Source organism: Pistacia vera, unplaced genomic scaffold (genome assembly GCF_008641045.1).
Source record: "Pistacia vera cultivar Batoury unplaced genomic scaffold, PisVer_v2 Contig33, whole genome shotgun sequence".
Lineage (NCBI taxonomy): Eukaryota > Viridiplantae > Streptophyta > Magnoliopsida > Sapindales > Anacardiaceae > Pistacia > Pistacia vera.
This window is the reverse complement of record NW_022196146.1, coordinates 158,786-214,774: the sequence shown is the minus strand read 5'-3', so window position 1 is coordinate 214,774 and position 55,989 is coordinate 158,786. Positions and strand designations below refer to the sequence as shown.

The 55,989-nt window shown below is 33.9% G+C and overlaps 3 protein-coding genes across 3 annotated transcripts; 1 reads left to right on the top strand and 2 right to left on the bottom strand.

Annotated features, from left to right (window-relative positions):
* Positions 1–3,869: 3,869 nt before the first annotated feature.
* Positions 3,870–32,201, bottom strand: LOC116137538 (trafficking protein particle complex subunit 8-like). The gene is made up of 28 exons (XM_031423237.1): positions 31,908–32,201; positions 31,403–31,497; positions 30,900–30,999; positions 30,697–30,801; positions 30,366–30,528; positions 28,969–29,089; positions 28,761–28,823; positions 28,560–28,640; positions 28,353–28,447; positions 28,114–28,264; positions 26,710–26,796; positions 26,489–26,608; positions 26,287–26,415; positions 26,101–26,198; positions 25,884–26,007; positions 24,425–24,532; positions 11,187–11,328; positions 9,145–9,255; positions 8,985–9,048; positions 8,767–8,842; positions 8,071–8,256; positions 7,857–7,967; positions 7,383–7,547; positions 7,122–7,280; positions 6,507–6,740; positions 5,569–5,736; positions 5,205–5,305; positions 3,870–5,088 (listed from the first exon to the last, which is right to left on the bottom strand). Exons 1-28 carry the CDS (start codon positions 32,068–32,070, stop codon positions 4,533–4,535), a joined length of 3,876 nt encoding a protein of 1,291 aa, XP_031279097.1. The 5' UTR covers positions 32,071–32,201; the 3' UTR covers positions 3,870–4,532.
* LOC116137537 lies at positions 13,027–16,510 on the bottom strand. Its single transcript, XM_031423236.1, has 8 exons — positions 16,400–16,510; positions 16,240–16,303; positions 16,022–16,097; positions 15,326–15,511; positions 15,112–15,222; positions 14,638–14,802; positions 14,377–14,535; positions 13,027–13,995 (listed from the first exon to the last, which is right to left on the bottom strand). The coding sequence occupies exons 1-8, from the start codon at positions 16,401–16,403 to the stop codon at positions 13,711–13,713; spliced, it is 1,050 nt and encodes a 349-aa protein (XP_031279096.1). The 5' UTR covers positions 16,404–16,510; the 3' UTR covers positions 13,027–13,710.
* A 12,492-nt stretch (positions 32,202–44,693) lies between the features above and the next one.
* On the top strand, positions 44,694–47,332 carry LOC116137546. The gene is made up of 6 exons (XM_031423242.1): positions 44,694–44,874; positions 44,955–45,134; positions 45,314–45,376; positions 45,494–46,484; positions 46,666–46,858; positions 47,006–47,332. Exons 1-6 carry the CDS (start codon positions 44,694–44,696, stop codon positions 47,330–47,332), a joined length of 1,935 nt encoding a protein of 644 aa, XP_031279102.1.
* Positions 47,333–55,989: the final 8,657 nt, after the last annotated feature.

Below are 55,989 nucleotides of genomic sequence, written 5' to 3'. Positions count from 1 at the left end.
AAACCCTAAATATATGTTCGTACGTTTTACAGTTTTAGGACGAGTAACTACTAACTATTAACATATTTGCATCTAAAATAGTGATTTATATATTTATTTATTTTAAAATGTGGGATAATTTTATTTTTAGTTGTTTAAATTGTGGTTGGTTAGATAAGAGATGGAGCTAGGAACTCAAGTGAGAGAGGGAGGAAATTCTAGAAGCAATATATGTACTTTGAAAATTCTAATATAATTTTAAAACCTTAATATTTAATAATTTTTTTATTGAAAAATCTAATATAAATATCGAATAGCTATTATGCTAGCAAAGATCCTGATTAGTTTCAGATTTTTGTATTTTAAACTTATTCATTTTTTTAATTAACTTTAAAAATAGTTTTAAAAGTTATATATATTATTTACTAAATTTAACTTTTTTATTGCTATTAAATGTATAAGTATAACGACAAAAAATGTCATATTTTATCTTTTAGTATACTTATAATTATAGAATTATATCTTTAGAGTATTAATAAATACAAACAAAAAAAATTATATATAAAAAAATTCATTATTTTAATTTATAATTTATAAACTGGAGCAAATAACAGAATATAAAATTAGTCTAAATGATAGGGAAAAAATACATTAAAAATATTCCCAAAAAAGGCAACTGCCAATGAAATTGCATAAACTCCATAAGTGATCGTTTAATTTCTCTACACCCAGTATTTTCAAAAAAATATATAAATTATTAAAAACCTCCTTTAAAATTATAAAAAAAAAATAAATGCCTAATAAAGGGTATGAAAAAACATAATTATTTAGTATATATATATAAGAAACCAACAATTGGGTGGACTTAGAAATTGAAATTTTTGTAGGAAATAAGAAAGAGGAAATATCGAAGAAAGTGAGATAGTTTCTTTCAAGTACGGAGGCTTAAATTATTTATTACGAAAACGCGTCGTTTGGTGAGAAGAAAATAAGAAGAAATTTTTATTTACATAACCCCCTTGAGGTTTGAATAATTATTTAAATCCTTCTAAAACAACAAAAGTCCCCCGATCATTAAGCTTTAGGAATTAAAATAATTAATAAACGATAATAGGGCAATTTAGTAAATAATATCAAACTTGATGGGGTCAAGTCTTTAACGAAAATTAAGACTTGGTCGTATTGATTTGGAGTTATCACTCGGCACTTTCCTAAATTGTTGATGACTCATTAAGACTTTATCAATTGGGTGAATTCAATAAATTAAGACTTTATCAATTGGGTGAATTCAATAAACGTGTGATTTTATGAAATTGATTTTGCATTCAAAACTAGAGTTTTTTTAGTTATTATTATTATAGGTAATCGAGGTATTCAAACCTACATTGGAGTCTACTTAATTCTTAAGGCCAATGGATTAAAATAATTGCACATATTATCATAGCTACTTACCCTGCAATTCGAACACAATACCCCTTAAAAATAGTTAACCCAATAGTTAAAAAGTTTGTCATCCGATCATAAAGAGAGAGGTTTTTTGGTTAAATTTTATAAATGGGTTATTGTAAAGCAATATTTTGACTCGAAATTTCGACATAATTATGTTATTAAAAGTCCGATAACGTAATTATTATTAAAAAACATAGTGTTTAAATTTAGGTTTAGCTTAATTTAAATAGAAGTTTAGAGTTTAAAGTCTTAAATTTGAAACCTACTAAATCCATTAATATTGTTAAACTCAAATCACCAAACTCAAACCCATATGTTTAACTTAGGCAATACGTCTTTTTCTTCTATTAATAAGGATAATATGAGTATTTTTAAAGAATTAATTATAATAATAATAAATTTTTTTTTTTTATAATTAATTCAATCTTAACCTAAAAATGAAATCTTTATAAACTTACTATTTACACAAGAGCTAAATTTACATATTTACCTTCAGATATTTGAAATAAAAAATTATCTTTATTGTCGGTCTTATATTAAAGTTTTAGCGTTTAATTTTACAATAAAAAAATTGTAATTGGTAGAAACTCTCATTCGAGAAGGATGATGTGTAAATTGTTATTTCAAATAATGAAGGGAGAAAATTCTATTCAAAGAAACCTCTTAAAAAATTGTATTGAAAAACCCAACAAAATTAGCAGTATTATCTATCCAACTGAAAGTTTCAAGGTTGAAGTGCGTAAACTAATTCGAATACCCCATAATAAAAAAATAAAATTAGTAATACTATTTACAGTTTACGACACTAAAAAGTAATACAACTTCGAAATGGTTAGATTAATGTTCTTAAACAATTGAAGCACTAATTTAATATTCAATCCAATTTTTCTGACCGCTTTGAAAATGACTCATGTGACAAAATGTTGTCAAATTCCTCAACATGCCTTGTTCAATTATTTATAACTCAATATTTCATTAAAATATTTGAAACATAATAAAATAAATGATAACCCTTTAAGAATGTAAAATATGTGATGTGATATAGTCACATCTATGTAAAAATGTTAAAAAAATGTAATGTAATATCATGTATTAGTATACTCTTGGTCAAATACAAGTTAAAGCATGGAAGAATACAAGTTTTGTTCATTGCCGGCCCCAAGTCAGTTTCAATCAAATTATAGCCAGTGGATTGAAGTTGCTTTAATGGTAGTAAATAATCGTAGCTAAAAACAGCTTTAAGGGCAAAACGAACACATACAATTCAAAGCTACTTAATAGAGTAGACACATATGCATCAATTCGATTTTTACAAATCCTATCAACTCACGATTTATAGACATCATATCATAAATAAACAAAATTCGTTCGTCTTTCTTAAGGTAAACGAACGTGTGTTCAATTCCTTTTTTTTTTTTTTTTTTTTTTGTATAAGTGAGACATATAATTAATTGTTAACCCTTAACTAGCCTATTGAAAATACTACAAATCCAAATTTAAAATAAGATACAAATGTAAAAATAACTCCAAAGTAGTTTGAATCCAAAAAATCAATAAAGAAAAATAAACCCTCTATTGACCACCCAAACAACCCCTTGTATACTCCATAAAGTTACACATGTATATCAATTAAATTGTTTCAAGTCATATCAACTCGCATAATTTGCAAAACATCGTGTGATTAGATAAACACATATCCATACGTATCACAGAAGACTTTCGTCTTTTCTAAAGAACTCCTTCGTTGAACCCACTTGAATAGTTATTTGCACACGTTGGTCTAATTGGTTGGTAAATTTCTACCCTCTTCCACAACTGAAAGGAAATCTCAGATTTGAAAGTTGGCTGTACAATCTAGTTCAGGGTTCAATGAATTGTCTGGTGTTTGACTAAACCGTTCCGTTGAAGACAAAATAACGAAAAGGAGTCAATCCCAATAAGACAAGATCAAAAGGACTTGGCCTTGAAAGGAAGAGATAGGGAGACTTGACCTCAAGCTTTTAAGTGTATTAAATAAAAGAAAAGACTTCCTGACCAAATGGTTGAGAAACAAGAGAGTTGAATTCCTCCACTAATCTTTCAAGACTTTGAAAGACTTTAACTACTAGCCAAATAAAAACTTCAGTAATCACCCATATTAACAGCCGAGATAAATCAAACTCATAATCTCTTGAATAATATACTCAAAAGTAGTTGATCATTCGACCACCCAATAATGGTTCTAGGGGGATAATATTACCAGACTTTTACTAGACATCAAAAGTCTAACCAATATCTGAAATCAATTCCTGAAAACATCAGTTAGGACAATGTTTCCAAATAATGCCTAATCATAAAAATATAATGTCACACTGGTAACAATACAATGTCATATTAGTAATATTCAAGTTTCGACGTCAATAAATAAAAAATATAAAAGCACCTCTAAGCGTAAATGGTTGAACTCTCTGATTTAAAAGCAGGCCCAGATAACAAAGAAATATTAGAAAGTTCTTAAAGATTCATCAGCGCTAAAACTTTTGATAAATAATTTTACAACTGATAAATGTTAAAAATTTAGCCAAATCATACTGGCTAAAGAAATACAATATGTCGAGATCCATTCTAAATGTTAATATCAATACCGGCAACAGTGAAATTTATTGTAAAAAGGGAAAAATCCATCTGACTTTTGAAATCGTGAGGGTTCAAATCCCTCCTATAAAACGACCCATTTAACTCCTAACAATTTAACCGACCACTACCAGCTGTTTTCGTTAATGGTTCAACTCAAACTGACTGGTAGTGGTAGACCGTAGACCTTCCAGTTGGTAATATAGGAAAATGTGCATCAGGCAAATCATTCAGAATTCTCTATTCAACAAAGGTGGGTTCAATTACATCAACTGGTGGTAAATTATTTTTACTCTTTGCGAACTAGGAAAGAATTATAATCTGTTTCCTGCTTTTGCTAAGCTTTTTCACTATTCCTTTTCTCGTAAAAAGAACAAGAAGAATATACACCAAAACATAATAATTTACAAATGGAAGTACAAAATTTACTACATCCAGGATGGCATACCTGAGAGTGGTGAAAGGCAGCCGACAAACATAAACCCAATGGTTCAAGCAGATTCTAGAACAGTCAAAAAATATGGATACCCGTAACAAGTACCTGAAGACTGCTTTGTTCCCTCTTCTTCATTTCCTTGATCATTAACACCCAAAAGATTCCAATTCAATGAATAGTTTGATAGATCATATGTTCCAGGAGAAAATACGCAAATTTCAAGCAGAATTTCAGCTGTTGATTTAGGTTCAAGGCGGACACTTGTAGCACTTGATCCAGACCAAATATATGGGAAGACACTTCCCAGTGATGGCGATTTTCCAACTTCGTTTCTGGGAATACTAGATGTAACTTTAATTTCAGTCAATGCACGGACTTCATGCCACCCTGACTGGTTGCCAGATGGAACAGACGCTTGTGTTGTGGTCGCACCGCTTGATTGACCACTACTACTTGAGGAATCAAAGGTGTTGACACGCACAGATGCAACCGTATCTGATGAGTTGTGAAGCGTCATCCTTAAATTTATTTGGCAGAAAGAAGCATTGAAATTATGATGTGTGGTCCGAGGTCCATCAATCAGCCATGTTATTGGACTTGTGCTCAATATACTATAAAAAAAGAAAATAATTTCAGAAGAAAGATGAGCAAACGGGAAAGTAACAAATTAAGAAAACTGTAGCTAGCAATTCAAATTCACAATTGAAATCAATAATCAAAGCCTTGCCTGCAATAACATGCATGGTGAGAAAATAGACGTGAATCGGAAACCCCATCAGTCTTTGGCAGCCAAGATATCAAAATGAAGTCAACTGTATTTGGGTCATCCTGATACAAGAAGAAACAGGACCTCATAATATAAATAATACAACAAAAACCGTGCAAAGAATTAAGACCAAACATGCATTTTGATCTAAATGTTTAAAGCACCACATTGCATGCAAAGCATCTCCAGTTACATCTTATATTTAAATAAGACTTGCTCTGAGCCACAAGAAAGAAATGGTAATATTGAATACAGAAAACAATTTCAAATTGGGCAATGGTTCTGATAATTTCACTGGACATTATCTAGCAAGAAAATAACAAACCTGGGAAGACACTCCTTGTGACCTTTCACAACAGTGAAAATCAGCCAAAGGTGAGCTAGATATATCAAAGAGCCTGTCATTGCTGGCCTGAAGATTTACATCACTCTCAAGGAGAGGAAGGGAAAGAGATGAGCTTTTATCTTTAGAAGTCAATGATTTGCCTTGATTCTGAAGCCAAAGAATAACTTAGTTACCAAACAATAACAATGCAAATTGGTGAAGTTGAAGCAGACAGTGTAATATTAGAATAAAGAATATAATTCAAAGTCATAAGTACGGCTCTGACAAACTAATGCATGGACTAATGATTTTGAATCTGATGCTGACATTGACAAATTAGGAAGAAGGTGAAGCAAGTTACGGCTGCAAATGAGGCGGCTAGGCACACCCTAGTAATCACACATCAAAAACATGCCAAACCCATCCAACTCAAACTATCCTTAATCTTCGGAGCTTGATTTAGAGCAGCTTAGGCCTGGCTGGGCTAGTTTAATCAACAAATATATTCTGAATTGTACAGACAAGTGATTCAAAGAAGAATTAAGACACTACAAGTGCACCAAACCATCCCTTCATCAAGGAAAATAATGATTCTAATCTCTAGATTCATATGAATATCACAGGTCAAGATGGGTTGCAGAAGACTCAACTAGCTTAACCAAAACTAAGTTCTGCTTAATAATTCTCAACCCAAAATTGAAAAACTCCAATCGTAGGGAGCTCAGCTAATGCTGAGATTGGATCAGCTTCAACCCACCCAAACACCACCTTGATTATTAAGATTTGAGAAGTTAACAAAATAGTAGTTACATACAGACAATCATGCATTAATAACAGAAATCACAATGATTATAATTGTTCTTTTTTATATAGACAACAAAAGAAAATCAGTCATTTCTTACGCAGAGATAAAGAGGAAAAAAATAAAGAGAATCAACCTTAAGGATGAAGAAACATGATAATGCTTGACCAGTAAATAAAGATTTTGAAGGAAAGATGACATCAAAAGGTTGAAGCAATGAAATTTCCCACTGGTGCCCAACAGCTGATAACTGATGAACCTGGAAACTCTCTGAACTGGTCTGGTTTAAAATGTCCATGCGCACAAGGAACTGCCGCAATCTCGATGGACAGGGACTAATTTGATATGCAACATTCAATGATGGTAAAACCTGTTAAAAAGGAATAAGATATATTACCACTGATCAGGCCCATAATCAATAAGCATGAGGGTAGGTGCTTATTTGAGAGGAAATAGTTTAATTAGCATAGGATTTGGAATCATTAACGTACGTGAGAATACTCTGTTCTCACAAGAAAAGGAGAAAGCATGGAATATTATAAGAAACACAAATGGAAAGGTCTTAACACATAGCACCAAGAAAACTATACATCATGTTTGTCTATTTATGTGCTACGACAATAAAGATCTCTTGACATATCAGCCACAGAAGATTCGCAAGAGTGTAAGCCATCACCAGTAAATAACAGTACCAAGAAAGGATAATAAATCAAACCAAGCAAACTTCCTCTTTCCATATTCAAGCACAAACCTGCATGTTATAACGCATTCGTAGGGTTCGGTATTTTATGACACTTGACATATTTCCCATCTCATAATATATTGTTATCAACAAGGAAATATTTCCAGGGACAGCAGCGCGAAACCAGAGAGGCCACAGTAAAGGTGCGTTGCCTTGTACTGTTATGTCCTGAACACAGACAAATAGAAGGCATTAGACCAACAAATGGACCGACAACAATTTGACATAATTTGCCAATAGAAAATGCACAAGAGTAACTTTCAAGCTAACCTCTGGAAATAAAAACAGAGCATGAGGCCTTTTACTAGAGTTACCAAGAGCACCACTTTGTTCAGCAACTGTCTTCTTTTCTAAGCAAGCAGGAAATTCTTTCATCAATTCATCCTGCTTCCCGACACAAAGGAATCTCGGATGACTGACCTTGATCTTCAAATTCTGCTCACATATATTAGGATCCATGACATAAACTTTATAAGCAAATATCAAAGCGTTCCCACAGAAGGACATGCACATACGTAGAAAATATTAGGCTCTGCCTCACACATGAAGCTACAGAATTAGTCATCCCAAAACATGAATGTCTTTAAGACAATTCAGCTATGCACAGCAGTCTGAGATTATTATCTTTCTTTTAGAGAAAAATTTATTATGTTGATGTTGAGAAAGATGGGAAAGTGGAAAGTAATGTTACAAATTGCCATCAGTCCTCATTTTGGATTGAGACTCAGATGGCCAAATATATACCTTCACAGAAAATTCTGATGGGTTCCTTAACTCCAAAATTAAGTGCTGCAAATCTCCAGCATATGCTCTTTCTGGTATATGACGAATGAAGCCCTCAAGCTTGGGTAGACTCTGTAAGTGAGGAATACGGATTAAAAACAGAAAAGCATGCTCCAGCCCAGTCTGTGAAGCAAATTTCAGAAAAGATAAAGGGAGGAGAGGGAAGAGTGTGCACCTCGATAACCAGAAACTTCAAGTCATTGCTAGGAGAAGACTTTGCTCCCCGTCTTCCCTTTGCAATTCTCTTCTTGACAACATTAGTCTCGAAGTTATACAGACCAACTACAGAACCTGATAGTTTCCATCTAACGCCAACAATTTTCAAAATGCCTTCAACCTTGGGAGTAACAGTTAGTTGTACCTAAAAGTAAATAAAATTGAAAACATTAAGTGTTTTTGTAGGCATGAAAAGTGAAGAACAAAATGTTCCAAAACTAAAAAACATGGTGTCAAGGAAAAGAATCATGCTCATCAATACAAACATACATACATGTACAAGCATGTGCACAAACAATCTCTAAAAATGAAGAAAAAATAAGTAATCTGGAACTTTTTTGAAACTGAAGACCATAAAGAAGCATAAAATAAAAACTCTATCCCAAAGAAAATCATCTTCATCTTAATTAGCTTCTTTCAAACTAGGTAGGAGCATAAACTGAAACATTTTGGAGCTACAAAGATGGTTCAAAAATCGTCAGCACTGCATGCAATTAGCTGATTTGCTAGCGGTCACATCCCTCTTCATATGAATTCACAAATCAAATAAAAATGTGCACTAACTACCTTGCACACCAAATTACACTGAAATTTAAGAATGAGATTGCATATCAATGACATGCAGAATTCAAACACAAACACATCATAAGCTCACCAAAATTGCTTCACCGCTTTCTAACAGAACATCAGCCTCAGATAAAGTAAATGAAGAAACTTCAGAACTCATATCCCTGCAGTAGTCAAGCAAACAGCTAAAATAGCAGTAGCAAACATAATCAAAAGAGATGTGCATGCAACATTAAAAATAATAAACATGTTGACATGAAATCAAATCAATCTTGAAATAATAATTGTCAATACACACATACATACCCCATGGTTGTAGAACTTTTTAATTCTTCCTCTTTCTGAAGCTCAATGGTTGAGTTACCTGCATCTGTGTGGCACCAAAATATCGATTTACTAATTTCTATACACACATTTGCCAAGATTAAATTGGAAAAAGAAAAGAGAGAAATTGAAAGTATTTTACCCATATTCGTTTCATCAGATCTTGGAGAAAGCTCGCATATCAAAGTAACACTTGAGAGGGAAATAGGGATTTGCAAAGGATTCTTGAATTCAATATTTACTTTTACTGGTTCTGCAAAGGGATAAAGAAAACAAATTAAAAAAGACACAAGAATTACTAATTATTTCAATATAACAGTAACTTAGAAAGTCTCTGATAGAACCCATGACTATGAGGTGCTGGTCTACAATAGGAAAGGTAAGGGTGCGAAATAGAGAATTACAAGTGGGTGCGTGAAGTGTGAAAGAATAGTAGAGGACAGATTATATAGGGACCGTAAGGAATTCTGTTATGAGGTAGTGCCGGAGGATTTAAAAAGGGGAGAATGTCAAAATAGGGGATATTCAGAAAGGTAAGGAAAAAGGGAAAGGGAGGATGCTGGCCCTCGACGTTTAGCTGTTTCTTTAATTTTTCTTATGTCTTTCATTTTATCTTGAGTTTTATTTTGGTCGGATAGGTAGTAGATTTACATTAGCCAAAGTGTTTCTCTCTAATCTTTTTTATCAATATACAAGTTTCATTTGAATCGTGTTTTGATTACTGGTTTGGTTTGCTTTAGTTTGAAAGATAGAACTGTGTTGCTTGAGTGCGTAAGTTACAGAGGTGGTGTTCTATCAGTCTCCCAACCACCTAAGAACCAGGAGATCATCATTGATATTAAGACTAAAAATACATAAACTCGCAGTTTATCTTATCTTCTTTCAAAACATGTATAACCTAGCAGATGAAATTCCTAAGACTAAATCTTCAAAGCAAACTTGCACTTCCCTAAGCCCTGGGCAGCAGATAGATGTTGAATTTAAGCCAGAATGTAGTATGATCGCTACTTTCCTATAATTTTTGATCCTTTAGATTTTGATTAGTAATTCAAATATTATGCCTTCGGCAGGCATTTTAAAAAAAAGAAAAGAAATTATTGCTCATTTCAAGAAAGATAGTACTGCATATAAAAACTATGTATATAATAAATTATATACAAACTGATGTAACATTACTCTTCTATCAACACATCATTTATTGAACATTAATTGAATTGACATTTAGTATTCACTCTTCCATTAATTTATACCATGTCAGTTTTTGTATAAGAATTTGTAACATAATTTCTAAGTCTAACATTAATTCTCAGGAAAAGAAAATATTTTATTTATAAATAAAATATTTATTTTTTATTTAAATATGGAATTTCAAAATTCAAAAATTTTTAAATTTAAAAAATTTCAGACCGGTCAACGCCGGTCAAACACGCCAGCTGAAGAATTTGCCCCACGCTTTCAGCGTCACTGCCAGCGCATGCAAAATGAACGGCTGACGATCTGGGCAAATCCTGACAGCAGAAAACCGGCACCATGACGTTACGACCCCGGTTTTCAACGGCCAGAATATGCCTAGATTGACAGCCGGAATCTGCCTGGATTGGCAGATCGTCAACTGCTGAGCGCTCGCGCTGGTGGTGATGCTAGCTGCGTGACAGAAATTCACCATCTGGTGAATTTGATTAGCATTGACTGGTTTGAAGATTTTTGAGTTTTTGAAATTTCTTAAAATTTTAAAATATTTAATCCCTTAATATTTTAGTAAAATAATTATTGAATTATAAAATAATTTAAATTTAAATAAATTGATTTAGGGCTAAAAAGGGAAATCACAATTAAAAGAAGAGGAAATTTAGGCATTTTAGCCATCCGTTACTAGTTCACCAAGCCTAGATATCCCCCAGTTCCACTATAATAAAATAAAAGGTAGAATAAAATTTTGAGCAGAATATTTCAAGAGCAACAAAAAGTTGGTCAAAGGTTTTGGTGAAAAAGACAACATAAGTTCATATAACTTCAAGCTCCGGTGTAACAGTAAATAATTATAAATCAATCCAGAAGCTCCAATCTGAAGAGACTTTCAAGCAGAAAAATGGACAACCATTATACCAAAATTGGATGATAATGGTTTAAGAATAAAAGGTAAAAAAATATATAACTTCATTTAAAATACCGTCACCTGCATACCTCCTGCCACACAAATGTTTGATTCTTTGTATTGCTTAGAGATAAGCTTTGACTGTAGCTCCAGCCAGTTACTCCTACCAGTAGACAGTGATGGAATAATGTCCTCCTCTAACGAACTCCACAAACTTTCTCTAACACTAGCCTAAAATGTTTGAAAAGCAACAATAAATTTAACTAAGAGTCTTCATTTAAACCACTTAAAATATTCATTCAAGCAAACAAAAGAACAAATAATCATTGCTTCTAGTCAATAAATTGGTTTCATGTTTCTTACCAAAAATAAAAATTAAAAGGGGAAAAAAAAAAAACTCTGGGTTGCTCTAAAAATGGAGCAGAAATCATTGCTTTAGTTTATTTCTTAACTGTAACAAAAAGTATAGTTACAAGCTGATACGAACACCTGCAGATTAATCAATTGACAACCAACCAACAGTAATTCTCACACAAAATAGACCAACATACAACCAATCCACAACCAAAAATATATCAGAAACAGCAAGGGCAATTCCAACAATATTTGTATTAGTCAAATACTTGAATAAAACTGAAGCAAATGCAAAATAGAATAAAGCTGAACATAAACCCTGGCGTTTCGAGGAGCCAGGAGCCTCCACTATTTTATCAACAAAAGTCCAGGTGCTTGATAATACTACTCTCCCTGAATATATACTAATCCTCTTTCCACAATTACCCTCAGTACCTAAAAGTAAATAAAATTGAAAACATTAAGTGTTTTTGTAGGCATGAAAAGTGAAAACAAAATGTTCCAAAACTAAAAAACATGGTGTCAAGGAAAAGAATCATGCTCATCAATAAAACATACATACATGTATAAGCATGTGCACAAACAATCTCTAAAAATGAAGAAAAAATAAGTATTCTGGAACTTTTTGAAACTGAAGACACATAAAGAAGCATAAAATAAAAACTCTATCCCAAAGAAAATCATCTTCATCTTAATTAGCTTTTCAAACTAGGTAGGAGCATAAACTGAAACATTTTGGAGCTACAAAGATGGTTCAAAAATCGTCAGCACTGCATGCAATTAGCTGATTTGCTAGCGGTCACATCCCTTCATATGAATTCACAAATCAAATAAAAATGTGCACTAACTAACTTGCACACCAAATTACACTGAAATTAAGAATGAGATTGCATATCAATGACATGCAGAATTCAAACACAAACACATCATAAGCTCACCAAAATTGCTTCACCGCTTTCTAACAGAACATCAGCCTCAGATAAAGTAAATGAAGAAACTTCAGAACTCATATCCCTGCAGTAGTCAAGCAAACAGCTAAAATAGCAGTAGCAAACATAATCAAAAGAGATGTGCATGCAACATTAAAAATAATAAACATGTTGACATGAAATCAAATCAATCTTGAAATAATAATTGTCAATACACACATACATACCCAAGGTTGTAGAACTTTTTAATTCTTCCTCTTTCTGAAGCTCAATGTTGAGTTACCTGCATCTGTGTGGCACCAAATATCGATTTACTAATTTCTATACACACATTTGCCAAGATTAATTGGAAAAAGAAAAGAGAGAAATTGAAAGTATTTTAACCATATTCGTTTCATCAGATCTGGAGAAAGCTCGCATATCAAAGTAACACTTGAGAGGGAAATAGGGATTTGCAAAGGATTCTTGAATTCAATATTTACTTTACTGGTTGCAAAGGGATAAAGAAAACAAATTAAAAAGACACAAGAATTACTAATTATTTCAAATATCAGTAACAACTTAGAAAGTCTCTGATAGAAACCATGACTATGAGGGCTGGTCTACAGTAGGAAAGGTAGGGTGCAAATTTAGTTACCAAACAATAACAATGCAAATTGGTGAAGTTGAAGCAGACAGTGTAATATTAGAATAAAGAATATAATTCAAAGTCATAAGTACGGCTCTGACAAACTAATGCATGGACTAATGATTTTGAATCTGATGCTGACATTGACAAATTAGGAAGAAGGTGAAGCAAGTTACGGCTGCAAATGAGGCGGCTAGGCACACCCTAGTAATCACACATCAAAAACATGCCAAACCCATCCAACTCAAACTATCCTTAATCTTCGGAGCTTGATTTAGAGCAGCTTAGGCCTGGCTGGGCTAGTTTAATCAACAAATATATTCTGAATTGTACAGACAAGTGATTCAAAGAAGAATTAAGACACTACAAGTGCACCAAACCATCCCTTCATCAAGGAAAATAATGATTCTAATCTCTAGATTCATATGAATATCACAGGTCAAGATGGGTTGCAGAAGACTCAACTAGCTTAACCAAAACTAAGTTCTGCTTAATAATTCTCAACCCAAAATTGAAAAACTCCAATCGTAGGGAGCTCAGCTAATGCTGAGATTGGATCAGCTTCAACCCACCCAAACACCACCTTGATTATTAAGATTTGAGAAGTTAACAAAATAGTAGTTACATACAGACAATCATGCATTAATAACAGAAATCACAATGATTATAATTGTTCTTTTTTATATAGACAACAAAAGAAAATCAGTCATTTCTTACGCAGAGATAAAGAGGAAAAAAATAAAGAGAATCAACCTTAAGGATGAAGAAACATGATAATGCTTGACCAGTAAATAAAGATTTTGAAGGAAAGATGACATCAAAAGGTTGAAGCAATGAAATTTCCCACTGGTGCCCAACAGCTGATAACTGATGAACCTGGAAACTCTCTGAACTGGTCTGGTTTAAAATGTCCATGCGCACAAGGAACTGCCGCAATCTCGATGGACAGGGACTAATTTGATATGCAACATTCAATGATGGTAAAACCTGTTAAAAAGGAATAAGATATATTACCACTGATCAGGCCCATAATCAATAAGCATGAGGGTAGGTGCTTATTTGAGAGGAAATAGTTTAATTAGCATAGGATTTGGAATCATTAACGTACGTGAGAATACTCTGTTCTCACAAGAAAAGGAGAAAGCATGGAATATTATAAGAAACACAAATGGAAAGGTCTTAACACATAGCACCAAGAAAACTATACATCATGTTTGTCTATTTATGTGCTACGACAATAAAGATCTCTTGACATATCAGCCACAGAAGATTCGCAAGAGTGTAAGCCATCACCAGTAAATAACAGTACCAAGAAAGGATAATAAATCAAACCAAGCAAACTTCCTCTTTCCATATTCAAGCACAAACCTGCATGTTATAACGCATTCGTAGGGTTCGGTATTTTATGACACTTGACATATTTCCCATCTCATAATATATTGTTATCAACAAGGAAATATTTCCAGGGACAGCAGCGCGAAACCAGAGAGGCCACAGTAAAGGTGCGTTGCCTTGTACTGTTATGTCCTGAACACAGACAAATAGAAGGCATTAGACCAACAAATGGACCGACAACAATTTGACATAATTTGCCAATAGAAAATGCACAAGAGTAACTTTCAAGCTAACCTCTGGAAATAAAAACAGAGCATGAGGCCTTTTACTAGAGTTACCAAGAGCACCACTTTGTTCAGCAACTGTCTTCTTTTCTAAGCAAGCAGGAAATTCTTTCATCAATTCATCCTGCTTCCCGACACAAAGGAATCTCGGATGACTGACCTTGATCTTCAAATTCTGCTCACATATATTAGGATCCATGACATAAACTTTATAAGCAAATATCAAAGCGTTCCCACAGAAGGACATGCACATACGTAGAAAATATTAGGCTCTGCCTCACACATGAAGCTACAGAATTAGTCATCCCAAAACATGAATGTCTTTAAGACAATTCAGCTATGCACAGCAGTCTGAGATTATTATCTTTCTTTTAGAGAAAAATTTATTATGTTGATGTTGAGAAAGATGGGAAAGTGGAAAGTAATGTTACAAATTGCCATCAGTCCTCATTTTGGATTGAGACTCAGATGGCCAAATATATACCTTCACAGAAAATTCTGATGGGTTCCTTAACTCCAAAATTAAGTGCTGCAAATCTCCAGCATATGCTCTTTCTGGTATATGACGAATGAAGCCCTCAAGCTTGGGTAGACTCTGTAAGTGAGGAATACGGATTAAAAACAGAAAAGCATGCTCCAGCCCAGTCTGTGAAGCAAATTTCAGAAAAGATAAAGGGAGGAGAGGGAAGAGTGTGCACCTCGATAACCAGAAACTTCAAGTCATTGCTAGGAGAAGACTTTGCTCCCCGTCTTCCCTTTGCAATTCTCTTCTTGACAACATTAGTCTCGAAGTTATACAGACCAACTACAGAACCTGATAGTTTCCATCTAACGCCAACAATTTTCAAAATGCCTTCAACCTTGGGAGTAACAGTTAGTTGTACCTAAAAGTAAATAAAATTGAAAACATTAAGTGTTTTTGTAGGCATGAAAAGTGAAGAACAAAATGTTCCAAAACTAAAAAACATGGTGTCAAGGAAAAGAATCATGCTCATCAATACAAACATACATACATGTACAAGCATGTGCACAAACAATCTCTAAAAATGAAGAAAAAATAAGTAATCTGGAACTTTTTTGAAACTGAAGACCATAAAGAAGCATAAAATAAAAACTCTATCCCAAAGAAAATCATCTTCATCTTAATTAGCTTCTTTCAAACTAGGTAGGAGCATAAACTGAAACATTTTGGAGCTACAAAGATGGTTCAAAAATCGTCAGCACTGCATGCAATTAGCTGATTTGCTAGCGGTCACATCCCTCTTCATATGAATTCACAAATCAAATAAAAATGTGCACTAACTACCTTGCACACCAAATTACACTGAAATTTAAGAATGAGATTGCATATCAATGACATGCAGAATTCAAACACAAACACATCATAAGCTCACCAAAATTGCTTCACCGCTTTCTAACAGAACATCAGCCTCAGATAAAGTAAATGAAGAAACTTCAGAACTCATATCCCTGCAGTAGTCAAGCAAACAGCTAAAATAGCAGTAGCAAACATAATCAAAAGAGATGTGCATGCAACATTAAAAATAATAAACATGTTGACATGAAATCAAATCAATCTTGAAATAATAATTGTCAATACACACATACATACCCCATGGTTGTAGAACTTTTTAATTCTTCCTCTTTCTGAAGCTCAATGGTTGAGTTACCTGCATCTGTGTGGCACCAAAATATCGATTTACTAATTTCTATACACACATTTGCCAAGATTAAATTGGAAAAAGAAAAGAGAGAAATTGAAAGTATTTTACCCATATTCGTTTCATCAGATCTTGGAGAAAGCTCGCATATCAAAGTAACACTTGAGAGGGAAATAGGGATTTGCAAAGGATTCTTGAATTCAATATTAACTTTTACTGGTTCTGCAAAGGGATAAAGAAAACAAATTAAAAAAGACACAAGAATTACTAATTATTTCAATATAACAGTAACTTAGAAAGTCTCTGATAGAACCCATGACTATGAGGTGCTGGTCTACAGTAGGAAAGGTAAGGGTGCAAAATAGAGAATTACAAGTGGGTGCGTGAAGTGTGAAAGAATAGTAGAGGACAGATTATATAAGGACCGTAAGGAATTCTGTTATGAGGTAGTGCTGGAGGATTTAAAAAGGGGAGAATGTCAAAATAGGGAATATTCAGAAAAGTAAGGAAAAAGGGAAAGGGAGGATGCTGGCCCTCGACGTTAAGCTGTTTCTTTGATTTTTCTTATGTCTTTCATTTTATCTTTTGAGCTTTATTTTGGTCGGTTAGGTAGTACATTTACATTAGCCAAAGTGTTTCTCTCTAATCTTTTTTTATCAATATACACGTTTCATTTGAATTGTGTTTTGATTACTGGTTTGGTTTGCTTTAGTCTGAAAGATAGAACTGTGCTGCTTGAGTGTGTGAGTTACAGAGGTGGTGTTCTATCAGTCTCCCAACCACCTAAGAACCAGGAGATCATCATTGATATTAAGACTAAAAATACATAAACTCGCAGTTTATCTTATCTTCTTTCAAAACATGTATAACCTAGCTGATGAAATTCCTAAGACTAAATCTTCAAAGCAAACTTGCACTTCCCTAAGCCCTGGGCAGCAGATAGATGTTGAATTTAAGCCAGAATGTAGTATGATCGCTACTTTCCTATAATTTTTGATCCTTTAGATTTTGAATAGTAATTCAAATATTATGCCTTCGGCAGGCATTTTAAAAAAAAGAAAAGAAATTATTGCTCATTTCAAGAAAGATAGTACTGCATATAAAAACTATGTATATAATAAATTATATACAAACTGATGTAACATTACTCTTCTATCAACACATCATATTGAACATTTATTGAATTGACATTTAGTATTCACTCTTCCATTAATTTATACCATGTCAGTTTTTATATAAGAATTTGTTACATAATTTCTAAGTCTAGCATTAATTCTCAGGAAAAGAAAATATTTTATTTATAAATAAAATATTTATTTTTATTTAAATATGGAATTTCAAAATTCAAAAATTTTTAAATTTAAAAAATTTCAGACCGGTCAACGCGGTTCAAAACGCCAGCGAAGAATTTGCCCCACGCTTTCAGCGTCACTGCCAGCGCATGCAAAATGAACGGCGATCTGGCAAACCTGACGCAGAAAACGGCACCATGACGTTACGACGGTTTCAACGGCCAGAATATGCCTAGATTGGCGGATTTGGCAGATCGTCAACGCTGAGCGCTCGGCTGGTGGTGATGCTAGCGGCTGACAGAAATTCACCATCCGGTGAATTTGATTAGCATTGACTGGTTTGAAGATTTTTGAGTTTTTGAAATTTCTTAAAATTTTAAAATATTTAATCCTCAATATTTTAGTAAAATAATTATTGAATTATAAAATAATTTAAATTTAAATAAATTGATTTAGGGCTAAAAGGGAAATCACAATAAAGAAGAGGAATTTAGGCATTTAGCCATCCGTTACTAGTTCACCAAGCCTAGATATCCCCCAGTTCCACTATAATAAAATAAAAGGTAGAAAAAATTTTGGGCAGAATATTCAAGAGCAACAAAAAGTTGGTCAAAGGTTTGGTGAAAAGACAACATAAGTTCATATAACTTCAAGCTCGGTGAGACAGTAAATAATTATAAATCAATCCAGAAGCTCCAATCTGAAGAGACTTTCAAGCAGAAAAATGGACAACCATTTACCAAAATTGGAGATAATGGTTTGAGAATAAAAGGTAAAAAAATATATAACTTCATTTAAAATACCGTCACCTTCATACCTCCTGCCACACAAATGGTTGATTCTTTGTATTGCTTAGAGATAAGCTTTGACTGTAGCTCCAGCCAGTTACTCCTACCAGTAGACAGTGATGGAATAATGTCCTCCTCTAACGAACTCCAAACTTTCTTAACACTAGCCTAAAATGTTTGAAAAGCAACAATAAATTTAACTAAGAGTCTTCATTTAAACCACTTAAAATATTCATTCAAGCAAACAAAAGAACAAATAATCATTGCTTCTAGTCAATAAATTGGTTTCATGTTTCTTACCAAAATAAAAAATTAAAAGGGGGAAAAAAAAAAAAAAAAAAAAAAAAAAAAAAAAAACTCTGGGTTCTCTAAAAATGGAGCAGAAATCATTGCTTTAGTTTATTCTTAACTGTAACAAAAAGTATAGTTACAAGCTGATACGAACACCTGCAGATTAATCAATTGACAACCAACAACAGTAATTCTCACACAAAATAGACCAACATACAACCAATCACAACCAAAATATATCAGAAACAGCAAGGGCAATCCAACAATATTTGTATTAGTCAAATACTTGAATAAAACTGAAGCAAATGCAAAATAGAAAGCTGAACATAAACCCTGGCGTTTCGAGGAGCCAGGAGCCTCCACTATTTTATCAACAAAAGTCCAGGTGCTTGATAATACTCTCTCCCTGAATATATACTAATCCTCTTTCCACAATACCCTACACACAATTTGTGTTCTCCAACAGACTCCTATCCATGACAACCTATTCTTTGTGGTCCCTACTCCCTTAACACCTTTCTAATGTCTTTGTGCCCTTACGGTTGTAGACTTTATGCACTGCTGGTTATCAATACCCCCCCTTGAAGAGCCCTGTCCTCAAGGTGAAACTGAGGAAACTGCATTTTAATTACTTCATATGGTTCCCAGGTGGCTTCAAAATCAGGTAAGTGCTGCCATTTGATGAGAACTTCTTAGACCCATCTAAGAGAGTGCGCGAGAGAGATGACTGTGTCTGGCTGAACCATTAATTCCATGTCTTCAGAGAGGGATTCTGGTAAGGGTTGGATAGGTACCGATTGGTGTAGATCCTCTTCAGCTGCGAATATGGAAGACAGGATGTACGGGCTGTGGGAGGCAAATCCAATTTATAAGCCACTGGTCCAAGCGTTCCACACAGGGTAAGGACCATAAAAAGGGGACTAAGTTTTTCATTCACTTTCTGGGCAAGTGACTTAAATCTGTAGGGTTGTAACTTCAGGAAAACTGAGTCACCAGGCTGGAAGCAGTCATCTCGTCGATGGAGGTCAGCATGTGTTTCATGCGAGCTTGAGCCACGACTAAATTGTCCTTAAGCTCCTTAACATGGCATTGCGGGCAGTTATTGAACATTGACATCTTCCCGGTTGAAGGGCCGTCTGTGAATTTTAAAAGGATGGAGGGGGCGCGTCCATAGAGGGCCTTGAAGGGAGTCATGCGGATGGAGCCATGATAGGTGTATTATACCAGTATTCGGCCCAAGCAAGCCACAGGGCCACTGTTTCGGATGAGAACTACAGAAACAGCGGAGATACGTTCGAGGCACCGATTGACACCCTCGTTTGCCCATCGGTTGCGGATGATAAGCCGAACTGAATTTCAGAACGGTGCCGGCAGCCTTGAACAACTCCTGCCAAACTGACTCTATAAGAGTTGTCTCTGTCAGAAACAATGGAGTTCGGGAACCCGTGAATCGGACCACTTCCTTAACGAATATGGCAGCGACATCCTTTGCATTGTGGGGTGACCAAGACTAAAAAAGTGGCTATACTGGTCAGGCGGTCCACAACAACAAAATAGGATCAACTCCCTTCGAACGTGGCAGTCCCCCGATGAAATCCATAGAGAGATCCTCAGAAACCTGTTCCGGAATGGGAAGGGGCGGAGGAGTCCAGTAGGTTTTAATGATGACTGTTTATTAATTTGACAGGTGACGCAAGCTTTAATGTAGTTTGTATGTCTCCCCGGATGCCCTCCCATAAAACTAATGCAGATATCTCTTGTATGTTCTGAAGAAACCTGAATGGCCTCCACTAGGACTCTGATGGAACTCAGCCATATTTTGGACACAAATCTAGACCTTTTTGGAATGAACAGCCTGTCCTTAAAATAGGCAGCCCCTGCGGAGAAAGTAGTTGGGTCGATGGAAGCATCCTGGGAAGGTCTTGAATGATTTCCCTGAGTTTCGGACTGTTTGTGCCTCCGAGGCCATCTCCTCATATCTGAAAATTGTACCGTAGATAAGGCTGAAAGGTGTGCCAATTGTCCCCTCTTCCCTTCTTGAAAGAGCGTCTGCCACTCGGTTGGAAGCCCCTGGATAGTACTGTATTTCAAAAGTAAAACCCATCAGCTTGGTATCATTTGTGTTGCTCTGGAGTTTTTGATCTTTGGTCCGTTAAAAACTGGAGGCTGCGCTGGTCAGTCTTGATTACGAATTTTCTGCCAAGTAAATAATGACTCCATTTCTTGACTGCAAAAACAATGGCCATCAATTCCCGCTCATAAACTGATTTTGCTTCGCTGTGGGGAGAATGCCTTGCTGAGGAAAGCTATAGGTCGAGCCTGTTGCACCAAAACAGCCCCAAGACCTCTGCCGGATGCGTCGGTCTGAATTTCAAAGGGCCGTGTGAAATCTGGAACTGTCAAGACTGGTACGGAGGTCATGGCTTCCTTGAGCCTATCAAAAGCTGATTGAGCTGATCATCCCAATAAAGGAATCTTTTTTTAGTAACTGAGTAAGGGGCTGCGCGATTGATCCGTACCCTTTTACGAACCTCCGATAATAACCTGTCAACCCAAGGAAGCCCTCAGTCCTTCACATTCACGGTCGCGGCCAGGATACCATGGCTTCAATCTTTTTCGGATCTGCCTCTACTCCTTTTTTTGAAACCATATGACCAAATATTCAGCTTAGACTGGCCAAACGAGCATTTTTTCTTGTTAACACCAGCTCGTGTTCCTGCAAAATCTGAAAAGTTAGTTGTAAATGCGGATGTGTGTGGATATGCAGGGGCTATACACTAAGATGTCATCAAAGAAGACCAGGATGAACTTTCGAAGAAAAGGTCTAAATACTGAGTTCATTAAAGCTTGAAACGTTGAGGGTGCATTAGTGGTCCGAAAGGCATCACCAGGAACTCGTAATGCCCCTCATGTGTGCGGAAGGCTGTTTTGGAACATCAACCTCCGCACCCTAATTTGATGGTACCCTGACTTAAGGTCCAACTTTGTGAAAATGGTTGCCCCGGCTAATTCATCAAGTAATTCTTCAATGGTCGGTATTGGAAACTTATCGGGGATTGTATATCATTTAGGGCTCGGTAATCCACACAAAACCGCCAACTCCCATCCTTCTTTTTAACTAATAGGACAGGAATAGCGTACGGGCTCACACTAGGCTGGATAATTCCCGCAGTCAACATTTCCAACGAGCCGCTCGATTTCATTCTTCTGAAAGTACGGGTATTTGTATGGTCGGATATTGGGTGGTTTGGACCCTGGTTGAAGTTCTATGGTATGATCCTGAGCTCTACGGGGTGGCAATTTAGGATTTTGGTCAAACAATTGGGGATAACTATCTATCACCTCTAATAAACCCGGGTCTATTTCCTCTTGCACTGTCTCTTCCTTCATACTGGCTCCAAACTCACACATAACCAGTTCCAGTAGCCTGTACGGATCGGACCATCGCTTTCAGTGAGACCTCAGTCTTTACCAATAAGGGATCCCCAGCAGTATCACCCTCTCCCTGCCCAGTTAAATTCCATGTTAACCTCTGCCAATTAGCGCTTACATCCCCCAAACTACTCAACCATGTTACTCCAACACCACGTCGGCACCTCCTAATTCGAAGGGAAAAATCCTGCTGTAACTCAATTTCCTGAAGCTTCAACCTTACTGCTTTACAAATCCCTTTTCCGAATGGTACACCCATCCCCAACCATTACTCCAAAAGGCCTCCCTCATCCACCTTCAGCCCTAGCTTCTGGACGACCTCATGGGACACAAAATTGTGGGAGGCCACCAAAACCACCACACTCTCATTCCCAATCTCCCCCTTCAATTTCAAAGTTTTCCCGATGAATACCCACGATGGGTTATCGAAAGAGCTAGGGATTTACCTTCACCGATGGCTTCTTCGTGTTTCTGTCTCAACTTCCGGTGGGTTTGGGTCTTGTCATCCAGAGAACAAAACTTGCAGAGATCTTCTTACCCTGTGATTTGGTCCAAATTTTTCGTCACACGCGAACATAGTCCACGCTCTCGCTTGTACGGATTTCGGATCGGAGAGTCGCCGGAAGTTGTCGTTCGGCTGTTGGACCCCACAGACTCAGTCGACTTCTCCCTTCGCTCTGAAATCTTGCTGGGATTTGACGAAAATGACGATGGATCTGGTGGTCTGAGTTGGCGTTCCACCAGTTGGAACGTAAGGTGTTCTGGGGCAGACTGACCCGTGAATAAGGTCCCCCTTGATCATTTGATTCTTAATGGTTTTGGGCCTATTTTGCTCTAAAACAATTTTTCTACTCTATGGGCCTGGTCCATCAGCCCAAACAAGGAAGTTGGCTGACTTAGTCTCAATTCAGCTTTAATTTCTTCTTTTAACCCATTCGAAATATTCCCTCAGAATCTTCACCCAGATCCTTCAATGGTGCCGCGTTAGTTTCAAACATTTCCCTATATTCGTGACTGTTCCATCTTGTTTCAAGGCTAATAAGCCTCATATGCCGACCCTAAATGATGGACGAAAACGATCAATCAATGCTGTTTTGAAGGCTTCCCACGACTGAAAAGGTGCTCTGGATTCAACCCATTGATACCAGCAATGCTCTACCCTCCATGCAAACTGCTGCTGCTTCCACCATTTCTGTCTCCTGATAACGGTTGATGGTGAAGTAGCGATCTGCTCTGAATGACCATCCAAATGGATCTTCACCATTAAAGTGGGTAACTCCAACTTTCGGGTGTTTCTTTCGTCTTTCCTACTGTCTTCGCGATCTGTTTCTCTTCACTACTGGTGTTTGGTTTCCTGCCGATGATGATGATTTTCTCTCTCCTGTTCTCTTCTACCTTCCCTCTCTTCTCTCATGCGCAATAACTCCCTCATTTTTGTCATTCTTTACACTACCCATGTCAATTTTCAAGGATTCTATATCATCCTTTACTGTGTTCATCTCTTTCTCCACACTATCCATCCTATTCTCATTTTGGATTTACCATTCCCCAACGGCTCTGATACCAATTTGATACGAACACTGCAATTAATCAATTGACAAAACCACCAACAGTAATTCTCACACAAAATAGACCAACATACAACCAATCCACAACCAAAAATATATCAGAAACAGCAAGGGCAATTCCAACAATATTTGTATTAGTCAAATACTTGAATAAAACTGAAGCAAATGCAAAATAGAATAAAGCTGAACATAAACCCTGGCGTTTCGAGGAGCCAGGAGCCTCCACTATTTTATCAACAAAAGTCCAGGTGCTTGATAATACTACTCTCCCTGAATATATACTAATCCTCTTTCCACAATTACCCTCACACACAATTTGTGTTCTCCCAACAGACTCCTATCCATGACACCTATTCTTTGTGGTCCCTACTCCCTTAACAACCTTTCTAATGTCTTTTGTGCCCCTTACGGTTGTAGACTTTATGCACTGCTGGTTTATCACAAGCCAATTTCGAAAAAGAGGCATATAGAAAATTCTAGGTTCTGTCTCAAGACAGGAAATCCATATATTAAATTTAATCCCTTTTCCACACATCATCACAAGATTGTCAGCTAAGACAGCATAAGTCAAAATCTATAACCATACTACATATTGTTTACAATCTCTCTCTCTCTCTCTCTTTCTCTCTCTATATATATATATATATATATATATATGTATACTGAACCAATTAAATGGAAGTATCTAACCAAGATAAGACAGAGAGAAAAAGAACTAAAAGCAAAAGATTAACATATCCAGATAACAAGTATAATTCAACTTACAGCTGCCGCCGATGCATAAGTTCGATGATCTTCAAAAAAGACCTTAAGTGATGAAATGTTGATAACAGGCAACTGAAGTTTCAGTACCTCAAATGTTTTAGCAGTTTTCTACATCATCAAAGAAAATAGGGAAGTTAGAACCAACAAGAAACTGATTCAAGACTACTACAAAAAAACCTTCAGAGATTATAACAGATGAACGCTGAATGGCTGATTAAAAATGAAACCCCAGACTGTATTTATTAAGCAATTAAAATTTGGTTTTGAAAATAAAAAGAAGAGGTTAAAGAGAATTTGGGAAAATTATTTAGTACTGTTGAAGAAGTTAGTAAAGTTTCCACCTTGGGAATCTAGAACCTATTTCCAATACCACCATGGTATATGTATCTATATAAAATCATGAATAGCAAAATGATGAGATCCTGAGCTGCAACTTATCAAATACACTACAATCTAGCTACAGTTCCAATCCAAATCACAATCAAAACAAGGAATCTCTATATTAATGGCAGCAAACAGTACATCCGAATAATATACCCAGACCCTGTTACAATATTCCACAATTGAGAATCCAGCAAATAAGCTAAGTATAAAAGAGAAAACAAAATGATAATACTGACTTCAAGGGTCAGTCACCTCCCCGTCCCATTCTTAATCAACTTTTTCAATGCCTCTCCCTTTTCCCTTCTTCCCCTTTTATTCCCTCCTGGCACCTAAGTTTACTCCTAACAGAATTTCTCCTCTCTCCAATCTCCTCAGGCCACCTGTCCCTTCATAACAAATTCTTCTAACCTCCTAAATGTCAATTATTCCCCTGCTTCTTACCCCACTTCTTTCTACGGTAAACCTTTCCCCTTGGTTGCTCATCACAAAACATCAAAATGTTCTGCACTAATGAAGAGAAGTCAACTGATTCCAAATTACAGTACTCCCGGACAAGCCCATAGATTAAGTAATTCATGTACAGGTACTGTAAAATAATTCAATCAAAACTATTACATGAGATAGATCTTGTCAAAAATAACCAAATTGGCCAAAGTGATTATTGTCAAAACTATTACATGAGATAGATCTTGTCAAAAATAACCAAATTGGCCAAAGTGATTATTGTTTATATTGTACAAGGGAAAAGCTGGAGAAGTAGAGTTGATCAGAGACCCAGCATCACTATTCAACATAGGGAAATATATAAGCTCATAAGATGTAGAATTGAAATCATATTAAGGTAAACTGAAAAGGCTACCCAAACCTCTCAGCATAATGAAAATACCAAATATAGTCTTGAAACATTCAAAACATACTTACCATTCATCAGATGCAGGATTTGAAAAGTTGGATTCCTGCAAACCCAACAGAACCAGCAGGACTGGAAAAGCTAAGTTTGTTCTACGAATTATGCATTTACCTTCAATAAAAATAACTATAAATCAAAGAGAAAAAAGGTAGAGCTAGAAGTCACCTGAACAATTTGAAGAAAGTCCCTCAGGTATAGCTCTTGTGTTGTCTTGGACTGATGACTACAGGCCAGGACCTCTAACATGTGTGCAACAGCAACATCATACATTCCAAGAAAAGCATACCACCTATGTCAAATGAGTTTTACCATGAATATTCAATCATTGTAAACCCTTCAATTGCCAGTCATACGAAATCTAAATACCAAGTGCATAACTTACTGTCCAATGTGAAAATGGACATGATCTTTGATGTGACTCCATGTAGTTCCTTTATAAACAGAAACAGCACTTCGATATGTACGAATTGCATGTTTGATCTGCAGACAATGCAGCAAGAAATGTTTTCTAAAGATAGAACATTCAAAGAGCCCAAGATATGTTTTTTTGCAAAACTGGTATAGGTACCTGATCACATTTTTTATAGCGATCGCCAGAAAGAACAAGATGAAAACCATATTTATGTAACATTGGTGGCTTTGACAACAAATAACAATAAGATGCTTGCTCCAGCATAACAGCCGAATGTAAAGGTTCCTGGCATATGAAACTTGTCAGGCGCAAATGATGTATACTTCACCAGGGTTCTTTCCAAGACATGAGACATTACCTCACTGCAGATGCGAAAGTAAACAGTGGCAGCCTCTTTATTCTGATCTCGTGTCCTTAACATCTCTACCCACCAAAGACCACACCGTGTGGCATTTTGCTGACCAGATGACCCAATTTTCTGCATGAATATCTAATCAATGTCAGATATGACTTGGTGGCACAATTCATACATGCTAGATAACTGAATAATAAGACAAATCAACAAAGAACTATACATACCAAATAAGTACTAAATGCATTTTCCATGCAATACTCTGCTTCCTTTCTTGATTGATCCAACATGAAGTATGTAAGCCCCATCATTTCCTGCAAGAATGGATGAAAATAAATTATGTACATTCTAACAGGAAATTATTCACATTGAAAAATAAAAATAAAACTCACCAAAAAAAAAAGGACAGAGAAAAGAGCGATAGACAGATAGGCAAATCAAGAAAATAATAAATTTGTCTAAAAACAGCATGAACTGTAGAAGCATGCCAGACGTTCCAACACACTTTTAGAAACGGTACATTTGATTAACATTTAAAAAACTCAGAATCTAAGAGCCATCACAGAGATTTAGACCCAATATATATAATTTATTGATACGTTAATATTTCTTATCAAGAAAAAGAAAAGTTCGTATTGGTTTCTCTCGTATAATTAAGGCTAGTGAATCTGAAAGAGGAGTTATCTTTCCCTTTCAGATAGGGAAATGAACCAGCAGTCCACTCAGAAATTCAACATATTATAGGAATGAAAAATTTCAAAGAATACCAATTCTGAAACTAGAACGGACTCCCCAATCTCTATATATATAGAAAAAAGACAAATCCCCAAATTCTTTTGGAAACCGAAGCCAAGAGAATTGCTAAGAAACAAGAAATTTCTGTTAAATGAAAGTATTTACAAAAGGCTGAAAAAAAGAACAGCATTTAACCATCACCACCTCCCAATTATGGGGAATAAAAAGGAAAATATACCTTTAAACTTAGGAAAATCACTTACCTATAATCTTAAACTTTTGGGCTGATTAGCAACTTACAATGATATAACAGTCAAGTTGACCAAATGAACTTTGTTCGAATCCTCATTGCATAAATTAAAGTTATATAAGTGTATTTGTTGTCTGGTTTGTTGATGTGGACGTGGTTGTGGTTGTCTTTGATTCACATGCCTTGAGTGCAAGGGGATCCATTGGAACTTAATAAAATTGTTATGCTTTTACCTACAAGCTTAAGCTTTTTGGTCAAATGGTAACTAAATAGTAGGAAAAAAAATAGGTTCTCAGGAAATAAGAAAACCCCCTTTATAAATGTGAAGAATCAGTAACCTCTCTCTTAATGCAATGACAAAGCTTTGTCAAAATTTAACATTTCTTAAAAAACTCCATAATATCCAAGAAAACTATCAACTAAAAGACAATCTAGTTTATAAGCTGGCACTATCAAAAACTCCCATCATAAATCCTTGGTGAATGTGATACGCAGGTTTCTAAATACACAAAGAGAATCATCAAAACTCTGTAGCATTAAGACTTCCAATTATAGCTGAAGAAACGCACAAACCAAATGCAGTATACAGGATGACAATTATGACTACCAACGAAAACAGCAATCGTGATAAAAGGATAGAAGCTACCTGCACACCAGCATAGCGCTTCCAGGCTTTATCAAGCTTGTAATCTGTGGAAATTAAGCGATAGTTTGACAATGCAAGTTCATAATCTCGTAACATGAAGGCATAGTCACCCAACATTCTAATCTGAGATTCAATGGAGCTGAATGTATACCTTCAACAGTAAAATAATAAACTAAATTAGACGAGCACAAGAGAAGGAAACAAGAAGCATGCTGTAACATGTGTGTCTCAAAACATACATAGGACCATTGGAGGAATCTAATGTGTCTTCTTTTCCTTTTCTCCACCATAAGTTTTTAATTTGGTTTCGAAAACCTTTCCTTGTAGCAGAGACCTATTACAACAAAATTTAACACAAAAAAACAAAGATAGATAAGGAAACAGTATCACACTACAATATATTTAAAAAGAGAGAGAGAGAAAGAGAGAATGTTTGAGACAGCTACCTGTTGGTTTAGTAAACGTATCTTTTGCTCCATGTACGGAATAATGTGTTTAGATGATAATTCTTGCATTAGATCTTTTATCTGTTTCCAGTTTGTACAAAGTGAATATCTTGGTCAAAATCCCCAACATGAGAAAATTTTTGAATCATCATTCTTGAATATTAGTTGAGAACACTGCATAAAATAGTGAAAAGAATTTACCTCATTAAAATCATCAATGTTAAGGAAACAACCAAGACGCTGACTAGGTGAAGCATCAGATTTCTGTCACAGAAGACATGAAACTATAGCCTTAATCTCGCTTACTTTGTCCACTATGTAACACCCACTCTAAGAATTACATAATATACAATACATGCAAAGGTTAAAATATAAAATAAAGAAGACCACAGTCCACAAGAGTACTTACATAAGAATCCCAAGGGTTATCTTGATGTTCTATTTCGCCATCATGAGAAGAATTAATGCATAGCAAATGGCAGTCATTAGGGCCAAATGTACTTCTCATCTCACTTAAGACTTTAGTTGCCCTGGACGCAAGAAATGAGTTTCAAAAAATTGTCAACATTATGAATTCGAGTAGCATAGCTTCTTTTCACTACAAATATTTGAAAAAAAAAAAAAAAAAAACTGTTTCACGGAATAATTATCAGCTGAACAGATACAAATATGGGATGTTGTTTCTTATCTATATGACGTGGAAAGAAAGCAAGACTAAAAATAAATATGCATATTAGATCCAACTATCTTCTACCATTTGTTGTTCAACACGTTTTATTATCCTTGATCACAAAAACATTACTAAGGACGACTCTAGAATTTTTATATTACTTTTTTAATACGTAACCAATTATGGGATATATCACTAAAAGATCTTCATTCCTTATCAATTTTACACAGTCATTTTATTTTGCTCAATTAATTACCTTACTGGTTTCTTTCCAGTTTTTCCTAATTTTGCTCTAATTATTCTAGATTCACGCTTTCCTCGAGAATATCCAGTTACCAAATTAAAATTTCTTTCCAGTTTTTCAAATTTATAATTGATTTTAAATTAACAGATATCTTCTTCCAGATAATCAGCAATTCCTCCTTTTCCATCCTTTTTTCTTCAAGCTCAGCATATTTAATTTAGAAGCAACTATAATCTCCAAAGAATTACCATTTCCCTCAAGTCAGTACCCCACTTAGCTTTTCCTAGCACAGCTTATCACTGAAACTCTTCCATTAGATTACCACCTCCTAATTTCAGCATGCCCCACTAGAACTCAAGGACAATGTTCCATGTACCTGACAATGATTTGACTTCACTTTTTTGTTCGCTTGCAAGCACGTAAACCATCACATAAGATAAATTACATATACAAAGTTCTATAATCCACTCTCCCTTACTATTTTTTGAGCTTCCTTGCTACTTACTAGCATAAATATGTTCATTTGTTATCTTGCAATCCAAACATCCTTAATCCCTCTCTTAATACCAGCTTCCATATGATAACTTTGTAATTGCTTGAGCTTCTTTAAGGTCCTTCCACCCTCTTTTTCAATACAATTACTCGTCTCATAGGTGATTCTATTTCTCAACACTAATTCCTCACTATGCTCAGTATATCATAAGTTTATCTTTTCAGCTTCAACTGTCATTTAAGATCCAAAACCCTTTCTTTTATTCTGTACCAAATCTATATATGAACATATTAAACTGTTTAGCCTCACCAAAACTTGACCACATTTACCACCATCACTATATCATACATATTTCATGTAATAGTTTCAAGGATTAGAAGATTGGAAAGACCACTATACTTCTCTGAAGATCCATCTTGACTATCATGCACCAATAAATAATGCTTCATAATCTTTGGGTCCATCGCACCATCATTAAGAAGAGAAGGCAACTTGTTAGTGTTGAAAAGATCAACAAATTTGCTGATAGGCTGTTCATCCTTAGAAGAAACAACCAGAAGACCTGCACATTATTTTGAACAATAATATGTAAGATTCCATCCAAAAAATACTTATCCAAAACGAAAAATAACATTTTGATTAACTAAAATCCCAGAAGGAAAATGGATCACAACTGTTAAAGAAATTGTAGGACATGAAAGAGAAATCCAACAAATTTCCAAATGCTTACATGCCACAGGATGGTCAAAAGCTTCATGGTCTGAAAAGGACACTGAATGTATGAGCTCTTTATTAAAAATCTGAAACCAAGATGGCAAAATTTCAGATTCAGACCCTGCAGAAAATAGCCACCAACTCAATTAGCAAAGACTCCCTAAATATACTCAGATACGATTAGAGAAAGGGAGAATATAATATGATAATATTACTCACTACCAACTACATTATTAATTTGAGGAGGATCTGAACCCAATTCAGAAAAGTCTTTCTCCCCAGCCTGGCCAATAACTTGCTTCAGTCGCTCCTTTGACACCTAGTGAACCAAAACATTGTCAGATAAAGAACAAAAAGAACACCAAAGGAAGAATGAAATTCCATCCATGCATTATTCGACATCCACAATGAAGATTTGGTTGATGAGTTTTACGTCCTTCATTGCTAGTTTATTTCCTAGCAAATAAAAATACAATAGGAGATGCCCATGACTGTGGAAACCCAACACTGCTTCAAGTATATTTTCATAACCCCTTTCTATCTGCATTGTCTATCTCCTAATTCATCTTTTATTTCAATTTTAACATCCCTTATTTACATACTATTGCACTAGATTATCTTTAATTTTTTCCTAAATAAATAAACAATGCAAATACTGTTGATCAGGCCAACTCATAAAATTAATTTCCTCAAGAAATTGATAATTTAATGAACAACAATACCTCTAAATTCGGCTGCCGAATATCAGACTCATAAAACAATCGTAACTTGAACTTATGTAGCCTGTAGGGTTGATCACTTGCAGTCCTTACCGGCACTGCACCATCAAAGATCCAAACACTTCAAATTCTACTCAATTAACACGCAAGCACACACATAAATACACATACACATAAGCTCGATGTCCATACAAGCACTGCACTGTCAAATTCGAAGATCCGAACACACAAATTCTACTCAATTAATACACACACATGAACATAAAGCTCAATATTCGCATAGACACCACACCCTCAAATGTTCAAAGATGCTAACACCTCAAGTTCCACTCAATTAAGCATACATACACACATACAATTACATATACGTAAACATATGCCAAAACAGATGTCCGTACTGGCACCGCAAGGTAAAATTTCAAAGACTCAAACCCCTCAAGTTCCACTCATTGACATACATATTTACACAGAGAGAGAGAGAGAAAGGTCAAGGGATAGAGAAATTGACCGTCGATGTTAGTGAAGTTGCAGAAAGGCGAGAGCGTCTGGACCAAAGAGAGGCCATTCTTGAGGCAAGACTCTTCGACGAGAGGAGTACGGAGTACCATGACGACGGGCGTGATCTCGTCCAACAGCATTTTGCCGAGCGGCGTGGTGGCCGGATCCACCATCTTCTTCCACTTTATTGGCAGCGGCGCGTGAGAGTATCGATTCGATTTGATTTGGCAGATCGGATCTTAACCGTCTGGTATGAAATGGAGTCAGGAGAATTAAAGAGAGCATGTAATGGATGTAAAATGTTTGAAGCTTCGTGCGTGTTAAAGCAGTGCGGCCCATTTTAGTATTAATGGGCAGAAATTAAAGAAACGGGCAGGTAACTGGGCTTTGAGGCCCATTTTGGTATTAATGAGCCGAATAATTAACGAAACGGGTAGATTACTGGGCTTGGCCCGTTAGGTTAAGAGTTACGCACAGCTTTTTGGGATGTAATTACAATAAACCCCGTCATTATGACAAAATACTCGATTCTTTTTTTTTTTTTTTTTTTTTTTAAACTATGGATATTGGGCTGCCAAAATCACCAATAGACAGGTTTTAGATTTGAGCAATGCTACAGTTATCGAAAAAAATACACCGAATTCACGTACCGACATATGTGGCACCATCTGCTTTCTTAAAAAAAAATTTCATAATTAATGGACAATGATAGTGCCACATTTGTCGTGCGTGAATTCAGTGTATTTTTTTTCGATAATTGTAGCATTTTTTTTAGATTTTGGATAAAGGAGGCACAAGATGCTAAGGTCAAAAGTAAGAAAATTCAAATTTTCCAATGTATCTCAATAAAATTCAATAATGCTACAACACCGATTAATCTATCAATTTGTTGACCGTTACGTGACATCCAAGTCAGACGCGATTACATTGAACACTATAACTCTTTTATGAATAAAGACCGTCTAACAATTATGGATGCTCATTCATATTGATGAGACCCGATATACAATAGATGGCCATCCACCAATTTGAACAAATTGTTGTACAAAAATAACAATGGATGGGAGTCCATTTCCTATGGATGGGCGTCCACCTCGAATGGACGCTCGTCCATAATTTAAAAGAATAAGAATGGACGTAGGTTCATATTATATGGACAGACGTCCATTTTCATTTGTATTATATAGCTCGGGTTGGCCTGACACTACTTGGAAAGCGATTTCTAACTAAAACTTTTTTTTGTAAATGAAAAGTCAGAAAATGTCATTATGTCAAATATTATATAGGCACTTGCACAGATTTTTCACTTTATAAAGCTTTTGTGTTTTTTTTTTTTTTTTTTTTTTTTTTTTTTGGGTAAGTAAACTTTTGCAGTTTATTCAGCCATGAAATAAGAAATTGGTGTAGATGTATGGTGGGAGATAGCTCCTTTGTCATCATTTAATGCATAAATAGACTTTTGAAGACACTACTGGGACCTTTCACTACAACAAAAATGGCCTACGTAACATGCAAAAAGTGTTACCGTAGGTAATTCATAGCATTTATAAGGATACTATGACAACCCGTGTTACTAAAAAGTAGACATTGGTAACACTTTTTGTATGTTACTAACCATTTCAGTAACTGTCATAAAATGCTGTTGTTAAGTATATTGTAGCACTTATTCGTAGTTACAAATGATTTTTGGTATACTGCATAAATGCTATAAATAAGTTTTCTGTAACATTCGTAACCTTTACAATTTAATTTTCTGTAGCATCTTAAATGTCTATAAATAAGTTTTCTGTAACTTTCTTAACCTGTTACGTTTAGTTCTGTAACATTATCAAAATGCTATAATAAGTGTTTTTAACTTTGTTAACCTATTACAGTTTAGTTTTCTGTACATCTCAAAATGCTGTAAATAGTATTTTGTAACATTCTTAACATGTTACAGTTTAGTTTTCTGTACATTGTTAAAATGCTACAGAAGAGATTTTAATAACATGTTAAAAGTGCTGCCAAAGTATCATTCATTGCATTTAGTAAATGTTACAAAATTATTTTTCCATAACATGTTGAAAGTGGTATCAATGTGTCTGTTATAGCATATATAAAACTGTTATACTTGTTATTTAAATAATACAAATTATAAATAATGATACACTAATTTTCCAAATAACATTTCATTGATGGTAAACCTTCATATATAAAAAGTTTGCACATATGCCTAATAAATAGGCACCAAACATCCTTTACATCCATGAAATCTAATATGCTTCATATATCATATCACATTTTGTAACATATAAACCTTCATATACAAAAAGTTTTATATATGTCTAACAAATATGCACATATCATTTTTACATTATAACACCTAGATGATTGGAAAATTAACTATGAGCAACAGTTAATACCTTCCAATCATTTAAAAAAAATTCTAACAACAAAAACCATCATGCATACCATCTTCCATTCCAAATTGTGCTTTACTGAAAAAGTACTCTTGCATTTTCACAACCTACAAAAGCATTAATACAAAAAAATCTTCAATTCTCATGTAAATTCTCAAAGATGACAACACATATATATTGTAAATTCAAGAAAAGATTAAGATAAAAGCACCCCAAATATTAAATGCAAACGAAAGAGGAAAAGAACATGATTAAATCTTCAACTTCACAGTCACTAGTTCTAAAAAATGGCACCATGCAGGTTTAAAAGAACATGTTTAAATATTCAACTTCACAATGACTAGTGCAAAAATGCCAACTGCAATTTTACAGATTGCAAACGGCAGTCTGCAATTTGCATACTGAGGTTTGCAAACTACAGTCTGCAATTTTGCCTATTGCAATTTGCAAAATGCAGATTGTAGTTTGCAAAAATGCTAACTGCAAAATTGCAAACTGCAGTTTGTAAACTACCGTGGTAGATTTTTCTATAATAATATAGAGCTTGTTTCATACAATATTGCATGCTAAATCTATTGATCCTACAGCTTAATTTTACTTGTATTTAGTAGTAGAAAATTACTGATCAAGCTTGACTTTTGAATAGTGGGGCAAGTTATTGATAGAGTAAGGAGTGATGTGCTTCCCTAGTTGTCAACTTTTTGTTAATGCAGCTGCAGTCTATTGCAAATATTGAAAAAAAATGCACAGGGTTGAAATTAATAAACTTATTAAACATAAATTATATATACCCTGACAGATCCAAACACTTCCAGCAGTAGGTTTTAAAACGTGATGCATTACTGAAATTATCGTTTAATGACTTAATATAAAAGAAGTCACTCAAGGTACAAGCACAGAAAAGAAGTCTACTATACCTTCATCTTATACCCATTCTCAAGAACTTTCAACAGTAAAAACAGCACCATGCGTGTTCATGTGATGATTCTGCAATGAACGCAATACTTCACAGCACTAGAAACAATATATGATTGATAAGAAACACAGATAACATCTGGATTTGTCTTAAACATCAGCAATCCTCACTCATTGACATGATGAAGCAATTTACAAATATTCAATATACTCCTTAAAAATTGACATGCAAACATTACCAATAAAACAAGATACAAGAAATAGGCAGGTCACAAACTCACTAAATGGCACCTGAAGTGTTTAATAAGAATTTTACCGATTATGCAAACTGAAACCTGATCCAAACGCAAGAGGCCTCACTAAAGAGCACATTAAAAGTCCTAAAGAAACAATCATTTCAGCTACTTTTCTGACAAATTCCACAACTTTACTGGCCTTCTTTTTCTTTAAGAACATAAACGTTGGCCAAGTTGCCACTGGAACACTATCCCTCACTTGTATGCAATTACCAACCTCTTATTAGCAATTACCAACAAAACCGCCATATGTAGAGCCAAAATTTAAAAAAAAAAAAAAAATCAGTAAAAAACTTCCATTTGCAGTTGAATTGACAAGAGTAACAATGGTATTTCAGACTAAAAAAGTAGACGAATTATATGTTGAACATGTCTATGAATACCTTTTAGTGTTGTTTTTAATCTTTACACAAAGACCAAACATACATAGATCAAGAAAACAAAGAAAAGCACAGCGAATATGTGAAATAAGTCTCACCCAAGAAATTTTGAAACTCACTTTCGCTAATTTCGCTGGTCGCTTCTTCACTCGCCCAATTAAAGACTACGCCGATAGCCTTGGATTTATCTTCATCCAACACAGGTTCACCTAAAACCCCCACAAAGATAAAATAAAAAAAAAAAAAGTCAAATTACCGAATTAATAGCCAAGAAAAAAGCCCTTGAAAAACCAAGTCTTTGAGAAATGTAAACCCACGTTATTATTCCGAGCCCTAAGGTATGAAATTTACTTTCAAGTAATTTCTTTTTTGAATGGAAGGGTAAAATGGTCAATTTACATGTATTTCGGATGTGGCCATATTAAAGTGTAAAGGATGATGTCATTGAAGAGAAATGAGGGTAGAATGGTTATAAAGTGATTGATAAGGTTAAATGGCATAAACGGTACCCAAGGGTATAATGGTCTTTCATACAAAACATATGATTTAAGTGTCCATAAAGTGCACCAAGGGTAAATTAGTCATTTACCTAATAGAATTGCTTAATGGTTAAGTGTTTTAAAGAAGTCAAATGGCATTAAAGAGTACTTCTTTATGTTGTGGGAGAATGACCAAAACACCCTTATATGAAAAATTTATGCCAAATGACCTTTATATCTAACTTTATTGACAATCACATTAGAGTATCAATAGAATGAATATTTACAAGGTTTAAAGAGAGAGTACTCAGCCTTGGAGACCCCAAATATCATCTTCTTTCATCTCTCAAATCCACCATAAAAGCCACTAATCCAAGCTTTTATTCTCAAATTTTCTTGGATTAAGTTGATTTTTAAAGGAGATCACCATCCACCTAAAGAACTTCAATTTCAAGGTTAAAGGTGAGTTTCAAAACCCTAGTTTTTCTGAATTTTTAGTTAAAAGAGAAATTCATAAGTGGTTATGTGTGTAAGGTAGAAAGGTGAAACTTTGGAGCCAAGGAGGAGTACCTTTGTGCTGAATACTAAGGTAAGGAAAAAAAATCTCCTTATGACTACAATTGATAACACCTAGGGTTTTGAAACTTACATTTATTTATGTTAATATGAGTGTGAGCTATGTTTTGGTATGAGTTGTTTAAATGGGTGTGTTGATTGGTGTTGTGTGCATATGGAGGATGTTATGCCAATTAAGAGATTTGTAGTTGGACGATGTTTGACACTTTTTGGTTCCGTAAAAAGGGAGGTTTTTATGGCCTTTTAATACTTAGAATGATATGGCAATAATATGAATGTGCAAATGAAGGTGACATGGTTAAAATGAATGGAATTCGGATTTGGCTGTTTTAAGACTTATACTGTACATGCTCACTGAATCAGTCATAACTGAAGTTATAGAAGTCCGATTGAGTTGATTCTTGAAGTGTTAAAAAGTTGAGAAATAGACCTAAAAGTTTTAGGCAGAAACCAGTTCGAATTGGAAGATAAGGTAAAAATTGCTTGAAAAGTGATGAACTATATGGCATCCAACTTCTTAATGGAAATTCCCATTGTTTCTAATTCTAATAAACCCCTGAATAAACTTAATACCAAAATTCCTTGAATTGTATGAGAAATTGAATGAATTAGTTAAGAAGTTTAGTAGATAATATAGTATGATTGAGCATGGGAAATGTTAGTCCATATGTTTGCATTCATAATGGTAATGCATATAGCTTATTTAGTGTCTTATGAAAAATTTATAAAATGTTAAAGAATGAATTCCATGAGTCTCTTGAGGTATAAACCAAGATCAGAAGAATGGATCTTATGAAAACCATGAGTCCTTTGAGGTGACGACCAAGAACAAGGTAATGGTTCAAATGAATCGATCGGATAACAAAGAATATGAAATCGTCAAGTATATAGACAAAACAAATAAGCATGCCATGTACATGAATATTTCATAAGTCATTTATGTTCTATGTTATATTATGTATGGTTATGTTATGACTTAGTTTATGAGAAAAGTCCAAAATGTATGATATGTTTTATGAACTTGTTATGTCAAAGAATGAAGGTCATGTTTTGTAGGTAGGTAAAGTCCTAAGTAATTTACTTGTATAATGAACCTTAATAGTTTATAATGGCCATATTCCTTACTGAGCGATTAGCGCTCACCCCACGAAATGTTTTAAAATGTTTTGCAGGTACGGATTAAGGCATGAAGCTGGGAGAGGATTCCAAGGGACGCTATGAGCATGAGGGGAGCTTTAATGATGACTAGAATGGTTTTGCTAATATTTAGTGTAGTATTATGTTCATATCTCATAATGTAGTAATTATGTCCATGTTCTATAATGGAGTAAATATGTTGTATTAATAAAGGAAATTATATTTTTGATTATACAATGAACTTATTATAGTTAAGAAAAAAATTAAACACATATATCTATATATGTTTTAAACTACAGTTTTTCTTTAAATAGGATTTTAAAATAAACTTTTTTCCTAGGCGTGCGTTTTCTAGGTTCTCAATGGCCAAGGGATACTTAGGAAATACCGGCTAGGGAGGGGTTTTACAGAAAAATTCAAGATTTAAATAAGCGTAAGACATGTAAACAACTATATATTTATACCTTTTTCTGAAGCGGCTCTAATTGCATTGATGTTTGCATTCCCATGAATCAGGTGAAAGAAGGTTTCCTAGAATTCCTCTCTATGGAAGGGTTAATACAAAATTGAACAACAACAGTCACCCCATTCAAAGCTTCATTCCATGAATCAGGTGAATAAAGGTTTCCTAGAATTGCAAGACAAATTACAGTTACTATTTATCAAGTATAAGGTCCTCATGATAATCACTAGCCAAGAAAAACCCTAGACAAATGCAAGCAAAAAAAGGATAAAAAACAATTGTGAATAATAAATTTAATCAGGGTCTTTAGGTTTCACAATAATGTTAACAAGGAAATTGAAAGAAAGTGATCGTGAATGTTTACCAAATAAGTGCTTTTCTTCAAAGCTCTCTTGACTTCACTGTGAAAGCAAGTAGTAATACTATGGAGAAGAGGAGGGGAACAGAGTGGAGAAGAAGAGGGGAACAGAGTGGAGAAGTCCAGATTTCAAGCGTACAATGGAGAAGAAGAGGCGAATGGAGTGGAGAAGTCCAGATTTCAGGCATCAAATGGAGAAAAAGAGGCGAACGGAGTGAAGAAGTACATATTTTAGGCTAAAATGGAAAAGAAGAGGCGAACGGAGTGGAAAAGTACAGATTTCAGGCTAAAATGGAGAAGAAGGGCGAACGGAGTGGAGAAGTACAAATTTCAGGCTAAAATGGAGAAGAAGAGGCGAACAGAGTGGAGAAGTCCAGATTTTAGGCAAACAAATGGAGAAGAAGAGACAAACGGAGTGGAGAAGTGGAAAGAAATTTATGTTGCCTTAGGGTAAAATTACTTTTGGGGATTTTGTGTATCAGATGAGTGACGATGCAATAGAGAAGTTAGAGTGTTTAATTTTTCTAACTTTTTTTTAATTTTAAGGGTTCAAACAATTTTGTTTAATTAAGGATTTTGGGTTGGTGGTATTAAAGTGTTATTTTCCCCGTTAATATTTGGGTATTGTAAAGCATTTTGGGTCCCTATATGAATGAAAAGTGACAAAATAAACCCAAATAATATAATAGGACCCCTAAACAATAAAAATGAGACAAAATCAACCTCATTTCATGTTGGCGGAAATGATATTTTGTTTCCCGTTAAATAATTGGGTTTATGGTAACACTTATAAAATGTTACTGTATTTTGATTATATGGTAACATTATAAAAAAGCTACTATATTACTAGGTCTATCGTAACACTTTAAAAATGCTATTGTAGTTCCAATATTAGTAACATTTTATAAAAAAGAGTTACCATTGATATAAAATGTGTTACAAAAAGTTAAAGTGTTACATATAAAAATTGTTATTGTAACATTTTAACATCAAGTGTTACCATAAATAGTCTACAGTAACACTTTAAAGAAAAGTGCTACTGTCCAGTGCTACCGTAGACCATTTTTGTTGTAGTGTTTATTTGTTCATAGAAAATGCTCTTAAAGGCCCTGATAGCTAAAGAGATTTTTTTTTTGCTATCGTTTCTCTTTTTTCCATGGTTAGCTTACGGATGTGGTTGCTTTAGCACTTCGTAGTTGACTATTTGTTTTCATTACTCTTACTAGGTTGTCATTTTGATCTGGTTTTTTGCATGGTGGTGGAGAAAAATGCAAGGAACTTAACCCCCGCGCCCCCCACAAAAAAAAGGAAGCAATTGGCATGAACCCTTTTTTTAATGATTTTTTGAAGATTAAAACTTTGGAAAATCATAAAATATCACATACTGTGCATTTTGGGTCAGGGTTTGTTTTGTTGTGCTTATAAAATCCCTATTTGAATTGTGGTGTATACGTTTGTTCAAGAGATCTTGAACTTTGTGAGGGACGATCTTTTGAAAAGAAGGTTTTTGGTGCACATCAAGGGACGATCTTTCTGAAAGTTGTCCTTTTGATATGGTTTTTTGCATGGTGGTGGAGAAAAATGCAAGGAACCTAACCCAAAAAGAGGAAGCAATTGGGATGAGCTATTTTTTTCAATGATTTTTTGAAGATTAAAACTTTGAAAAATTGTGAAAAAATCACATAGTCAATCATAAACTAGAGAATGAATACAAACTATAGGAATTGGACAAGGTTAGTATAGGCTTTGATATGAATTTGTTAATTTGTCCAGATTATTCAAGTAACAAAAACAAATTGTATTAATCAATAGGCAATGTGTGGAGAAGATGGTACAGACCAAAAAATTAAAGAAGAAGAAGAATTACAGGTATTAGTGGCAAATGTTACTAAACCTAGTGTTGAACATCGTGACCATGACATAGCAACAGGCAAATCAACTTTCAAGAAGACAAATGTAACAGTTTGAAAACAAGAACAAAGTGAACTAAAAAAAGATAGGATTGAACAAAGTACATCTTTTAAGCAAAATTGTCATGGGAATGAAAATAAAAGACAAAAGTTGTGATAAAATGTGTAAGCATTAGTTTGCACGAATGTTATTCATTACCACATTCAATTATAATTTTTTAACATTCTTATATAATTATTTTTATATTGAAACGAAACAAGGTTTAAAAAAAATTATTTTAACAGTACTTTTGGTCAGAAGTAATATATATTTTAAAACATATTATAAACATTGTTGCAAAAGTAATATAACATTCTGATTTGTCTGTTTTGCTTGCAATTGTAATTTCTCCAAGAAAACAGTATTTTCATTTGGAAACCGCAACTTAAATTCGTTAACACAGGCTACTCAAGTTTCCAAGAACATCTAAGTTAGTAAACCACAAGCTTCATTCCTGTCTGCTTTGGCTTGAGCAATAGCATATTCTATTTTAGTATTGGAGTCAATTAATTGTTTTTCCCGTCTTTTAAGAAGACAAACTTCTTCATGAATTTTTTCACAATTTTGTCCAGCAACTTTAACTATCTCCTCATGATCCTTTAATTCAATTATGACTTCTGCATATTTCTTCTGTAGATAGTTGTTTTTAGCTGTATTTTTCCTATTGAATGTCTAGATTTTTTTTCTTTTTCTGCAGTTTAATAATGATAATTGTTAGACCCTCACCAACGTCGCTTCATTTCCAGCAAATAGTACAAATTCTGTTAAGAAAACAAGACAAAAACAATTAGAAAATTATATGATTATCAAAATAATAAAGTGAAACAAATGATATATTTTATATCAGCAAAGTTACACCATCTAGTGTTAGTCTATCTAGATCTGTTGCATGTATATTCTTCAAATTCTTCCCACAATTAGGAACTATATTTACTTCCTTGTCGTTGTTCTCACGCTTTCTTCTCTTTTACAATTGGCTCTCTTCTATATCTTCATCATTTGGTTCAATCGGTGAATATATTTTTTCAGATGTAGATGGTGTAGGATGTGCAGAAACAATCAATTTGATTGGAGAAATTTTACTGCAGCTGTTGCAATTGGACCTGTTTTCACAAATATAATTTTCATTAACAAAATCAAAAACAATAAATTTCTAACAAAAATAAGGTGCAATTATATTAAAATTCATAATACCGCTTTTTGAATTAAAATCTGAGTATTTGCTTAGCATATCATAAATGTCAAAAGTCTATTGTTGTTGAATAAGAAGTTCCAATCTTTTGATTGCAATTTCATTTCCCTTACTGTTGTTGCTTTCATTGTCCCTCTTTTTGAAATCTGACCATCAGTAGGTAATCCACCCCAGCCTTTCTTACAACCCAATAAAAAGTACCTATCATGCCACCCTTGCAACTTATTGCTCAAACCTGTCAACAACACTTTACCCTTCCTACTCTTGATAAAGTAAAAGAGACTATTGGGTCTCTTTTTAATTGCATAAAAATAGTTAAAAATAGAAAACATTGGTTCAATTGTATTCATCAAGCAAATAACTTCAAAAGCCATAACAATTTTCCAAGCATTTGGATGGAGCTAGCTTGGTGCTATGTTATAAGCCATCATTACTTCTTTTACAAATGGAGAGAATGGAGGAACTAAGCCATATTGGAAAAATATTTCAAAAAAGGTAAGAAACCCAGAAGGAGGAATAGTGAATATATAAAACTCAGGCGAATCACAAGGTAGTAAATCATAATCGTTAGAGATATTGTAGTCTTTTCGGTAGTTTAGAACTTCTTCATCAGAAAGGGTGCTACTAATTTCTAAAATAGACATTTTCAAGAAGAAAAATGATATTAAGAACCAGTGGAATAGGAAATAACTTTACTTACCTACAAATTGCTTTTAAAGATGTTGAATGAATCCGCAATACGTAGAACAAGAACAAATACCCTAAATCCCCAAAATTATTTTAAATACATTGCAAGAAACTAAATGGCAGCGTTTTATTGAATTGTAGATTTTACAAATTTTCAAACATTATCATACTTAATAAACTGTGTTTTTTTTTTTTATTTCTGTTCACAAACAAATTGAAATTCAATTTATAGATCTATATGTTTTACTTTTTAAAACTAGGACAATTGTTTTCTTAAATCCTCATTGATGATTGCAATGTTCTTCTCTTAAACCCAAATTAATGATCGTACAAAATGCTTCATATTGCATTTGATTAAGCCCAGGTATTGTAAACATTATGAAATTTTCAACTATATTGTTTGATAATTGTTGTATTGACTGTATGTTAATTACATATTTGATTCTTTAAAGTTTTATTTATGTAATGAATTTAATTATGTCATTAATGAAGTATTGTTAAATAATTGATATATATATTTATCTATTTGGATGTCAAACGATTTATACGTTGTTCCTGTTATTGTAATGTTTTTTTTTTAATTATTGGATATTAATCGATTGATATATTGTATCCGGTCTCTTTGATTTTTTTTCCAGTTGATGCTTCTTAATGTAAACCTATATGTTGTATGCGTTAATTATTTTTGTTATGTAAAGTTAATAGAAAACATTCAAGGTATTTATGTGAATATGAAGTGGTTGATACATTGTAATATTGCAAAAATTGTTCGTTTTTATTGTTATGTGAAATTAATAGAAAACATTCAAAGTATTTATGTTAATATGAAGTGATTAAAACGTTGTACTATTGCAAAAATTAAATGTTTAGTGATTCATACATTGAATTGTTGTAATTAATGTACTTCGTATACATATAAATATATTTATGTAATCAATATTAGATTGATAGATAATTGTTTTTTTTTCTTTTCCTCATTGTTTGGTCTTATTGTATCTTTAGAACAAGATAAAGATTGTTCTTCGTAGCTACAATATATCTGCTGGCAAAGGTAAGGTAATGGTCTTGATTCTTTTAACAATTTAATACTTAAATGCTATATGTATTACTTTTTAAATTTCCAATATATATAACAATTTGTAGATGATTGTTATGTGCTTTTCATTAGTGTCCATGTGTTGTAAATATCTTTTGTTTTTATTTGATGTAGGTATATACAATCAACGAAGATAATTTGAAATTTATTATTGCAATATTTTTCTTTTTACAGGTAATGAAGCTTTTTTTTTTTCTTCAAATTTTTGTATATCATTGTATTATGCAATTTTCTATACTGGTCATAGAATTATGTTGGTTAGGTTATAGGACTGTGATATGTTCACCAATATGTGAAAATATTAAAAAAAACTCGACTACAATTCTTCTATAAAGTTGTAGTAAACCATTTAACGAATTATAATTTTGGTTTTGATTGTAATAGATTTGTTAATTAAAATTTTCAATGTCCATCCATTTATTTGGTGTATTATTACTTTTTGATATGCTGGATGCCGAACAATGTATTGGATCCTTAGAATTGTGTTAAGGTAATACTGACTTATGATTTAAATATAACTAGTGTATATTATTATATCTGTATTATTTGCCGAACAAGAATTTAAATATAACTATATAATAATCATTTATAAATTTATTTTTATAAGTATGCCGAACTATAATACAGAAATATAAAAATGTCATAAGTTGTTGTCGAACCAAATTTTTTGGCAATTCAAAAAGATATGATCTCTGTTTGCTTTCTTTACTGTATTAAATTATTATCAGCATGGGTGTATAATTGTGTTATTAAAAAAATAGAAAGAGTGAATATTAAATTGCTCGAGTCTAATTTTGTTTGTTGATGTGGAAAAGCATAGTGTGGAGACTACTGATGGAGTTTAAGCAAACATACGTTATATTTGGAAATGATAGAAAGTTATCAATTGGAATTTGATTCTGGAAATATAACTGCTATTGAATTGAGAAGAAGAGTGTGCAAGGAAAATAGGAAATTGAGAATGATTGTATTGAAACAACAAAGAGCTGCTAAAACTAAATTCGGTAATAGTATGAATGCCAAAATGTCTGGATTGAAGAGAAAAAGAGGTAATTAATAAATCAATTATTGTTTTCCTATCCCTTCTATAATAGTATGACAATTATACTATTGTTATTTTTAATTTTAGGAAATGCACCAAACAATGAAACAGAGTCTGTGATGGAAACAAATGTAGAGGTATTGAATACTGAAACAAAATTACTGTTGGAAACAACTGTAGACATATCGAATAATGAAATAGAGTCTATGTTGGAAACAAATGTAGATGTATCGAATAATGAAAAAAAAATTCGTGTTGGAAACAAATGTAGGTTTGCAAATTTGCTTAGGCCCTTCTGAAAATAATGATCGTATATACAAAGAAAACAGAAGATACAAAATGTCTACATTAAAAAGAAAGAGAGGTAAGGAAAATTTTGTTGTTATATAATTATGTTCTTTTCATTTTCTTGAGACATCTAACTGATTATATATAAAATTTTGCAGGTGCTGATTATTATGTAAGAAAAAAATCTAAATTAAAGCTTACTCCTTCAGAAATATGTAACAGTAAGTTATAAACTTTAGACATATATTTACATAACAAATTATTACAGTTCGTTCATTTGTGTAACAATATCATTATCTTTGATATTTGTTTAAAATTAGTGTTATTTCTATTGTTAGTGGATTTGGAACTGTTGAACTTTGGTGTACCATCTTATCATTGCAAGCATTATGGGGCAATCATGTGGTATGAAGAGGATACAATTAAGAGCAGACATATAACTTCTCCTGTATTTTCATTATGCTGTATGGATGAGAAAATTGAGTTGCCATTATTGAAAGAACTACCTGAATTGTTGAAAGAATTATTGGATGTAAACAGTGGTTCTAAAGGAAAAATATTCAAAAACAAGATAAGAATATACAACTCGATATTCTCATTTACAATGGGAGGGAACATTGATACTGATATCAATAGAAATACTAGTCCATATGTTTTCAAACTTTGTGGGCAAAATTATCATCATATAGGGACATTGCTTCCACCTGCTGGAAAGAAACCTACTTTTGCACAGCTTTACATCTATGATACACAATGTGAAATCAGTCACAGATTGAATTGTATGAGAAGGCAAGCAACTTATAATACTGTTGACAAGGAATTGATTGGAGAATTGAAATTGATGCTTGATAGGAACAATGAGTTGGTTAAAATTTTTCGCTTTTCCAGGGATTATATTGAATCAAATAATGTTACTGAACTCCACTGGCAGTTAAAAATCCATAGAGAAAAAGATGGAAGACAGTATAATCTGCCAACTGCATATGAAATTGCAAAAATAATTGTTGGTGATGTTGGACTATCGGATGTTGGAAATGATATTGTTTATCATTCAAAGAATGGTTTACAGAGAATTACTAACTTGCATCCCAGTTTTATGGCATTAAGTTATCCAATTTTGTTTCCATATGGAGAGGATGGATATAGGGTTGGCATTAAGCATAGAGAATCAGGTGACAGAGAATCTTCTACAAGGCATAAACTCATTATGAGATATTTTTATCCCTTTCGATTGCAGTATAGATTGAATGAAGGACACACTTTGATGAAATCTGGTAGACTATTGCAACAATACATTGTAGATGCATATATGGCTATTGAAGAGGAAAGGTTTTGTTGGATAAGAAAAAAAAAAATTAAAAAGTGATTTGTATAGCGGATTGATGGATGCTATTTCAAAAGGGGATGTTAATGTAGAGAATATAGGCAAGTGTACACTGCTACTGTCCTCTCACACTGGCAGCCTATGATATTGTATTCAAAATTATCAAGATGCTATGGCAATTTGTAGATATCATGGATATCCTGATTTTTTTTTGCACTTACACGTAATCCAAAAGTGGCCAGAGATACAATATATACAAAATGCTATTGGTCAATGTGATGAAGAAGGAAGAGTAACTGCTGTTTGTAGAGTGTTCGAGATGAAACTGCTTGAATTGATGAAAGAGATAAAGAATGATAAATATTTTGGTGAAATTATGGCAAGTAAGTTATGTTATAAGTAATATGTATATTTTCTTTTAAACTATTTGTTCATTTATGATTTATAATATGAAATTTACAATATATCAACAATTACTAACAATATTCTATTATATTTTCTAGTTATTTATACTATTGTATTCCAGACAAGAGGTCTCCCACATGCACATGTGTTGATTTTCCTCTGCGCTGAATATAAGAATCCTTCACCATCGAAGATTGATAGCATGAGATATGTTGAATTACCAGATAAAGAAAAAGATCCTCTTGCTTATGCAGCTGTTGGAAACTACAATATCCATGGTCCGTGTGGAAATTTAAATACAAGTTCACCTTGCATGGGGAACGGGAAATGTAAAAAACATTTTCCAAAGAAATTTGTGAATGCAACAACTGTAGATGATAAAGGGTACCTAGCATATAGAAGGCGAGATACTGGAGCATTTATTGAGAAAAATAGGTGTCAAAATTGACAACCGTTTTGTTGTTCCCTATAATAGAAATATGTCGGTTAAGTACGATGGTCACATAAACATTGAGCTCGGTAACCATCATAGATCAACCAAGTATCTATTCAAGTACGTCAACAAAGGACCCGACAGAATCAAAGTTTCTATGGAGGTTGCAAAAATAAACAAAGGGAGTTCTGGATGCACAAATATTACAGAGGAGGATGAAATTAAAGCTTTTGTCGATTGTAGGTATGTATATAGAAGAATAAAATATAATATATTTGTTGTTATTAGTTATAACTATAATATTGAAAAATGCAATTACTACATTTACAGATATATTTCCGCCATGGAGGCTTGCTAGAGAATATATCAATTTGATATGTACTATAGAGAACCAGCCGTTGAAAGATTTCCTTTCCACTTGGAGAATGAACAAACAATTGTCTTTGATCCAAATCAGAATTTAGTCAAATATTTGGAAAGCAATGTTGTTACTTAGACAAAATTAACAGAGTGGAACAATATGAAGAAGTGAGATCATTGACTTATTTTGACTTCCCAACAGAATGGGTTTGGAATGACAAGAAAGGAGATGGAGTCAACGGGAAGGTGGAAGATGCATTGGCAGAATTTACTTTGCATTTCCAGGCAGCGGTGAAAAATATTATCTGCGGATGTTGTTAAATTTGGTTGGAGGAGTAACATCATTTGAAAATATCAGAACTGTTAATGGAAGGATATATCCAACATTCAAAGATGCATGTTATGCATTAGGCTTACTAGATGATGATAGAAAATGGAATGATTGCTTGGCTGAAGCATCAATATGGGCTACTGGAACACAGTTACGACAACTATTTGTAACAATTCTTTTATTTAATGAAGTCGTAAACCCATCAGAATTGTGGCAAACAAATGTAGATTGACTATCTAAAGACATCACATATAATCTTAGGAAAAAAAACAGGAATGAGAACGATGAGATACAATACGGAGTAGTTACACAATCATGCATTGACAAAGATTGAAGACTTCACTAAAAAAAAGAGGGCAACAATGGCTGATTTTCATGGATTGCCAATTCCATATCGCACTGAATTTGAAAATACGCAGAATAAGTTGATTACTGAGGAGTTGAATTACGATATTGACAGAAAAAAATCCTGCACGATGATTTATACAATGGTCTAAACAATGGGCAAAGAGACATTTACAATTCAATTTATAATGAAAGAGCAACACCCTTTTTTGTTTACGGGCATGGTGGAACAGGCAAAACATTCCCATGGTCAACAATAATAGCAAAATTGCGGTCTAAAGGTAAAATTGTTCTCGCTATTGTGACGTTAGGTATTGCTGCATTGCTGTTACCAGGAGGAAGAACAACTCATTCATGTTTCAGGATACCTTTGGATGTAACTAAAGAGAGTACATGTGATATTAAGAAAAGAACGCAATTGGCAAAACTAATTTTGACAACATATTTGATAATTTGGGATGAAGCACTGATGGCAAATAGGTATTGGCACTTGATAGATCTTTGAGGGACATTTTGTTTGATAAAGATCCGTCAAATGTTAATAGAATATTTGGAGGCATAACTGTTGCACTAGGTGGAGACTTCAGATAGATTTTACCAGTTATACCAAAGGGGACAAATATATGATATTATGCAAGCATGTTTATCTACATCTGCCCTTTAGGAATATGTCACCGTGTTGAAGCTAACAAAAAATATTAGATTGAAAAAGAATTCCCAAAGCGATGCAGAATTGGATGAGTTGACTACTCTTGACAGATGGTTACTGCAAATTGGTGAAGGAACATGACAGGAATATCAGAAGATGAAAGCTTTATAGAAATTCCTAAAGATTTGAAACTTTCTCACCACAGAAATCCAAAAGAAAGAATTGTGAATGTTGTTTTCCCGAATCTATCTACTGAGATAGGCAATGTTGATTATATCAGAGAAAGGGCAATATTGATAGCCAGAAATGATACAGCACATGAATTGAACGACTACATTATTAAAAAATTGCAATCAGAATCGAAGACCTATTACAGTTCAGACAACACTTGCAAAGCAGCAGGGACTTCAAATGATTGTGACATTCTATATCCAACAGAATTCTTTAACTCTTTGATGTGCTATGGTATGCCAAAACATGAATTGCAATTAAAAATTGGAGTTCCAATTATGTTGCTACGAAATCTAAATCAATCAGATGACCTTTGCAATGGGACGAGATTGATTGTGACTCATCTAGGGAAGTAGTGCATATAAGCAACAATTATTACAGGATCAAATAGAATAACAATGTCCAATGCAGATATGAAATGGCCTTTCAGACTGAAGAGAAGGCAATTACCAATTGCAGTTAGCTTCTGCATGACTTAAACAAAAGTCAGGGTCAATCACTCAAAACAGTGGGATTGTACGTAAAACACCAAGTATTTACCCATGGACAGTTATATGTTGCCCTATCAAGAGTAACTTCAGGAAAAGGTATCAAGATTTTATTAGTCCAACAATAAGATGAACCAGAAGAAAAGTTGCAAAATATTGTTTTCAAAGAAATGTTTTATAGGATAGAAAATTTGATATGATACTGATTTCGTAACAATGCAAAGTTTCAAATACAAAATATTTGTCAAATATTTCACAGCACCATTATATTGTTTCATTATTTGTACAAGTAATATTGCATGGTGTACATACATTTTCAGTAGCATTATCATTAGTATAAACTTCATTAGAAGGATTCTACCTTTTCTTCAACACAACTTTTTCCAAAATTTCAGAGTCTTCATTCAAAAATTTTGACTTGAAAGCATCTACACAAGCTTTACTGGCAGATGTAAACATGTTTGCCACGAAATCTTTAGCTTCATTCTTCTCTTTCTCAGCTTTGACAACCAAAGATTGGATTTTTCTATTCTCATTACACAATTCGTTCAATCTTTTTATCACAACTTCCTTTTCTTTGTGTTGATTTTCAATAGATTGTTTAGCAAATTTAAATGCTTCGTGAAGACGTTTCAAGTCATCATCAACTTTTCTACCCTCTCTTTCAAAACCTTTCTCACTTCTTCTAATTTTTGTTTGTCAGAATTCAGAACTTCGATTTCTTTTTGCAATTTTGAAATAACATTCTCCGCTGCCAGCCAACGCTCCCGAGCTTCTTGCCAAAGTTCAAAACCTTATTGCAGAAATACAAGGGAAGAAGATAAAATCTCATTGAGACACGTTTAAAAAAAGTACAAACTTAACTGATCATTAAATTGTTCCAAAAAAATAATACCTAATTACCAACAAAAGATATCTTATCATCTAATTCTTCCGTCGCCAGTGATCTATATTTCCTCTCATTCTTTATATTCTCACTCTCTAACTGAGATGTTTTTTGTCGCTTTATAAACCTACATAATGGAACCTCTTTAGTTGCATCATCTTTCTCTTTAATAACTTCAACATGACATGAATCAGAAGGGGATACAATAGGATTCGGTACTAATATAGATGAAACAAAATTTTGTAATTGATTTATCAACTTTATTGCTGGTCTTGTATTAGATGCTGATTTGGCCTTGACTTTATCTATAAACTTTAGCAATTTTTCAGAAGCCATATCTAAAATTTAAAAGCGCACTTCTTGACTTATAAAAAAAAAAGAACAATAGAATCATCAGTCAACCTAAAAAAACAATATTTCCAAACTGCCTAAAATCGTTAGCAAAGAAAAATAATAGTATAAAAATTTATTCATACCTTCTTAAAAAATTGCATTAACAAATACTACAACAACCAACAAGACAAATTTCAGAAAATCATGAGTTCAAAGCGATTACAAACCATTCAAATCTGGAAATTCATTACTAATTTTAATTTGGATATTCTATTATATAGATTGTGTGTAAATGCATATCCAAATAAACAAAGAAATAAATTTTATCGTTGTAAAGTGGTGCAAATTGATAGGATTTTTGACAAAACTGTTCAACGTTATTAATTTGCTTGAAATTACAATAACAAATCCGATGAAATGGAAACAAAAATAGATACGTTAGGGTTAGAGAGTTTGAATCAGGCTGAAAAAAATACTCTCAAGCAATAAAATGTCCTTAAAAGTAATAAGCATATTAAACAACAACATTTAAACAACATATAAATTTTATCAATCTAAACAACGTCACACATCAAAATAAAATAAACATGATTACCACTAATCAAATATAATAATTAATGAAAAAATATAATATCTTATGAAAATGTTGTCTCATTTTCTTTTTATCTTTCATTACAATAACATTAGATTCAAATTCGAATAAAAACTTAGTGATTTGAAACAAACATTATTTTTATAATAAATAAAAATACCGATTATAATTTAAATATAAATTGTTAACATTTATTTGGTTTTAAATTTGATATAATATCAATGACCATTGTCTTTCACAATTTCCAAATAGTTTTTGCACATTCTTCAATCGACCAGTTTATTAATTATGATACGTCTGTTCGTTTTCTAACTGTTCGGTTATATATATATATAACGATTACTAAAACTGCATCTGTATCATTATATAAATTTTTATTATAGTTTAATTATCTGCTCAAGCTTTGTTCACGTTTTTTAAAATGGTGGATAAAGGCAAGAAGAAAGCAGATGAAAATATTTCAAGTTTCTCAACCAAAAAACATAAAGGTAAGAAACGAATTCATTTGCATTGATAATGTTTCTTTGAATTAAAGTACAAAGAATTTTTTATTTGTAATATTTTGTAAATTGATACAATTCCATGAATTTCTTTTTCTTGTCAGTTGATTCACCGATGAATAAAAAGGACAAATTGAAAAACTTGAAGCAACTTCTGCACAAAGTTCAGACAAATTTGGATGATTTAAATGCGGCAAGACTTGATCTGAACAATGTTACCAATGAAATGGGTAACATCATGGATTCTTGCATGGGCATTGTCTCTGATATAAATAAACGGGAGAGTTTGGCTGCCGAAGAGGAATTGAAAATTCTTAAACAAAAAGTTCAAGATTTTTCCTCTACATCATCCAAACATACCTGATAGTAAAAAATGATGATGTAATCATGTTTACAATATAGATATAATAAATAAAATTCTTTTTCAGTTATTTCATTGTCAAATGTTTAACTGATTAAAAAGTTTATTATAACATGTTCTAAATAATTTTTTTTTAGATACAATATCAAACGTTAAAATACTATAATAAAAGCAATTGATATTGTTCATCAATGATAGTAACTAATAAAAAACAGAATGACCAATGTTTAATCATATTAAACAATTAATCAAACAATACCATGAAGAGATGAATGACAAGAAGACAAAATAGACAATAGTTAAATATAACTCATTTTCGAATATCAACTGTTAAATTTTAAGTGTTGTAAACTTTATTGGTAAAAAAAATATAACTCATTCACAACAATATTCAATCGTTGGCGCATAATTTTGAAATAATAACTATACTTGCAAACCCATTGACAACAGTTATTAATCAGTTTTCTAAACGCTTTGTGAAAATTCTCTCAATCTCTTGTCTACTTTTAATTTTTACACTCGAAACAAAGAAAAAGGTTTATTCAAGACAATTGATATCCAGGTATGAATTATTCTGTTAACTGAATTTATGTAATTTTCCTTCCAATTAATTAACTAGGTTGTTTAGTTATTAATTGCAATAATATTTGTTAGACTGGGTATAACAAATATTATATGTTGGGTGTAAATGGTATCAGAGCTTTGGAAGACGGGGGGTATATGTGTTTATACCTGTTAACCTGTTGAAAGTTCTTGGTAGCATGAATAATGGTTCGAATGATGAAGTCTGTATGAGTAAGACTTGTTTTCATTTGGATCATGGACTCAAGGTAAAACCGGAAATCGGTTTTTTAAATACTGTTGTAGATAAGTTAGAGCTTTTGACGTAGAAGCTTGAAAACTTAGACAGGAGAGTAAATTATACGGTGTATCATATATTTACTCTAAACAAAGAATTAACCCAGATCGAGAACCAGATTGAAAAGGTTAATTCTGTACTTCAAAAGGTCAAAACACTGGAACGTATTCTAACTATTTTACTAAGCCGGTAAAATAGGAGATGTCTCTGTTGTTGAGTGACATCGAACAAGTGTGGCCTATTGAAGGATATACTGACCAAAAGGTTAAACGGATTGTGTTGGACCTCTGTAACGGCAACCCAGATATTCGAGAAGAATATTTGACTTGGCTAGGTGTAAAGCGACTTTTGGATGTTATTCAAAAGGCTTTTAGTGAAGGGTGCACAAAGATCTTGTGTTTTATTTGCCAGATTTCCACCATTGAAGTCTCTGAGCTAGAACTTCGGAATAAGTGGTTGGAAAAAGTTGAGGCGGTAATTCCTTACTGGTACAGCAAATCCCAGTCGGATCCAGATCTTACACCATATAAACAGTCAGACTCTGCAACTGAGTTGAGACCTGATTTAGATTGACCATGGGTGGTCAGGATGTTTTGGACCAGTTCGCGGCTAGTTTACAGGAAAAATATCCCAGATTGCCTCTAGGATATGCATAGTTTGTGGCCAAAGAAACCCAAGGTGATTGGGAAAAGGCGGAAAAACTCTTTATGAAAGGTGTCAAGGAAGAAGACTTTGTTTCTAAAATGGATGGAAAACGGAAGGTTGATATTCCGAAAATTTCTACCTTGGATGCTGAACGAATTAGCAGGTATTATGAGGAAGAAATGAAGAAACAAAGGAAAGGAGATGAAACTGGAGGATTAAAACTTACTCTAGGTCCTAAAAAGGCACAGCTTGATGAGCTAATCTCGAGACTCAGGGAATCTGAGTTTAAAGATGATCCCCTTGAAGGAATTCGTAATCCTTTAAATTATTTTGAAGGATTCCTTAAGGAAATCTCCAAACCCGAATATAAACAGACTTATCCCACAAGGATTACCTAGGGGAGTACCTAGAATGGTGGAGATACCGTCTAGCGGAAGTTTCCTAAACATCGATTATGTTACGAATGTAACAGATGCAATCGAAGCATGGGAAACTGTTAACTGGGTTCATATTCAAAACAAGAATTTTGGACTCAGTAATACTTACAGGTTTTTAAGATCCACACTGCAGGGAGCTGCAGGAAGCTTTTGGAGAAGTCTAGAAGCTGTACGGGTCTGTTAGATACTGTAAAAGACTTGAAGAATAGAGAGTCTATTTTTGCACTCTTCAAGGATGTGCTCTGTAGAGAATTTACTGGGATAACAATTACCAGTAGGAATCTTGCGAAGGTAGTTGCCTTAGAAGCTTTAACAAAGCTTAGGCTTTGTGACATGTGTCTGTTTGAAAATTTCGTCTGTGAGTATAGACGTTATTTTTATCAGTTGCTTGGTGGTACACAGGAAGTCATGGAGAATACTTTCTTTGCTAAGCTTCCCCAAGGATGGGATACGGCATCAAACGAGGTGTTTAAGCTTCTACTTGAAAAGAATCAGGTTGTTGATTCTTTGGGAGGAAGAATAGAAGCTGTTAGATAACTCGTGAGGACAAGATGTATGAACGCCAAGCTGAATAAGGAAGCTAAAAGGCTTGAGTTCAACGAATCTTGTTGTCAAAACTTTGATGGCGTGCCAGGACAATATGGCTGTGAGTCGGGGAGTTCGACTAAATATCAAGGTTGGAAAACCCATATGAAACGAAAAGGTTCATTTGGTAAAAAGAACTTTAAGTCGAAACGTTTTCGTAATATGGTAAAACGACCTGTTACTAATAAACGAAATCTTCCAGATCACGGAAGGTTTATTAGGCCCACAGGGAAAGGTAGACTTAAAGCTAAAGAACGTAGAGCGCGTAAGTTTTGTGCTACCTGTCTATCTGGCAAAAACGAAAAAGATTGTAATTGTTGCTGGATTTATGGTGACAAAAATCATTTTGCAGATAAATGCCTTCATAAGGGAAAGAAGAAGGCTGCGGTACGATTTTTGGAAATTAACGTAGAAAGCCAAACTTCTGAATTTGAGCCAGTTTGGGGATACGAAATTGATTCTGATGATGAAGTTTATGAATTAGTTTCAGATTACTCTGACGATTCAGATGATTCTTTAGAGGATGATTCAAAGGATATTTCTTTTGAGGAACAATCTTCAAATCTTCAACGCATAGGTGTATTCATGCAAAAGACTAGTAGTCTTAATGAATATCCTAAGAATAGCGGTATTGGTGATGAGGATGATCTTATCCCAATTAGAAATGAAGATGAAAACCCTAACTCGGTAATTAGTTCATCATCTAATTACGAGGATCACTCGGGTAACCCAGAGATTTGGGTAATTCCGAGGTTAACACCTAGAGAAGTTTTTGAAAAACGCTCTAAGTGGTTATTCAAAGCTGAAGGCTTGGAAGATGTACACGAAAAGCCTGTTCGTGTAGCATTATCTTAGTCTCGAGAAGGTGAATTAATACTCTCGGACGATGAGTGGCTACGAAAGGTTCGAAATCTTGCCAAACAGGCAAATGGCAAGTATAATTATGTACAACTTGGTACTATGCAGTTTCGTGTGCGGGGACTATTCCGTGAAGGAATGAATGTACCTGTTCAGGTTGCCTTAGTGGACAGACGATGGCTTGCGTTTGGTAAAGCTCTATTTGGCAGTTT

Bases quoted from the DNA above. Each gene is read 5' to 3' on its own strand.
- LOC116137537 (XM_031423236.1), bottom strand. The intron at 15,512-16,021 runs GTGAGCTTATGA...ATTTACTTTTAG, and splicing joins AAAGCGGTGAAGCAATTTTG to GTACAACTAACTGTTACTCC. The intron at 13,996-14,376 runs GTTTGTGCTTGA...CCTTTTTAACAG, and splicing joins GAATGCGTTATAACATGCAG to GTTTTACCATCATTGAATGT.
- LOC116137538 (XM_031423237.1), bottom strand. From the start codon at position 32,070: ATGGTGGATCCGGCCACCACGCCGCTCGGCAAAATGCTGTTGGACGAG. The intron at 28,448-28,559 runs GTAGCTGTCTCA...TTGTTGTAATAG, and splicing joins TACGTTTACTAAACCAACAG to GTCTCTGCTACAAGGAAAGG. The intron at 6,741-7,121 runs GTTTGTGCTTGA...CCTTTTTAACAG, and splicing joins GAATGCGTTATAACATGCAG to GTTTTACCATCATTGAATGT.
- LOC116137546 (XM_031423242.1), top strand. From the start codon at position 44,694: ATGATAGAAAGTTATCAATTGGAATTTGATTCTGGAAATATAACTGCT. The intron at 45,135-45,313 runs GTAGGTTTGCAA...AAAATTTTGCAG, and splicing joins AATTCGTGTTGGAAACAAAT to GTGCTGATTATTATGTAAGA. The intron at 45,377-45,493 runs GTAAGTTATAAA...TTCTATTGTTAG, and splicing joins TCCTTCAGAAATATGTAACA to TGGATTTGGAACTGTTGAAC.